This window comes from Chiloscyllium plagiosum, unplaced genomic scaffold (assembly GCF_037043375.1).
Source record: "Chiloscyllium plagiosum isolate Xiang-an unplaced genomic scaffold, Cpla_swu_hap1 HiC_scaffold_42, whole genome shotgun sequence".
NCBI classification, from domain to species: Eukaryota; Metazoa; Chordata; class Chondrichthyes; order Orectolobiformes; family Hemiscylliidae; genus Chiloscyllium; species Chiloscyllium plagiosum.
In genome coordinates this window covers 41,246,088-41,318,176 of record NW_028270180.1, presented here as the reverse complement: position 1 = coordinate 41,318,176, position 72,089 = coordinate 41,246,088, and the positions used below count along the sequence as shown (strand labels likewise).

At 41.9% G+C, this 72,089-nt stretch overlaps 1 gene segment (V, D, J or C); it reads right to left on the bottom strand.

The window, feature by feature from the left end:
- Positions 1–37,254: 37,254 nt before the first annotated feature.
- On the bottom strand, positions 37,255–53,591 carry LOC122545719 (Ig heavy chain C region-like). The segment is given in 10 exon segments: positions 37,255–37,646; positions 38,106–38,411; positions 40,269–40,563; positions 41,310–41,317; positions 42,645–42,951; positions 50,526–50,533; positions 51,835–51,878; positions 52,061–52,121; positions 53,091–53,414; positions 53,543–53,591. Coding segments are annotated over 10 exon segments (1,794 nt in total).
- Between the last annotated feature and the right edge of the window lie 18,498 nt (positions 53,592–72,089).

Sequence of the window (72,089 nt, the reverse complement as noted above, 5' to 3'; positions counted from 1 at the left end):
GGGAGACCTTTTTTCTAAGTATGGGGATGGCAAACACGAGGGTCACAACTTTAAAGTGAGGGGAGATCGGTATAAAACAGATATAAGAGATAGTTTCTTTACTCAGAGAGTTGTAAGGGTATAGAATGCTTTGCCTGCAACGGTCGTAGATTCAGCAAGTTTAAGTGCATTTAATTCGTCATTGGACAGATATATGGACGTACATGGAATAGTATAGGTGGGATGGGCTTCAGATTAGTATGACAGGCGGCGCAACATCGAGGGCCAAAGGACCTGTACTGCGCTGTAATATTCTATGTTCTATGTTCTATATTCACCAGTATCTTTGAAAGTGAATGGAGATCATTATTTCACCTCTGTTGTGAAACCAAATCCTGCATTGAATCTACTCATTGTTTTTTGGTGCTGTGGTGGAAAGGACGGCAATTGTGGTGTGAAACTTTGTTAAATTTCTCTCATTTTCTCCTTATTTGTCCTGGTGAGCGAGGCTGGTGACTTGTCTTCTCGATCCGGTGGAAGCACCAGCACATTGTTGATCTAATCTAATCGAGACTGAAATCGATAATCTTCACTTTTCATGGTTCACTGTTATTATATTCTTTCTGATGTTACTTCAACACTTTCAGTATGTTTCGAAGCATGGTTTGGAATTGGCTCTCTGCCATTTGTCTGAGCAGTTCGTAACCCAGACCACTCGAACTGTCTCACAGACAGCATTCACACTTGGGTCAGAGGTATTTTCTGCAGCCAAATTTTTTCACTGAGAAGTTGACAATGTGCAAGGGGAATGGTATTTTAGCAGCAAAAGTCAGGAAAGCCTTCGGCTCTGGGCAGTTTGGAAACATCGACCTTCTGGTAAACCCGCCGAACACACTAAATTATTACAGCACAGTGCGTGGTGACCAACGCTCCTGCCATCAATCTATTAAAGACAGTCTTCAGCAGTTGGAGTATCACAAAGGTGCAGAGCACAGGAACAGACCCTCCTGTCCAATTCGTCCCTGCAGTCCAGATGTTCGAAATTATTCTAGCCCCATTTGCCATTACTCGCCCCATATCTCTCTCAACTCTTCCTACCCATGTACCCATCCAAATGTTGAAATGATGTGAGTGTACCAGACTCTGCAACTTCCTCTGAAAGTTTATTCCACACACGCACAAACTTCATGTGAAACAAGTCCCTCGGATCACTTTTAAATTTTCACCTTCTCACCTTAAACCCTCTAGTTTTGAACTCACCTGCCTGAGGAAATAAACATCCTTGACTATTGTCTCTACGTGTAACCCTTGTGATTTTAAAACCTTCTATGAGGTAAATAACGGAAATAATGAAAGAGAAGCTCAGTGTGAAGGTGTCAGACACAAGAGATTCAACCAAAATTGGAGGGTGTTGAAAGGCAGAGGGAGATGGATGTGAAATCACAATCATCACTGGACCCCAAATGTTAACTCTGCTTTCCTTTCCCAGATGCTGCCAGGCCTGCTGGGAATTTACACCAATTACGGGTTTTGTTTCAGAAACAGAAGATGGGAGAGGGTTCGTGGTTCAATCAGCTCTCTCTGCTGTGGGAATATTTGATTTCCCCGTTCCCCAGGTCACTTCTGCCTCACACTGAAACCTCGTAATCCTGTCCTTCCGTCTCGGAGAATAAACCGTTCATTGTGTAAACCTACACAGTCACAAAAGAAGACTACTTTCCGTGTGAACTGCGTCACGTTCGGGGAGAGCTTTCTTTCGGATCCTTCTGAATCAGTTAATTCTATTTCAGCTCCATTTGGGATGCAGCCGTCACTGTTAGTCCCCCTCAGGAAGCGGCCATTCTAATTCCATTAGACACAATAAAACAAAAACGACAGAAGATGGAATACAAAATAGACAGGCAAGAGGCTGGAAGAACACACTAAACCAGGCCGCATCAGGAGGTGGAGACGTCGACGTTTCGGGTGTAACCCTTCTTCGGGACCAGGTGTTGAGTGCAAGGGAAGCTGCAGATATAGGGGGTAGTGGGGGCAGCGTGGTGAAGTAATCATTCTCATTTTGCGACTCTGAACATTCTGCTTGGTACAGTTTTGGAGTGGAACTTGCACCTTTGAAGGGGATACCTTGCATTTTACATTCGGGTACACCTACAAACTTGTCTCTAGCACTTCCAGTAAAGCGGGGACAGTTTTCACTCAGAAACAGGAGACAGAGAGAAAGAGATAACGAGAGAGAGAGAGAAAGAGAGCGAGCACCAGAGACAGGGGTGAGGGGCAGAGAGAGAGACAGAGACAGAGTGAGAGATAGAGAGAAAGAGAGAGCATGTTTCGGCTGGTGACATTGCCAGTGGAATGGAGAGCTGGGATCCAACTAGGAAAACTAAGCTGTAAAATGAATGTACCGAGCGTGGCGCTCGATTTCACACCTTCAGATTTATGCTCTGCCGCCTGAGGTAGCTGACGCTGACTCGCCATCACTTCAAATAATAACAAAGAAATGGACAAATAGTGCAAAGGTTCTGGATGCTACCGACATTCTGGCAATAATACTCACGACGTGTGCTCTGGAACTTGACACCTGCCAAGCCAAGATGTTTCAGTACCAGTACGGCACTGGCATCTACCGACAGTGTGGATAATCACCGACGTATATTCAGCACGAAAACACAGGACAAATACAACCTGGCCAATTTCGACTCCATCAGTCTGTTTTCAATCATCAGTAACGTGATGAAAGATGTCATCAACAGTGCCATCAAGCCGCGTCTGCTCAGCAATAACCCGCTCAGCGACGGCCACATTGGGTTCTTCCAGTACCACCCAGATCCTGAGTTTGCTACAAATTTGATTCACAATCTGAAAAACGGTTGAATTCCAGAGGTGAACTGAAGGACACAATCCAGTTATCGGGTAATACAATATGAAACAAGCTCTTCAGCTCAAACTGGTCCATGCGTATCATGGTGCTCTCTCAGCTACTCCCAACTGCCTGCATTTGATCCATATCCCTATTAACACTTCACATCTCAAATCTCAAGTTGTCTCAAGAGTGTGACTTAAAACAAATTCTGGGATTTACATATTGATGTCCAGAAACCTCATGCTATTTGGGAGGGTTTAAAGTATTGCAGCAGGGAAATGGTAACGTAAATTGTTCTTCCAGCGTTTAGGAGGTTGAAGTTAGTAGAACATAGAACATGGAACAGTACAGCATAGAACAGACCCTTCAGCCCACGATGTTGTGCCGACCATTGATCCTCATGTATGCACCCTCAAATTTCTGTGACCATATGCATGTCCAGCAGTCTCTTAAATGTCCCCAATGATCTTGCTTCCACAACTCCTGCTGGCAACACATTCCATTCTCTCACAACTCTCTGTGTAAAGAACCCGCCTCTGACATCCCCTCTATACTTTCCTCCAACCAGCTTAAAACTATGACCCCTTGTGTTAGTCATTTCTGTCCTGGGAAATAGTCTCTGGCTGTCGACTCTATCTATGCCTCTCATTATCTTGTATACCTCAACTAGGTCTCCTCTCCTCCTCCTTTTCTCCAATGAAAAAAGTCCGAACTCAGTCAACCTCTCTTCAGAAGATAAGCCCTCCAGTCCAGGCAGCATCCTGGTAAACCTCCTCTGAACCCTCTCGAAAGCATCCACATCTTTTCTATAATAGGTCGACCAGAACTGGACGCAGTATTCCAAGTGCGGTCCATCCAAAGTTTTTTCGAGCTGCAACAAGATCTCACGACTATTAAACTCAATCCCCATGTTAATGAAAGCCAAAACCATATGCTTTCTTAACAACCCTGTCCACTTGGGTGACCATTTTAAGGGTTCTATGTACCTGCACACCAAGATCCCTCTGTTCCTCCATACTGCCAAGAATCCTATCCTTAATCCTGTACTCACCTTTCTAATTCGACCTTCCAAAATGCATCACCTCGCATTTATTCAGGTTGAACTCCATCTATAACATCTCAGCCCTTCTCTGCATCCTGTCAATGTCCCGCTGCAGCCTGCAAAAGCCCGCTATACTGTCAAAGACACCTCCAACCTTTGTGTCGCCTGCAAACTTGCTGACCCATCCTTCAATCCCCTCATCCAAGTCATTAATAAAAATTACAAACAGTAGAGGCCCAAGGACAGAACACTGTGGAACACCACTCACCACTGACTTCCAGGCAGAATATTTTTCTTCTACTACCACTCGCTGTCTTCTGTTGGCCAGCCAATTCTGTATCCAGACAGCGAAGTTCCCCTGTATCTCATTCCACCTGACCTTCTGAATGAGCCTACCTTGGGGAACCTTACCAAATGCCTTGCTGAAGTCCATATACACCACATCCACAGCTCGACCCTCATCATCTTTTCTAGTCACATCCTCAAAGAACTCGATAAGGTTTGTGAGGCATGACCTGCCCCTCACAAAGCCGTGTTGACTGGATTTAATCAAGCCATGCTCTTCCAGATGGTTATAAATCCTATCACTCGGAATCCTTTCTAACACCTTGCAGATGACAGACGTGAGACTTACTGGTCTGTAATTGCCGGGGGTTTCCCTATTTCCTTTCTTAAAGAGAGGAATTACATTTGGCTCTCTCCAGTCCTCAGGTACAACTCCAGTGGAGAGCGGGGATGCAAAGGTCTTCGCAAGTGGCGAAGCAATTGCATTTCTAGTTTCCAAAAGCAACCGAGTACAAATCTGGTCCGGGCCTGGCGACTTGTCAATCTGAATGTTTGACAAAATTTTCAGCACATCAGCTTCCTCTGTCACTATCCATTCCAACATGCACACCTGCTCTTCAAAGGTTTCATTCACTACAAAGTTCGTTTCTTTCGTAAAGACTGAAGCAAAAAACTCATTTAGGGCTTCCCCTACCTCCTCAGACTCCACACACAAATTCCCTATGCTATCCCTAATCGGCCCTACTCTTTCGTTGACCATTCTCTTATTCCTCACATAAGTGTAAAATGCCTTTGTGTTCTCCCTAATCCGCTCTGCTAAGCCTTTCTCGTGCCCCCTCCTGGCTCTCCTCAGACCATTTTTGAGCTCCTTCCTCGCCTGCCTGCAATCCTCTAGAGCTGAGCTTGACCCTAGCATCCTCCACCTTATGTAAGCTACCTTTTTCCTTTTGACGAGAAGCTCCACCGCTCTCGTCATCCAAGGTTCCTTTGTCTTACCACTTCTTGCCTGTCTCAGAGGGACATATTTATTCATCACTTGCAACAATTGTTCCTTAAACAGTCTCCACATGTCTATAGTTCCATGGTAACATGGAACAATTTCTCCCAATCCATGCTTCCTAACTCATGTCTAATCGCATCATAGTTTCCTCTTCCCCAATTAAATATCCTCCTATTTTGCCTAATCCTCTCCCTCTCCATATCTATGTAGAATGTGAGGTAGTTGTGGTCACTATCTCCAAAAAGCTCTCCCACCACAAGATCTGATACCTGCCCCGGCTCGTTTCCGAGCACCAAGTCTAGAATGGCCTCTCCCCTCATCGGCCTATCAACGTGCTGATTTCGGAAACCCTCCTGAACACACCTTACAAAAACAGGTCCAATCAAATCTTCTGCTCGAAGGAGGTTCCAATCAATATTGGGAAAGTTAAAGTCACCCATTACAACAACCCTACTACGTCCACACTTTTCCAAAATCTACCGACTTATGCTTTCTTCCATCTCCCTGCTGCTATTGGGGGGCCTGTAGTAAGCCCCTAACGAGGGGACTGCTCCCTTTCTGTTCCTAATTTCCACCCATACTGACTCGGTAGACAGATCTTCATCGATAATGGAAGCTTCTGTAGCTGTGATACCCTCTCTGATTAGTAGTGCTACATCCCCTCCTCTTCCCCCCCTCCCTATTCATTTTAAATGATGTGAGAAATATGATTTAAGTGATGTGAGAAATATGGTTTCAAGGTTGCAAGTGTGCACCGGCAAGAATGAAAGTGGTTTAAAGTGTGTCTACACCAGCGCCAGGGGCATCCTGGATAAGGTGGGTAAACAGGCAGTATAGGTATTCAACTGGGACTTTGATGTTGTGGCCATTGCAGAGATATGGATAGTAGAGGGACAGGAATGGCTGTAACAGGTTCCAGAGTTTCGTTGTTTTGTAAAGAACAAAGAAGATGGTAAAAGGGGGCGGGGGGTGGCATTGTTAGTCAAGAACAGCATTACAGTAGTACAGAGAATGGTTGAGGAATCATCTACTGAGGTAGTATTGGCTAAGGTTAGAAACAAGAAAGAAGCATTCACCCTGTTGGAGGTTTTCTATGGACCTCCGAATAGTTCCAGAGATGTAGAGGCGAGGATAGCAAAAATAATTCTGGATCGGGACGAGAGTAACAGGGTAGTTGTCATGGGAGTCTTTAACATTCCAAATATTGACTGGAAATACAATAGTTCGAAACATTAAATCGGTCAATTTTTGTTCAATGCGTGCAGGTGTGTTTGCTGACACCGTGTGAAAACAGGCCAAGAATGTGCGACGCCACATTGAATTTGGTAATGGATATTAAACCTGGCCAAGTCTTAGATTTTAAGGCAGGTGAGCACTTTGTTGATAGTGACCACAATTTGGTTCTGTTTATCTTTGTGATGGAAAGGCATAACTATATACAGCAAAGCAAAAGTTATTGCTGGGTAAAGCCAATCATGACCTGATTAGGCAAGACTAAGGATGATAGAATGGGGAAGGAAACTTTAGAGAATTGAAATTTGTGGCTGATTCAAGGAACAGCTACTGCGTGTACTTAATAACTATGTACCTGTCAATCAGGGAGGAAGTGGCCGAGCGAGGGAGCAGTGGTTCATGAAAGAAGTTGAATCTCCTGAAAGAGGAAGAAGAAGGCTTATGTAAGGCTGAGACGGGGAGGCTAGGTTACTGCGCTTGAGAGTTACATGTTAGCCAGAAAACACTTAAAGAGAGAGTTGTGAAGAGTCGGGGGCTTTGGGGAACTTGAGAAGTTGTTAGCAGGTCGGATGGAGGAAATCCCTCAATGTTTCTTGGCTGTTTATCAGGAATAAAAGAATGACCAGAGTAAGTTTAGAGCCAATCAAGGGTAGTCGTGGGAAATTATGTGTCAAGTCAGAGGAGACAGTGGAATAGCTAAATGAATAATTTTCATCAGCATTCACCCTGGAAAAGAAAAATGTTGTCGAGGAGAATACTGAGATACTGGCTACTAGACTGGATGGGATTGAGGTTCACAAGGAGGAGATGTCAGCAATTCTGGAAAGTGTGAAAATAGATAAGCCCACGGAGCACATTTGGGATTTGCCCTCGGAGTCTCTGAGAAATAAGGGAGGAGACCACAGAGCTTTTGGTGTTGAAATTTATGTCGTCATTGTCTGCAGGAACAGTGCAGAAGGATGAAGGGTAGCAAATGTTGTCCCCTTGTACCAGAAGGGGAGTAGAGAAAATGCTGGTTTTGTTAGACCACTTCGCCTCACTCCTGTTATGGTAAAGTGTTGGAAACGGTTCCAACAGACAGGATTTATAATCATCTTGAAAGGAGTAAGTTGACTCAGGACAGTCAACACGATTTTGTGAAATATCAACCGTGCCTCACAAAATTTATTGAGTGCATTGAGAATGTGACCAACCGGTGGATGAGGGTAAAGCGATTGATGGGGTGTATATGGATTTCAGGAAGGTGTTGGTAAATTCCACACGGTAGGCTATTGCACAAAATTTGGTGGCATTGGATTGAGTGGGATTTAACGGTTTGCGTCAGACATCGGCGAGCTAAAAGAAGATAGAGAGTGGTGGTTGATGCAAAATGTTCATCCCGGAATTCAGTTATTCGTGGTGTACCTCAAGTATCTGTTTTGGGTTCACTGATGTTTGTTATCTTTATGAACGACTTGAGTAGAGTCTAAAAGGATAGGATACTAAATTTGCAGATTTAAAGTTAGTAGAGTTGTAGATAGTACAGAAGAATGTTATGGGTTACAGAGGGACCTAGATAACCTGCAGAGACGGGCTGAATGGTGGCAAATGGAATTTAATGGGGAAACGTGTGAAGTGATTTAGTTTGGTTTGAGTACTCGGAATAAAAGGTACTGCAGTAATGGGAAGATTTTTGGTAGTGTCGATGAGCAGAGAGATCTTCAGGTATTTAGACCATTGGGTTGCCTTCTCATCGAGGTGCGACATGAACCTGAAAGACGAGTTGCATCTGAACTGGAGGGGCACACATCTCCTGTGTAGGCGATTTGCTCTTGTAGTTCAGGAGGGGACTGGGTACCAGAGTTACATATCTGAGAGGGGGTATTGTAGATGAGGCAGTGACACGATGTAGTGAATCTATCGGGAAGGTTTTTCATGCAAAGAAACCAAGGGATCGGTTCAAGTGTGTCTGCTTTAACGCAAAGAGTGTCAGAAATAAGAGTGATCAACTTATAGAATGGATCAGTACTTGGGACTATGATGTTGTGGCCATAACGAAGACATGTGTTGCACAGAGGCAGGAATGATTGCTACATGTTCCAGGATTTAGAACTTTTAAAAAGAACAGGGAGAGTGGAAAAAGTGGAGAGGGTGTAGCATTGCTAATCAGTGAATACGTCACAGCTACTGAAATGAAGATTGTCGAGGAAGGCTTGTCTACTGAGTCAGTATGGGTGGAAGTTAGGAACAGCAAATGAGCAGCTACCTCATTTTTTATGTCGACCCCCAAATTGCAGGAGGGAGATCAAAGAACTCAAAGGCCGGCAGATGTTGGAAAAATGCAGATGGAGCAGGGTTGTTGTTATGGGTGAATTCAACTTTCCCAATATTGACTGGAACCTCCTTCATTCAGATGGTTTGAATGGAGCCGTTTTTTGTCTGTGTTCAGGAGGGTTTCCTCACTCAGTATATAGACAGACCGACAAGGGGAGAGGCTATTTTGGATTTGGTGCACGGCAGTGAGCAATGGAGAAGACTTTGGTGACAGTGATCACAACTGCCTCAGATTTACCATAGCCATGGAAGGGGAAAGGAGCTGTTAACATGGGAAGGTATTTATTTGGGGAAAAGGCAAATATGACGCTATCAGACAGGAGTTGTGAAATGCAGATTGTGTGCAATTGTTCCACAGAAAGTGCACAACAGACATGTGGAGAAAGTTTAAGGTACAGTTGGTGCGAGTGATGCATAAATTTATTCCTTTGAAACAGGCAATAAGGAGTAAGATTAAGGAGCCTTGAATGAGGAGAACAGAGGTGATTCTCATCAAAAGAAAGACGACAGCTTATATAAGGTGGAGGAAGCAAGGATCTAGCACAGCTTCAGAGGATTACAAGCTGTAGAAAAGAGCTCAGAAATGGAATGAGGAGAGCTGGGGTGAGTTGGAATGGAAAAGGCTCATCCGTCAGGAATACAAGAAGGATCAAGGTGAAGGTAGGGCCGGTCTGGGATAGCATGGGGAACTTGTGTGCGTGGTGTCTGAGCAGATAGGGTAAGCCCTACATAAGTTTTTTTGCTTCAGTTTTCACGAAGGAAAGGGGCCTTAATGAGAACTTTGAGGAGCTGGGAAATAGGCTTGAACAGATAGAGATTGAGGAAGTTGATGTGCTGGAAATTTTGGCAAACATTGAGATTGATAAGCCTCCAGGGCCAGACCCGATTTCTCCTAGGTTGATCTGGGAAGAGAAACAGGAGGTTGCTAACCTGCTGACGAAGACCTTTTCTTCCTCGCTCTCCACGGGAGTCATACCAGAGGATTGGAGGGAGGCGCTTGTTGTTCCTAATTTCAAGATGGGTAATGGGGAAATCTCTGGCAATTACAGAGCAGTCAGTCTTATGTCTGTGGTCAGCAAGGCTTTAGAAATAATTTTGAGGGATAGGATTTATGATTATTTGGAGATGCATAGCGTGATTAAAGGCAGTTAGCAAAACTTTGTGAGAAGCAGGTCATGCCTCACAAAGCTTGTTGAGTTATTTGAGGAGGTGACGAGACCGGTTGACGAAGGTCGAGCAGTCGATGTAGTCTACATGGACTTCAGCAAGACATTTGTTAAGGTTCCCAATGGTCAGCTCATTCCTCAAGACAGCAGGTATGAGATACAGGGAGGCTTAGCTCCCTGGATTCAGAATTACCTGGCTGGCAGAAGGCAGAGAGTAGTTGTCGATGCAAAGTATTCTGCCTGGAGGTCACTGGCGAATGGTGTCCCGCAGAGCTGAGTTTTTGGGCCTCTGCGCTTGGTACTTTTTTTAAATGACTTGGATGAGGAGGTTGAGGGGTGGGTAATTAAATTTGCCCATGATACAAAGGTTGGAGGTGCCGTTGATGATATCCTGGGCTATTGTAGGCTGCAGCGTGACATTGACAGGATGCAGAGTTGGGCTGTGAAATAGCAGATGGAGTTCAACCTGGATAAATGCGAAGTGATGCATTTTGAAAGGTCGAACTTGAATGCAGAATATAGGATTAAAAACAGGATTCTTGGCAGTGTGGAGGAACAGCGGGGTCTTGGTGTTCAAATGCAGAGAATCCTCAAAGTTGCTACCCAAGTGGATAGGGTTATTCAGAAAGGATATTCTGTTTTGGCTTTCGTTAACGGGGTATTGAGTTTCAAAGCCACGAGGTTTTGATGCAACTCTGCAAAGCCCTGGTGAGACCACACTTGGAATACTGTATCCAGTTCTGGTCGCCCTATTATAGGAATGATACGGAGGCTTTGGGGAAGGTGAAAAGAAGGTTTACCAGGATACTGTCTGGACTGGAAGGCTTGTCTTATGAAGAGAGGTTGATAAAACTCGGACATTTCTCTCTGGAGAAGCAAACACCGAGATGATAGTCAGACACTTTTCCCCAGGGCATGATTGACTGCACGAGGAGTCATAGTTTTCAGGTCTTAGGAGGAAGATACAGAGGAGACTTCAGAGATAGGTTCTTTACACAGAGAGTTGTGAGCACATGGACTGCATTGCGAGCGGCTGTGGTGGAAGCAGAGTCATTAGGCACATTTAAGTGACTGCTGGACACGCACATAGACAGCGGTAAATTGAGAAGGGCGTATGTTAGGTTATTTTATTTTAGATTAGGAATAAGCCTCAGCAGAACATCGTGGGCCGAAAGGCCTGTTCTGTGCTGTACTTTTCTATGTTCTATGTCATATGTTCTATTATGAGATACGCTGACGCCACCTTGAGAATGCAATTCTGATATTTACATATTAAAGAACCTAAACCATCATATCCCATTTCAAAAGATGATAGGCGTAATTTAAATTTGTTTAAGAAGTATAACCTGGTGTTGTGTGATTTCTTGTTTAAACAACTAAAGTTGTCATTGTCCTGTAACAATTTTGGTGTACATTCTGTGTTGTACGATCATGTTCCACAGCCACTTGATGAGGAGGCAGCGCCTTGTAAGCTAGGGCTTCTAAATAAACTTGTTGGACTATGATAAGGCGTTGCGTGATTTTTAACTTTGTCCACCCTAGTCTAACACTGGCACTTCCAAATCATTCCTCTCTGACTGAATCCTTCAGTGTTTTCACCCGCCACCAACTCCATGCAATGGCGTGGGAAGGCAAGCAAAGAGGGAAATTTGTTTCGACTCTGCTCCCGGGGACAGACAATTTCTGTTTAGACCACATTGGAGTAGTAGCCCATTGGAACTGACCAGCTTGATGTTGAAAAATAGGGAGTTAAGGCATTTGTTATCATTCCTTTGGTGGTTGGGTTCTGGTAACGATTTGTGATAGCATGCTGCAACTTCACGCGTCGAAACAGTTCATATGTTGCTCTGTGTGAGTTTGCTGAACTGTTAATGAACAGTAAGGTAATGTATTTAATAGTGAAACATTTTCTGTTTAACCATTCTGTTTCGTTTCATTGGAACCCACTGAATAATGTAATTTTGATGGAAGGTGACAGACGGTTCTAAGCTGAAAGAATTACCCAGAAAGAAATTCTATTTTCCTGGCCAATTCATTTGCGTTGTGCTACAATAGGGAATCCGCATGTTCTCAGCTAATCGCTTTGCTTGCATTGGTAGAAAGACACTCTGTCAGGAGTGTGATGGAATACTTCCCACTTGCCTGGATGGGTCTAGCTCCAACAAACTTTCAAGACGCTCGATACCTTGCAGGACAAAGTAAGCCACTTCTTTCTCACCACATCCACAAGCATCGAGTGCCTCCACAACCAATGCTCAGGAGGAGCGGTGCGTACTATCTATAAGGTGCACGGTAGAGGTTCATCACAAACCCTCAGACAGCAACTGACCACTTCCATCCAGAAGTACAAGGCCAATAGATACATGGGAACACCACCCCAGCAAGTTCCCCTCCAAGTTTCTCACATTCCTGATTTGCAAATATAGCACGGTTTGTTTCGTAAAATTGGATTGAATTCCCTGACTACCCTCCCTTGTAATTATGTGGGTTGACATATAGCACATACACAGCAGCAGTTCAAGAAGGCAGCTCACAAACAACTTCCCACGGGGGAGCTAGGGAAGGGTAATAAAAACTAACCCAGCCATCGATGCCCATATCCCATGAGTGAACTTATAAAACTCATTTATCCGTCTGGAAACAAAATGACCCTACTGTGCGTTTACTTGATGAGTTTTATTTTTTCATAACACAAGGAATTCACGTAACCAGGTAGTTTACTGTGTTACTGATCTTTGCTCTGAACCTAGACAATGTTACGACATAAATAAATGTGTTCGTGCAGCAAGTTAGATTCTGCAACATGAAACCAACTTTCCTCAAGTGAAATAGAAAAGGCGAGTAATCATCTGGATGGATTCCTTGAATGATATAATATAAGAAATCTATAACAGTGATTAACCACAGGAGGATGAAGCTCCCAGATATGGCGAAGAGCGAAATCATAGATTTCTTTCTGCTCTCCATCTCTGGGTCCCTGCGTTTCTCTCCTTTGATCTGACACTTTAACCCCTTTCGGACTTGACTGGTTATTAAAATGTGTCTGACTGTCAGAGCATTGAGCAACAGAATTAAAACGAATGGTAGTAAAGGGGTAAAAACCGTGTCAAGTCAATCGAATGCCACCCACCAAGTCTCAGTATAGTAGCTTGACTTTCTTTTACAGTAGAATGGCACATTATTGATAATCCACCGAGGCTCAATTGTAAAATTGATGGGGAAATGTTTCAAAAAGAACAGAGTGCATGTTGTTGTTAGAACCACAGTTGCAGTTTTCTCAGTGCAATATTTTGTTCTCAGCTACTGACAATGTTACGACATAAATAAATGTGTTCGTGCAGTTCGTAACAAAGCTATAGCTCAAGTTCGTTAGATGGGTCAGTGTTTGTTCAATGTGTGTAGGAGAGTTTCCTGACACAATATGTAGACAGGCCAACAAGAGGTGAGGCCATACTGGATTTGGTTCTGGGTAACGAACCAGGTCAGATGTTAGAATTAGAGGTAGGTGAGCACTTTGGGGATAGTGACCATAATTCGGTGATTTTTACTCTCGTGATGGAGAGGGATAAGTGTGTACTACAGGGCAAGAGTTATAGCTGGGGTCACGGAAATTATGATGCGGTGAGGCATGACATAGGATGTGTGGCTTGGAAAAGTAGACTCCAAGGCAAGAGTGTAAATGATATGTGGAGCTTGTTCAATGAGCAACTATTGAGTGTCCTTGATAAATATGTACCTGTCAGGCAGGGAGGAAAGGGTCGTGCGAGGGAGCCGTGGTTTAATAAGGAATTGGAATCCCTTGTTAAATGGAAGAGGGCGGCCTATCTCAAGATGAGACGTGAAGGTTCAATTGGGGCGATTGAGAGTTATAGGTAGCCAGGAAGGACCTGAAGAGAGAGCTAAGAGCAGCAAGGAGGGGACATGAAAGGTCCTTAGTCGGTAGGATTAGGGAAAACCCTAAGGCTTTCTATAGGTATGTTAGGAATAAAAGAATGACTAGGGTAGGAATAGGTCCAGTCAAGGATAGTAGTGGGAAGTTGCGTGTGGAGGCGGAAGAGATTGGGGAGACACTGAATGAATACTTTTCTTCAGTATTTACTCAGGAACAGGGCATTGTCGTCGATGTGAATACTGAGTCACAAATAAGTAGAATGGATGGCTTTGAGGTATGGAGAGAAGAGGTGTTGGAAATCCTGGAAAAGGTGAAAATAGATAAGTCCCCTGGGCCTGATGGCATTTATCCTAGGATTCTCTGGGAAGCAAGGGAGGAGATTGCAGAGCTATTGGCCTTGATTTTTATGTCCTCTTTGTCTACAGGAGTAGTGCCAGAATATTGGAGGATAGCAAATGTGGTTCCCTTGTTCAAAAAGGGGAGTAGGGATAACCCTAGTAACTATAGGCCGGTGAGTCTCACTTCTGTTGTGGGCAAAGTCTTAGAGAGAATTGTAAGGGATAGGATTTATGCACATCTGGATAGGAATAATGTGATCAAGGATAGTCAGCATGGTTTTGTGAAGGGCAGGTCGTGCCTCACAAACCTTATTGAATTCTTTGAAAAGGTGACGAAGGAGGTTGATGAGGGGAAAGCGGTAGATGTGGTATATATGAATGTTAGTAAGGCGTTTGATAAGGTTCCCCATGGTAGGCTACTGCAGAAAATACGGAGATATGGCATTGAGGGTGAGTTGGAGGTTTGGATTAGGAATTGGCTGGATGGAAGAAGACAGAGGGTAGTAGTTGATGGCAAAGTTTCTTCATGGAGTGCCGTCACTAGCGGTGTTCCGCAAGGATCTGTTTTGGGACCATTGCTGTTTGTCATTTTTATAAATGACCTGGAAGAGGGGTTAGAAGGTTGGGTGAGCAAGTTTGCGGATGATACGAAAGTCGGAGGAATTGTTGACAGTCAGGAAGGATGTGGCAGGTTGCAGCAGGATATAGAGAAGCTGCAGAGCTGGGCAGAAAGGTGGCAAATGGAATTCAATATAGCCAAGTGTGAGGTGATTCACTTTGGGAAGAATAACAAAAAGATGGGGTACTGGGCTAATGGTCGGATACTTGGTAGTGTGGATGAGCATAGGGATCTTGGTGTCCATGTACACAGATCTATGAAAGTTGCCACCCAGGTAAATAGTGCGGTGAGGAAGGCATATGAAGTACTGGCTTTTATTGGTAGAGGAATTGAGTTCCGGAGTCCTGAGGTCATGATGCAGTTGTATAAGACTCTGGTGCGGCCGCATCTGGAATATTGTTTGCAGTTTTGGTCGCTATACTATAGGAAGGATGTGGAGGCACTGGAACGGGTGCAGAGGAGGTTTACCAGGATGTTGCCTGGTATGGAAGGAAGATCGTATGAGGAAAGACTGAGACACTTGGGGCTGTTTTCATTAGAGAAAAGAGGGTTTGGGGGGGACTTGATTGAGGTGTACAAGATGATTAGGGGGTTAGATAGGGTTGACAGTGTGAACCTTTTCCCGCGTATGGAGTCGGGTATTACAAGGGGGCATAGCTTTAAATTAAGTGGGGGTAGATATAGGACTGAAGTTAACGGTAGGTTCTTCACTCAGCGAGTCGTAAGTTCATGGAATGCCCTGCCAGTAGCAGTGGTGGACTCTCCCTCTTTATGGGCATTTAAGCGGGCATTGGATAGGTATATGGAGGATAGTGGGTTAGCATAGGTTAGGTGGGCTTGGATCGGCGCAACATCGAGGGCCAAAGGGCCTGTACTGCGCTGTATTCTTCTATGTTCTACAAAAAATTGTTACAAATCTGTCTAAGGAGAAAGTGACGGTGAACCAGACAGAACAATCGGTAGCAGCAAACGTTAAGACCCGAGCAACACTACACACAGGAGGGATGGCCAAAAAACAGAGTGGGCAATAATAATAGGTAAATCTCCTCAGTATAATACCAGAGATAATGACCATCAGATCGGCAACTGCCATAAGCACCAGGTAACGAGTAGTGGAACGAGAAACTCCGCAATTTCCTAGGGAAAGGATAACAATCACCAGCAAATTAACTGTGGAAGACAAATGGGAAAGGAAGCAATGAATGATTGATTAGAAACTACTTCTCCTGTTCCAACGAAAAGCAGTAAGATTTTACCACCGAAACCCAGTGCACTGTCTGAGTGGAAGTGGCTGGTGTTGAGTGGGTTTGAAGTCTAAGCCTTTTGGAGCCACCTCAGATGCTCCTCCAGCCCAGTCGTTTCAGAGATTATGGAGTTTTGACAGAAGTTGAGCGCATGCTAGGAGAGCAAAAGGAATTCCAGGTAACTATTTGAATGATTGGAGTAGACACTTTAAGTTATCAGCTCCAACTCTGACAAGAGGAGAACCCCAACTCACTCATAGGGCTCGTGATTGGACTGTCAATAAAGCAATCTCAAGCCTCCTTTGATTGGTTTATTTTCCACTCTTAGCACTGAATGAAATTCTGGTCAGAGTCACATCAGGATCAGGAAAAAATGATTATCAAAAACTGCACAAGATTTCAATCAAGACACACAGGACAACATTCCTCAGCATGCACGGGCAGGTTAAGGACAATTTGTGCGTGTTAGGACTGCTGATAAATGAACACTGTAAATCTACACATATGTACATGACAAGTATCTCAACATGCAGGCAGAAGGAGGGATATCTCCCAAGACTGGAATTACTTGATCAAAGACAGTGAGGAAGAAAGATTTTCCCGAAGATATGTTAGTTAGATAAAGCTTTGCAAACTACATTGCGGCACGTATCCTTCGATTCCTGGACTTACAGAAAAAAAAATGACATCCGATTTAAAGTTCAAAACTGATGAAGCATCCAATGCTGTTTGCGGAAGAGAGTTCCAAACCTTTCCCATCGTTTGTGTGGAGAAGTGCTTCCTAACATCTCTCATTAACTTTCTCTCCCCAATACTCATATTGTGCTCCTTCATTCTAGAATCTACCAGAAATGGAAATAGCTAATCTTTCCTCTTTTTTGCCATTAATATTTTGAAGGATTTCGCTCAGATCATCCCTTAAACTTCAAAATTCGAGCGAAATCAGGCTTCATTTGTACAACAAAAGCAGAAATTTCACAGTGGGACTGACAACATCTATATGAGAGAAAGCTGAGTTAATGTTTCCAGTCCAGTGACCCTTCTTCAGAACTAACCTGCCTGATCGCTCCGCATAACTTCAAATCATGTGAAAGTGGAACAGTTGATACAACACTGACATCTGAAAATGCTGCAGCAGCAGTGAAGTTGGGTATCTCTGTCAGTGGAGAATTGTACCAAGAATGCTGCTCAGTGAATTGCGATCACTGTTCTGGTGTCTGGAAAAGGCTAACCAGTAGTGAACTGGAGACATTATTCTTAAACAGCAAAAGGTTAAGAGCATATTATCAGCAGATTTAAACAAATTCAATTGTCATGAAGCCTTACCAGGAATGCCAGCAAAGGCAAGGGTGGTGTAGAAGACCAGGTGATCAATTGGTTGAAACATTTCTTCCATGCGAGATGATAAGTCCCTTCAGGCAACTGGCAAGCTCCTTGTTTGAAACTCTGAGCTGATGCATTCCCCGAAATGCTGCCTTATTACTGTGTGGAAGCTCCTTGGGGAGATCGAAGTTACACCATGACTCTATTTCGCAGCTTTTGTTTGCTGTTTTCCAATTTTCTGTCAATGAACAATTTAATTACATTAATAAACTTAATGCCAATTGTCAAGGATGTTATTGCTCAGTACATCATAATGAAATAAGAAAAACACAAAATCTGTAATTTTACAGCAATAACACTGTCCACGCAAACACAATGAGTTCTATCCTTAGATTAGAACTATTTCAACCAATGCTGCATCAAGATAGTTTATTCCAAGTGTGAAAATATTTTTTGAGAACTGTTCTCCTTTACTCTTGTCTTAGACGTCAGGCCCGCTGGTCTATCGTTCCCTGGTTTGTACTTAACACCACACTAAAACAGTGACACGACGTTTGCCAACCTTCAGTCTTCCAGCATCTCACCTATGACTATCGATGATATAAATATCTCAGCAAGGAAACCCAGCAATCACTTCCCTAGCGTCCCACAGAGTTCTAGGGTACACCTGATCAGGACCTGGAGGTTTATCCACTTTTATATGTTTAAAGACATCCAGCACTTCCTCCTCTGTCATATGGACATTTTTCAAGGTGTCCCCATCAATTCCCCCCATTCTATATCTTCCATGTCCTTTTCCACAATAAACACTGATGCAAAACACTCGTTTATTATTTCCTCCATCGCCAGCAACGCCACACAATGGCGGCCTTGTTGATATCTGAGGGGCCCTATTGCAGAACATAGAACATAGAACAATACAATGCAGAACAGGCCTTTCGGCCCTCGATGTTGCGCCGACCTGTGAACTATTCTCAGCTCATCTCCCTAACTATTCCATCATCATCCATGTGCTTATCCAAGGATTGTTTCAATCTCTCCAATGTGGCTGAGTTAACTACATTGGCAGGTAGGGCATTCCATGCACTTACCACTCTCTATTTAATGAACCTGCATCTGACATGATCTTAAATCTATCAGCCTTCAATTTGTAGTTATGTCCCCTCATACAAACTGACGTCATCATCCTAGGAAAACGGCTTTCACTGTCTACCCTATCTAACCCTCTGATCCTCTTTTACGTCTGTATCAAATCCCCCTTAGCCTTCTTCTTTCCAATGAGAACAGCCCCAAATCTCTCAGGCAACATACTGGTAAATCCCCTCCACAACCTTTCCAATGCTTCCACATTACCTTTCCAAACGCACATACTCGATATCCAGCATTGTCCACAAAGTCCAGACACATTCAATTTCAATCGCAATGCCACCAGCCCAGCTGCAGCTTGTCGTGTTGACAAATATCGTCTGGAGAACCGTACCTTCAACGATCGCACACTGTGCTCCTTGGTACTAACAGACCTTTGGAGTCATGGTGATATGCTGCTGAGCAACTGCTACGACCCTTATGCCAAATGCATTTGAATTGTAATCTAACAGTGGGATTCTTTTCGCTCCCGAATGAGACAGTTGCTTTGGTGTCAGCAACTGCTCAGAACTCAGTTACACGTTTTGTTCAATGGCTCATGTTGCTTATGCAATCTTCGCCTGACAGCACATTCAGCAAGTTATCACGCCTTCCTGCAGCGTTTGTCAGCGACAGATCATTTGCTAAGATGATTGCTTCAGATAGCGCTACATCCTACACTTGAAAGTGGAAAAGATGGAAACATTTATAGGCTGAATAGCCTGTCACTATTTTCCGGGCGCGTCAGAGGCTGGGAGCTGATCTTATAGAGGATTTTCAATCATGAGGGACATGAAAAGGGCAAATACACAAGTTCCTTTCGCTCAGGTGGGGCAGTGCAGAACTAGAGGGTATAGATCTGGTGTGGGAGAGTGAAAATTCGAAAGTCAGTGAGGGGCAACGGCTTCACGCGGAGTGTGGTGCTGGTTTGGAATAGGTTGCCAGATGAGTTGTTAGCGGCTGGTACAATTCCAATACTTCGAAGGAATCTGGACGTGTATTTGAATAGCAAGGGTTTAGAGAGAAATGGGTCAAGTGCTTGCAATCGCGGCAGGATCGGTTTCGGAGGTCTGTTGGACATGGACGAGTTGGACTGAAGTCTGTGTTGTCCGTGCTGTCCACATCTCATGGCTCTATGATATTGCTGCACACTTTGCTAACAGGGTGAGAGGGTGATATGATAACTCCAATTTTGATCCATGAGAGTTGAGAAAGCGAATTCATTCCCCGGGAAGACGTGTGAAAAGTATTGATAGAGATCCAGCAAAATAAAATGAACACATTTTTGATTTGATTTAAAACCTGAACTCTGTTTCTCGTCCGAGACTGTGCCCGCTCTGCTTCATACTGCATACATTTCATGTGTTGCATTTGGATTCTCCTTAATTCTGTTTGCCAAATCTCTCTCATGCCCCCTTTTTGCCCTCCTGATTTCCTTCTTAAGTGTACTCCTATTGCCTTTGTTCTCTTCCAAGGGTTCATTCGATCTATCTTGTCTATACCTGACAGATGCTACCTTCGCTTTGTTCACCAAATCCACGATTTCTTTACTCATCCAGCATTCCCTTGACCTACCAATCTTTCCTCCCAACCTGACAGGAATATGCTGTCTCTGCACTCTCGTTATCTCGTTATCTCATTTCTGAAGGCTTCTCATTTTCCAGCCATCCTTTCACCTGTGAATATCTGCCCCAAGCAGCTTTTGAAAGTGTGTGCCCAATATCATCATAATTAGCCTTCCTCCAGTTTAGAACTTCAACTTTTAGATCTGGTCTACCGTTTTCCGTTTACCGTATTATAATTAATAATATTATGATTGCTGGCCCCATACGTGCACACACATAGTTAATCAGAAAATTTTCATAATACATACTTAAGAAATTCCACTCCATTTAAAGCCTTAACACTATGGCAGTCCCAGTCTATGTTTGGAAATCCCCTACCATAACCATCCTATTATTCTTACAGATAACTGATAACTCTTAACAAATCTGTTTCTCAATTTACCTCTGTCTATCAGGGTCCCTGTTGTACTCAGTGCCATGATCTATATGTCAGCCTTACTTCATCAGTCTAATTCCCCATTCTGTCTATCTCCTTGTCTCCTGTATGTATTCAGGAAGTTCCTGTCTCCATAGACCTCCCAGTTGCTGAGTGTCTCGTCCATCACGTCATTGAAGATGGTTTGTTATCCAGGGGAAGAAACGTTAATGGAGGCCTGGAGCTTTAAATAAATCCTGCAGCTAGGTAGGATCACACACTGTGAACAGAACAGGGATCAATAGGAGGGCTCCAATCATCGACTAACAAAGTGTGGCATAGATACATTTCTGGAGGTGGAGCACAGTACGGACACAATCCAAGCTTAATCACCATCCCTAATTTAATGTATGTTGTAATAAGACGGCATAAGGAGTTCACAGTCATCAATCCAGAACTGTACTGTCGAGTGGGCATCAGTACAACACAGGTGAAAGCAGCGCTACCAAGAGACGGCGGCAATGCTTCCTGGGATCCTTGTGTTCTGTGTTCCCTCTCTGAAACTGTATCTGTTGCACATTTATTCGACCATGCTAACTCCTATAACAGTTACCATCATTGTAACCTTCTCGTCTCTCGCTTATTTCTCCACCTATTTGAAACGTACTCAAACCCAGACTATCATCCCTATCTCTGTAAATTGTGATTGTTTCCATTGCATGTCTTATCTCGGTATCCTTCTCGTCCAGTAACTGGAGACATGTAGCACAGAAACAGACTCTGCAATCCATCTCGTCCATGCGAACCAGGTTTCCTAAACGCATTTTCCTGCGTTTGGCCCATATCTCTTCAAACCTTCTCCACTCCATGTACCTGCTCAAGTGTCTCCCCCATGTTTTCGTTGTACTTGTTTCTAACATTTCCTCTGGCAGTTCGTTCCATACATAGAAAATAGAGAATCGATCATTCAACACTGCAGTGCAATGCAGGCCCTTCGGTCCTCGATGTTGCGTGAAACTGTCAAAATAAGCTGAAGCCCAGTCTACCCGACACTATTCCATTTTAATCCATATGTCTGTCCAATGACCATTTAAATGTCCTTAAAATTGGCGTGTGTACCACTGTTGCAGGCAGGGCATTCCACAACCGTACTACTCTCTGAGTAAATAAACTAACTCTGACATCTGTCCTATTTCTATCACACCCCGAATTTAAAGCTACGTCCCCTCGCGCAAGCCATCACCATCTGAGGAAAAAGGCTCTCATCGTCCACCCTATCCAAACCTCTGATCATCTCATATGTTTCACTTAAGACTCCACTCAACCTTCTTCTCTCTAATGACAACAGCTGCAAGTCCCTCAGCCTTCCTTCGTAAGACCTCCCTTCCATACCAGTAAACATCCCAGTAAATATCTTGTGAACCCTTTCCAAAGCATCCACATTCTTCCTGTAATGTAGCAATCGGAGTATGTGCAATACTCCAACACCAGCCGTACCAGAGATTTGCACAGCTGCAGCATGACCTCATTGCTCCGATACACAATTCCTCTATTAATAAAAGCCAAAACAACGTAGGGCGTCTTAATACCTTTATCAACCTGGATGGCAACCTTCTGTGCATGGACACAGACATCTCTCTGTCTATTTACACTACCAAGACACTTACCATTAGCCCAGTCCTCTGTATTCCTGTTCCTCCTTCCAAAGTGAATCACCTCACAGTTTTCAACATTAAACTCCATTTGCCACCTCTCAGCCGAGGTCTGCAGCTTATCTATGTCCTCCTGGAACCAACAACATCCTTTGGCACTATCCACAACTCTACCGACCTTCATGTCATTCGCAAATTCACTAAACCATTCTTCTACACCCTGATCCCAATCACTTGTAAAAATGACAAACACCAGTGGCTCCGAATGAGATCCTTGAGGTCCAACACGAGTTAATGAACTCCAGGATGAACACTTCCATGCAACCACAACTCTTAGTCTTCCTTCAGCTCGCCAAGTTCTGACCTGAACCGCTAAACCACACTCAATCCCATGCCTCCATATTTTGTGCAATAGCCTACCGTAGGGAACTTTATAAAACGACTTACTGAAATCCATGTTCATCACATCAACCGCTTTCCCCTCACCCACCTGTTTCATCACCTTCTCAAATAACTCAGTAAGTTTTGTGAGGCATGATTTGCCCTTCACAAAACCGTGTTGACTATCCCTAATTAACATATTCTTTTCTCAATCGTTATAAATCCTATCTCTTACAACCCTGTCCAACATTTTGCACACAACCGAAGTAAGGCTCATTGGCCTATAATTGCTAGAGTTGTCTCAACTCCCCTTCTTGAACAAGGGAGCAACATTTGACATCCTCCAGCTTTCTGGCACTGTTCCTGTAAACAATGACAAAATAAAGACCAAAACCAAAGACTCTGCAATTTCCTCCTTGGCTTCCCAGAGAATCCTTGGATAAATCCCATCTGTGCCAGGGGTCTTATCTACTTTCACACGTTCGATAATTGCTCACACCACCTCGTTGTGAACCCTACTCCAATCTAGTCTGGTAGCCCGTATCTCAATATTCTCATCGATAACATTGTCGTTTTCCATCAAGAATGCTGATAAGAAATATCCACTTCGTGCTTAAACTATCTCCTCTGACTCCACACACACTTCCTACAACTATCCTTGATTGGACCTAATCTTACTAGAGTCATTCTTTTGTTCCTGATAAACCTTCCGAGCTTTGCTTGATACTATCCGCCAATGGATTCTCATGTCCACTCCTGGATCTCCTCAGCTCTCGATCAAGGTCTTTCCTAGTTAACCTGTACTTCTCAAGAACCCTAACTGAGACATCACATCTCATCCTAACATAAGCCTTCTTCTTCCTCTTGACAAGAGATTCAACTTCTTGAGTAAACTTGGTCCCTTCACTCGACACCCTCATCCCTGCCTGACAGTCATATACTTATCAAGGACAAGTGGCTGTTCCTCGAATAAGCTTCACATTTCAATTGTGCCATGCTATACAGTGTTCTTCCACATCCTATGCATCCTAAATCTTGCCTAATCACATCATAATAGCTTTTCCCCCAGCTATAACCCCTGCCCTGCGGTATATGCACATCCGTTTCCAGCGCTAAAGTAAATATAACCGAATTGTGGGAACTGTCACCAAAGTGCTCACTTACTTCAAATCTAAAAAGTGGCCGGGTTCATTCCCCAGTTCCAATTTCAATGTGTCCTTGACCCTTATTTACTTGTCGACATACTGTGTAAAGAATAATGAAATACAAACAGACTCGAACCGCAACGTATCCGCAATGGGACAGGATGCAAGGTCGTTCAATGAATAAATGGCTGTAAAATTTCAAAGGAAGGAAAGAGTCAAGATTAGAGTGGTGCTGGAAAGGTACAGCATGTAAGGCAGCATCTGAGGAGCAGGAAAATCGACGCTTTGGGCAAGGGCCTTTCATCAGGAATGGTGAGGCCTGCTCATTGGTTGCTGCCTGAACTGCTCTGCTTTCCCCGAATCACTCTCATCTTGACTCAAATCTCCAGCATCTGCAGTCCACACTTTCACCTAAGGGAAGGAAGGAATTGCAGTGTCTCTTGTATTTCCATCTGAATGGTGTTTTATTCATTTCAAAACAGGGAAATGATGGCCACTCAGTTGGATAATGTGGAGTCTGTTCCCATCAATGCTAGCGTTTTATTAGCAGTAGGTGGGTCCTCCATTGTGTGGGATGCCATATCCTGAATGCTAGAGGCACGCCTGAAAACTCAGGACGTCCCACCTAAACAAGACCACATAGCTAACAGCAGCGTATCCCAACTACATACTGGAACAACCTCCTATCCATGATCGCGGTCATTTCTGGAACTGGAAATCCAAGCAAATGAGTAGAAGAGGCCATGGGAGGCGGAGTGTACACAATGTTGCCAGGGCCAGGTTGGCAGGTTCTGCTGAGGCCATTAATGATTCATTTAATATCCCTCCAGTTGGCACATGGACCTTCACCGAGCGGAAGTATTGCGAACATAGCTTTTTCAGTATTATCAAGCTAAAATTGAAGAGCAGCCATGCGAGAAAAAGTATTCACGTTCAGTGCTGTACACTTGAGACGTTTTTGTGTGTGTTTGTGCGAAAGGATTTATAATGTTGTTAAAACTCAATTCGTTTAATACAATGGTGATTTATTGTTTATTCGTTTGTGGTATTTGGGCGTCGCTGGCTGGCCAGCACTGATAGCCCATCCCTATTTGCCCTCGAGAAGGTAGTGGTGAGCTGCCTTCTTGAATTGCTGCAGTCCACGTACTGTGGGTTGACCCACAATGCCAGTAGGGAGGGAAATTCAGGGTTTTGACCCAACGACTGTGAAGGAATGGCGATATATTTCCAAGTCAGGATGGTGAGTGGCTTGGAGGGGACTTGCAAGTGGTGGTGTTCCCAAGTAATTGCTCCTCTTGTCTTTCTAGATGGAAGTGGTTGTGTGTTTGGAAGATGCTGTCTTGGAATCTTTGGTTAATTTCTGCAGTGCACCTTGTAGATAGTAATAACTGCTGCCACTGAGTGCTGGTGGTGGAGGACTGAATGTTTATGGGTGTTGTGCCAAACATGCGGGCAGCTTTGTGTCAAGCTTGTTCAGGATTGTCAGAGCTGCACCCATCTAGTTAAGATATTGAAGGTTTAGTTAAGAAAACGAAGGAAGCATATGTAAGGTATAGACAGAATAGATCGAGTTAATGCTTAAAAGACTATAAAGGCAGTCGGAGTATAATTAAGAGGGAAATTAGGAGGGCAAAATGGGGACATGAGATAGCTTTCGTAGATAGAATTAAGGAGAATCCAAAGTGTATTTGCAAATACATTAAGGACAGAAGGGTAACTAGGGCCCCTCAAAGATCGACGAGGCAGCCTTTGTGTGGAGCCGCAGAAAATGGAGGAGATGTCAAACGAATATTTTTCATCAGTATTTACTATGGAAAATGATATGGAAGATATAGAATGTAGGGAAGTAGGTGGTGACACCTTGCAAAATGTCCATATTACAGAGGAGGAAGTGCTGGATGTCTTGAAACGGATAACGGTGGAGGGAATCCTGAGGGACAGGATGTGCATGTATTTCAAAAGGCAAGGATTTTTTACGAATAGTCAACCTGACTTGGTGCGTGGAAAATCATGTCTCACAAAACTTGATTGAGTTTTTTGACGAAATAACAAGGAGGATCGATGAGGACAGAGCGGTACACATGATCTATATGGACTTCAGTAAGACATTCGACAAGGTTCCCCAGAAGAGACTGGTCAGCTAGGTTAGATCTTAAATACAGGGTGAACTCACCATTTTGATACAGAACTGGCTGAAAGGTAGAAGACAGAGCGTGGTGGTGAAGGGTTGTTTTTCAGACTGGAGGACTGTGACCAGTGGAGTGCCACAAGGATCGGTGCTGGGACCTAGACTTTTTGTCAGTTATATAAATGATTTGGAAGCGAGCATATCGGGTACAGTAAGTAAGTTTGCAGATGACACCAAAATTGGAGGTGCAGTGGACAGCGAAGAAGGTTACCTCAGATTACAACAGGATCTTGTCCAGTTGGGCCAATGGACTGAGAAGTGGCAGATGGAGTTTAATTCTGATAAATATGAGGTGCTGCATTTTGGGAAAACGAATCTTATAAGAACTTAGACACTTAATGGTAAGGTCCTAGGGAGTGTTGCTGAAAAAAGAGACCTTGGAGTGCAGGTTCTTTGCTTCTTGAAAGTGGAGTTGCAGGTAGACTGGATCGTGAAGAAGGCGTTTGGTATGCGTTCTTTAATTGGTCAGAATACTGAGCTGCCAGAGGAAGTGGTAGAGGCTTATACAATTGCAACAGTTAAAAGTAATTTGAATGTGTATATGAATAGGAGGGTTTGGAGGGATATGAGCGGTGTGCTGGCAGGTGGGACTAGATTGGGTTGGGATATTTGGCCGTTATGGACGGGTTGGACCGAAGGGTCTGTTTCCATGCTGTATATCTCTATGACTCTATGACACTAAGTCGGGAGTCTTCCACCACACTCTCGAGTTGTGCCTTGTAGATGGTGAATAGACTTTGGAGTGTCAAGAAGTGAGTTACTCACCACAGTGTCCGTCGGCTCTGACCTGCTCTTGTAGCCAGTGTGTTTATGTGGTAAGTCCAGTTGAGTTTCTGGTCAATGCTAACGCCAAGGATGTTGAAAGGTGGGGATTCAGTGATTGTAGTCCCGTTGAATGTCATGGGGTTGCGGCTTGATTGTCTCTTATCGGTGATGGTCATTGCCTGGTAATTGTGCGTTGCGTATGTTACTTGCACGTGTCAGCAGAAGCCTGGAAATTGGACAGCTCTTGTTGCGTTTGAGAATACTGTTTCAGTATTCGAGGAGTTGCGAATTTAGACAAAGGCTTACAGAGGACATACAGAACAGAAACAGAGCAGTTGGTGCAATCAGTTCATGCCAGTGCTGATGTTCCACTCAAGATATTTCACACTTTCCCTCATCTAAACTGGATATTGTATTTCCCTATTCCACTCCCTTCAATATGCTTGCCTACTTTACTTGAAATATATTAAAGTATGCACTTCAACCATTCTGTGTGATCACATATTCCCTGTTCTCATCATTCTTTCAGTGATTTCGTGGATTTCGTGGAAACTCATAAAGTCATCGAGATGTACAGCGTGGAAATAGTCCCTTGTGTCCAACTCATCCATGCCGACCAGATATCCCAACCCAGTCTTGTCCCACCTGCGAGCACACAGCCCATATCCCTCCAAACCCTTCCTATTCATATACCTATGAAAATGCCTTTTAAATGTTGCAATTGTACTAGCCACCACCACTTCCACTGGTAGCACATTCCATACACATACCACCCTCTGAGTGAAAATGTTGTCTCCTAGGTCTCTTTTATATCTTTCCCCTCTCACCCTAAATCTATACCCTCTCGTTCTGGACTCCCCCATCCCAGGGGAAAGACGTTGTCTATTTATCCTATCCAAGCCCCTCATGATTTTATAAACCTCTATAAGGTCACCCCTCAGCCTCCGATGCTCCAGGGAAAATAACCCTAGCCGTTTCAATCTCTCCCGATGGCTCAATTCCTCCGATCCTGGCAATATCCTTGTAAATCTTTTCTGAACACTTTCAAGTTTCACAGCATCTTTTCCGATTGGAAGGAGACCAGAATTGCACGCAATATTCCAAAAGTGGCCGAACCAATGTCCTGTACAACAGCGACATGACCTCCCCACTCCTGTCATCAATACTCTAAACAATAAAGGAAAGCATACCAAACGCCTTCTTCACTATCTGCCTGCGACTCCACTTTCAAAGAGCTATGAACCTTCACTTCAAGGTATTTTTGTTCAGCAACACTCCCTCGGACCTTACCATTAACTGTTTCAGTCCTGCTAAGATTCGCATTCCCGAAATGCAGCACCTCACATTAATCTAATTTAAATTCCATGTGTCACCTCTCAGTCCACTGGCCCTTCTGTAAAAGATCCCGTTGTAATCTGAAGTAACCTTCGTTGTCCACTGCACCTCCAATTTTGGTGTCATCAGTAAACATACTAACTATACTTCTTATTCTCACATCCAAATCATTTATATAAATGATGAAAGGTAGTGGACCCAGCACCAATCCTTGTGAAACCCCAGCACCGATCCTTGTGGTCACAGACCTCCAGTCGGAAAAAGAACACTCCACCACCACCCTCTGTCATCTACCTTTGAGCCAGTTCTGGATCAAAATGGTGAGTTCTCCCAGTATTCCATGAGATCTAACCTTACTCACCAGTCTCCCATGGGGAAGTTTGTTGTACGCCTTACTGAAGTCCATATAGATAATGTCTACCAATCTGCCCTCATCAATCCTCTTAGTTCCTTCTTCAAAAAAACTCAATCAAGTTTTTGAGACATGATTTCCCACGCATAAAGCTATGTTTACTATCCCTAATAAGTCCTTGCTTTTCCAATTACATGTACATCATGTCCACCACTGACATTAAACTTTCTGGTCTTTCGCTCCCTGGTTTGTCCTTATCACCTTTCTTTATCAGTGGCACCACGTTAGCCAACCTCCAGTCTTCGGGCACCTCGCCTGTGACTATCGATGATACAGATATCTCAGTAAGAGGCCCAACAATCACTCCCTAGCTTCCCACGGAGTTTTAGGGTACACCTGATCAGGTCCTGAGGATTTATAACTTTTATGCGTTTCAAGGCATCCAGCACTTCGCCCTCTGTAATATGGACATTTTTCAAGATGTCACCACGTATTTCCTTACATTCCATACCTTCAATACACTTTTCCATAGTTAATACTGATGCAAAATACTTGTTCAGTTATCTGCCCCACCTTCTGCGTTTCCACACAAAGGCTGCCTTGCTGATCTTTGAGGGGCCCTATTCTCTCCCTAGTTACCCTGTTGTTCTTAATGTACTTGTCAAAGCCCTTTGGATTCTCCTTAACTCAGTTTGCCAAAGCCATCTCCTGTCCCTTTTTTTACCCTCCTGATTTCTCACTTAAGTACACTCCAACTGCCTTTATATTCTTCTAAGTATTCACTCGATCGATCCTGTCTATACCTGACATATGCTTCCTTCTTTTTATTGACAGCCTCTACTTCTTCTCTATCCCATGGAGGAAATGTTTTCTCTGCCCCTGCTCTTATCAAAACCTTTCATAATTTTTGACCCCTCCGCCTGTTTTTCTTTTCAAGAAAGAAGTGAACAGCACAACAACTCCTCCAGAAAAATACACACTTAAAAATTTGTGTTTCACTCTTTTAAATCTCACTTCATCCTCTCCGGTGCTTATGTGTCCATTCTATAACGTGGCAGCAGGAACTGCAGGCAATACTTTTAATTATAGTCGAAACCAGTTTTAATAGGGATTTAGCAAGATATCCCTACTTTCAAATCCCTCCATTTATACATAAATCTTAGAGTTTTGTTTGCGCTTTGATGGTCTTCCTTTTCCTTTGGCAATTTTTTTTAGTGACTGATGTAATTGTATGAGATCCCTTTATCTGTCTCTCCCACTTAGACGTGCAAATTCGAATTAGTGACCTGCTACACTATTGTTATCAAGATACATCATGTTACATTAATCTGTATCGAAGTTCGTTTGCCAATTATTTCACCACACTAAATTTATTTATGACCTCCTGAAACTTCTTGCCGTCCTCAGATCTGACTAGCTTACCACATTCCCTAACTCTTTGATGTCATTGAATTGCTAAATATTTTTATTTTGTAATAATTATAGACTGCATTTAATTTGCAGTTATACTTTATTGTGCTTTGGGGATTTTTTTGGTTAAGTACTTAGAGAAATGCAGTAATTTACATGATAACTGTAACAACTAAATGTAAAATGACGGGTTGATGAAAGTTATTACAAGTAAAGAAATAATTTAGAGGTTCTATTAACTGCAAGCTCTAGAAATTGAAAAGGCACCCATCCTCGATTTTGAACCAACTGATATTAAAACAATGATATCATTCATGTGAAATTCAGCATGATTAATGAAGGACTCCCTCCCGGTTTCTACATCTTCACGGCCACATTCAGTAATATAATAAGACGCTTAATAGGCTGCTTGCTTTCCCTGGAGCATCTGAGGGCGAGGGGTATACCATCTGGAGCGGCGTAGATATAGTGGATAGACAGGATTTTTTTTTCCCTGGGTTGTGGGAATCCAGAACTAGGGGGTGTAGGTTTAGGGTGAGAGAGGAAAAAATGAAAGGGCCCTAATGGGCAACTTTTAAATGCAGAGGATGTTGCATGTATGGAATGAGCTGCCAGACGAAGTGGTGAAGGTTGGTACAACTTTCATATATTATATATCGTATCATATCACTTTTCTCCCTCCTGATTTCTCTTTTTAAAAATGTCCCTACAACTCTTATATTCTTCAAGAAATTCACTTGATCTCATTTGTCTATGTCTAATATACAACTCATTTTTATTCTTAACCAGAACATTAGCATCTTTATTTCTCCATTGTTTCCTCGTTTTTCCAGCCTTGCCTTCACTCGAACAGGAACAAAATGCCGCTGAAGTTTTGTTATCTCACTTATGAAAGCCTCGCACTTGTTGGCTCTCCCTTTACCTGCAAACAGTTTACTCTAATTAACTCTTGGTAGTTTTTGTTTCATGCTATCAAAGTTTCACCTAATCCCATGAGAAACGTTAACTTTTATACAAGGCCTTTCCTTTCCATAAGTATTTTCGAACTAATTGAATTATAGTCACTGGCCCTAAACTGCTCCACTACACACACTTCAATCACTTGCCCTGCCTGATATCACAAGACAAGGTGCTTCTTTATTTTCTCTGTGGTGGTTGCATCTACATATTAACTAAGAACATTTTGTTGAGCTCATGTAAAACATTCTTCACCATCCAAGTCCTTAACATTATGGCTGTCCCAATTTATGTTTGGAAGATTTAAATTTACTATTATTACAACTCCATTATTCTTACATATAAATGAGATATCTTTATATATTTGTTCTTCAATTTCACTCTGACTACTGGGGGTGTCTATTACAATCGCATCGCCTTCTTATTTCTGACTTCCATTTACTTAGCTTTACTGGACCATCCCTCAGAAATATCCTCTCTTAGTTCAGCAGTACTATCTCACGACAGGAAAATAACCTGACGGGAAGTGCCTTCTCGATCATCCGACTTCTGCATCACCTTTTGTTGGTGTGAATTGCCCTTACAGGACTCTGTACATAAATTAATCTAGTTATCCTTAAAAACTGTAAATAGAAAACATAATAGGTGACTTGGTGATGGGAAATATAAAGGTACATTGTGCGTAAGTCAAATTCTGGATATAGCACATAATAGAAGAAAAACTCACTCCAATCTCGCTGCTCAGGTCTTGTCTGGGCTGCTGTACCTTCAGAGTATTTTCGATTTGATTTTTGATGAAATCAAATTCATCTCATTCGCTGTTTTGTAGTAGTCAAACATTTGTTACCAGAAGTTTGCTTTTTCAGGATGTAAGTTGCCTTTTCATGTACATCCTAGGAATTCAATGTTTAGATTATTTGTTGTTCCAACCTCTGCCTCAGTCCAATAGGCACAATTCAAGAAGAAAAATGAATAACAACTTAAGGTCAAATATTACGATGTTGGAAGAACAATATAGAACTTCAAATTTTACAGATGTTGCAGGGAAGGACATCAAGTGGAAAGTAGCAGAAGTTCCAGTAAGGACCTCCTTGTGTCAGATATATCTCAGTCTCGTGAAAGTGTGACGTGCTTCTTTATTTTGTGATGAACTCAGAAGAACATATAATAGTAAAAGTGTAAATCCAAAGGTGAGCAGAAGGAGAGGATCATCGGTGTTTGTGTGCTCAAATCAGGGAATGTACCATGACATGTCGACAGAAGAACAAATAAATACCAACTTCATAAATAGTGCTGCAGACAACAAGTACAAAGGAATTCTGTTAAACTGAAATAAAACAGGCCGTTGTCTCACCTGGAATATTGCATCCAGTTTCAGGTGCTACATTTTTGAAAAACAATGCAAAGTCATGAGAGAGGGTGCATGACTGATTCACAGTAGTGTTCCAGGGATGATACATCTCGTCGAATTTGAGGAATTAGAACTGTTCTCTGCTGAACAGGAATTTTAAGTTTTAAATCCCTGATACATTTTGGTAGATTCGCTTAGAGAGAAACTGTTCCCGCTGAAGAAGAATTCAGAGCATTCAGGCACTTTCTAAATATAATTGGCAAACGAAACATCACAAAACAAGATAAAGTGAAATTTACTTGAATACAGCGAATGCTTTAGATGATTTCTGCTCCTGTAAAATGTGCAGCGGACTCAGGATTAATTATGACATTCAAGGTGCATTCCCTTTTTGCCTGGCGTGATGCTTTGAAACAGCAGTTGTGATTGATCTGTGGATAGGCACATCGACCTGGACCCAATATGCCGACCACTGCAGCGGACAGCTGGAACTGACAACTGGAAGCGGCAGATTCATACCACAATAAATGACGGAGAAAACATCACAGAAGCGCTTCACAGGAGGCTCCCAAGCACTGAGGATATCACCTGGACAGGGGACGAAACGTCTGCAACACAAATTCCCAGCTCGGCGAACAGAACCACAACATATGCGACTAATGTTCTAACAGTTGATGGAGAGCCTCTGTGTGTGCCGAATGTCTTCAAATGAGCAGTTCATTTCAAATTTGAGAAGGCATACGTGTGTAAATGTCTGTATTTAAGTTGATCATTTGTCCCTTGCAGAGGTATAAATTTCATGTTTAACGATGAAATGATAAATTAAAATACATGGGAAAGCTTTGTTGTGTGAATTTCTTATCAGGCCTCGAGTAGTTACAGGTCGTTGGGTGTTCTCGATATCAGATTTTCGGAGGCAAATCTAAATTGATGGATTATTTGAAAAATCTACAATTGTTTTCATAAGGGATTCCTACTACATATTAAGCTTCCCGAACTAATACACTATGACCAGGAGAGACGTCTTCAGAGTCTCGAGACCAGATCGGATCCAGACTCTGCAAACAGTTGCAATGATTGGTGCTGAATTCTGACTGTACATCTGATTTCTGCCTTGTCTGATCGAAATCGAGCTGTGATTTATAATTTTTGAGGGTTTCTGTTCAGTAATATTCCTGTATAAAACATATCACAGCCTCACTTAATGTGATTTGAGAGGTGTGGTGTGTCAAATAGATTCTAGAATTTATGCTCCATGAGTCATATGTGTGAGAAAAACTCCAGTTGAGAGAATCCACCCTTGGTTTGTTCATCTGTTGTACCTGCATATGTGACTGAACGTTGACATTTTTGGCTGATGAACGTTTAGTTGGACATTTGGGGTGTCGAGTTATGCATTACTAACCCAGGCTGTCCTGACATTGGGAGTACTTTTAGTTTTAGTTTTTAAACAGATTCAACTTTCTAATTCCATTGCCTGCCTCTTATACGTTTCTGTGGAGCAGTGTTCCTGATTTTTATTATCACATGACCCGTGGGTGTGACGATTTGTGCTTAAGAGGAAATGGTGTCTCATCATTCTGCCTCTGGAGAATTCTTTTCGACAGACAGTGTGAAAGATGCATTTATATTAGTGGTCCACTTGGTGGCGCAGCATTAACCTTATGACTGGATGAAACACAACTGGACAGATGAAGTGAAAAGTGTTTGCGGGGAAGGGAGTGGGACGTGTAAACTTGGGAAACTTTATTTTTACTTATTGGACTTGAAGAAAGAATCAAGCAAACTCAAAGTTAGTGCATCTCATTCAAGATTTATTAACCATTTCAGAAGCATTTTTATCGAAAAACTTATGTTAAAGTTAATAGAAGTGAATATATTGACTGGATGCTACATTGAGACGAGATTGCATGCACTATGAGCCGTGAATTATATGTACATCTGTAACAATCGCCAGAAAGAGAATATTCTCAACATATAAGGGAGGCAAGCATTCTGAATAAGGGACAATTAAAAAAAAACAAGTTGAATTGGGAAGCTATAAATTATTCCAACTATAATAATCTCAAAGATATCAAAGTGAAAGCGAAAGGCCATCAATATTTATTACAGTTGCACACTGACAAACTTAAGTGAACTCACTGTTCGAGACAGCAACAGGACAGATTGTAGATTGGGAATTCAGAAGCTTTGATAAACAGATGAGGAAAATCTACGGTGTCCACAACTCATTCACTAAACCTGGAAAAGAGAGATAAATTCATGACGCAGATGTTTATGATCAGATGCATTCAGGTTCTCAGTTGTATTCAGTGGCACACTTTGATATTTCACAAAACATCTTTGGCTCCTTGCTGTGTGAAATATTTGATTACTCTCACCTTCACCAGAGTGACGGCAGCACTGTAGAAAATACTCAGGAAGAACAGGGTGATGAATGTGGAAGCAGTTGTCCAGATGTTGCTATTATCATCTTCATAGTCTTCAATCCAAGTGCGATCTATTGAATCTATGAATATAAAGCCGAGAGAACGTATTCAGATTGTTTATTGATCCTGACTGATCTATCTCCACCTACGTATTGTAATTAGAGACCGTTACATCTTTTTTCGGCAGTCAGGTGTTTCTCAGGTTTGACTCTCTATCTGCATGTATTAATGCATTACTGACTCTTAGCAAGTAATTACTAATACTAACTGCACATGTTTCCTTACTATCCGTGCCAGAAAACATCGAATTACTTCGCCTTTTAATCTATTATTGAAGAATATTATCATTTGATGAATATTTACTGAGAACAAATATTTTAATTTTATCGTTATACTTTAAATATGGGCTGTGACCACAGTTTAGTTCAAAATTTTGTCCATCACTGGATAAAGGTTCAAGTATGGTTCTCATCTTCATGATATATTGGTGACCAATTGCTTGGCAAATCATGAATATAAATTTCATCCACAGTAAAAACATTGCTTCATATTTTTGTTTGTCGGATCTGCATATTTAGGAATACGTTTTTGTCCATGTCTCTCTTAATTTATTTTTTCTACTGCTTGATGTTTTCCTTGTGTTTGTGGATGTGGTAATGCGTGTCTCTTACTTTGCACTTGCCCATTTTGGAGTATGTGCATGAATAAACATACTCATATTCTTTATTGCTGATGTGCTCACGTGTATTTTGTATGTAAATCTTGTTCCCTTCACAATGTGTAAGCATCATCATGCTAAAATGCACTTCGTTGACGCCTATGTTTATCATTTAATGTCCTTGTGCGTGTCTAGTTTTCGTTAGTGCCATCCTACCAAGAGACAGTAGAGTCTGTCTATTTCAGATCCTACCTACATTAGGTTATTTTCATGTTTGTGCTCAATAAATGTGAGCAAGCAACGTCATGTTTGGTGGATGTTTATCTTTGCGTGATGATCTCTGTTTGTGTGGCAATCTATCCTAAACCATTGCCTGATGTGCTTGTTTGTGTTATTATGTGTGGATGTTTGCTGACGCTTGTGCCATTCTCCTTGTTTAATAAACGCCCCATTACTTGCGCGTCTGCACGTGAGACTCTGAATTTATGTGTGTGTGTGACCATGTATAAGTGCTGATCAAAGTGGTTTAAATATAAATTAAGCTGCCTCTGCAATTATATGTTTGTGATTATGGAAATTAAAAAAATAATAATATTAATGTCTAACCCTGTGCTCATATGTGCCTGTGTGAGTGGACATGTGGGAGGACATTTTTCAGATGTTGTATCTTTGTGCGTATGAATGTATGTCTGTCAGCATTATGCTGCATGAATAGAAATGCAGTCATGTCCATTTGTGTATTAATTTGCGTCTATGCTTTTCGTAATTATGTGTGGATATCCTTGTTCACTTGTGCACGTGCTATTCTTTCTGTGCATGTGCGTTTTTGTGGGAGCTTAGATGAGTGTTCAAGTACCATTTGCATGTGTGGCTCTGTGTATGTAAGAGTGTGTGACAGTTCATCTGTGTGCAGGTTTATGTGTGTGCATAAGCATGTGTCTTTAGGTGAGAGCCTGTGTATGTGTTTTTACGTGTGTATTTGTGAGCATTTCTCTGCATCTGTTTCAGCTCTTATACTAGACTGTAATTTGTATTATTGTTCCAGTTTTTATGGATTGTCAACATTTGTATCTGAGCCTGCTGTTGTCAGGAACATTTCTGATCATCGTGGAGAGATAGATGCTTTAGGACATAGAACAATACAGCGCAGAACAGGCCCTTCGGCCCTCGATGTGAGCAACTCTTTTGTTACAGCGAAATAATTTCTGTCTCTGAGACAAGAGACCTGAGCTCAAATCCCCACGACTCCAGATATGCAGAATTGCATTTCTGAACATGTTGATTACAAAATATCTACAAATGTTCTGTACGTGAAGCAAAATTATGTCAGATGTTCGAAGACCAGAATTTATCACATGTGCTCCAGAAAACTGAGACAAAACTATGGACTACAAACTGGGATGATGTAAATACCAGTTTTGGACTAAAGGGAGTCAATGTTAACAAACGATTAATAGGGTCAATCGAATTCGGCACACACAAAGGTATTATTTTACATTGAAACATGGATCTTCGGACAGCAAACAACTAGCTGACTGTTACTGTCAGCAACTGGGTTACATTACAGAGGACTTCTGTCTGGAAAACTCTGCAGAGTGAGTAAGAGTACAAACCATTAATAATTCCCCTCTCCCCCTACCTCGGCTCAACAACAATAACCTTCCTTTCGGGTCTCTTTGGTGTGGAAATTAAGATGCATTCTGTCAACCACTGCACTGGTACAAGATCCCTCATTCCACAGAAACAAGGGTTATATTCAACTTACTCTGCACTGTTTACGATTAGCATTTTCCAATCAAAACTAATTCCAAATGTCTCTTAAGATTGCGTTTGCAATTGTTGCATTGTGTCAGTTTAAAGCCGACATGAATTTTTTGAGAATGTTCAATCGGGGAATCAAGAAAACAAAGTTCAAAGTTCATGGTCTTTACTTGAGAGAAATTGGGCATTTTCAGATTTCGTTTAAATGGAATTTAAGATGGTTAAGGTACTTTGCAGAATCCGGCATTGAGTGAGCTTTACTTTGCCTCTGATCCTAAGTTTTCCTGAGCAGGGGACATTAACTGCACAAGACACGAGTCCGAGACCTGTTAATAATCCAATTTAACTTTACAGGTGGAATATAAGTAAAAGTGGGAAACACAATTAATTAAACGGTTGTATATTTAAATCACAATTTGAGGAAAAAGCTTTATTACTTTTGTTGAATTATTAAAAGCAACTTTGAGTTATTTATTGACATGAATTAATAGTGTCCATCAGTGCAAGGGAAATGTTCACAAAACTCGGTTTACCGCTGGATTTATCGACTGTTCTGTTGATGATCTTCAGTGGAATCGCTTCATGTCCCACCACACAGGAATATGAAACACCGCTGGCCCACTCCTCCGCTGTAATGGATAACAGGCTGTATATGAAGAAGGAGGTGTTCTCGCTCTCCGCCATCACCTCGGTGTTCTTGTAGTTACTGGGATTCACTGGCTTGTCATTGTTTGTACATTTGATGAAGATCTCTCGGGGGTAGAAGCCTCTCACTAAACAGGTGAGGGAGAGAAACCTCTGAGCGGAAACGTCTTCTGTGGGTGGCAGTAGGATAGATACTGATGGCTCCAGTAGCTTTTCTCCTGCAGAATATTTGAAACAAATCTAAATCAACTATAAAAATCCAGAATCAACATTGCAATTTCACTACATATTAAAATATGCCAGTTTTGTTTTTAAAGTTGGGCTTTATACACTCTCATTTTCTAAACCAGCAGAATGGTATCCATTCTGTTCATTAAGAGTAAAGAGTTTAATTCGAAAGTCGACTCCATCTTTCTAACTCACAACTAAGACATCCTGTACATTTCTCATTGCTGATGTTAAAAACACAAACCAGGTTTCTTCCCACTTTATTTGACTTATAATCATAAAAGATCAACCTTTGGTCCATTCTGTTCTCAATCAGATAATTAGCTATCCTGCCATCAGACACATCTTTCATGGTCCCAACGTTATTTGGAGCCAATCTAAGCATGCCATGTATGTAACTGGATCTAGATTACACATGGAATACTTTGTTCTTTCATCTCACCGCTCACCATTCCCCTTGCGGATGGAGTCTCTCAGAGGAGTCGGTAGATCCGGATGTTTTACCACACATTCAAAACTATCGTGACTCAGCCAGGTTTGAGGAGAAATGCTCAATTTGCTGATCACGCTGTCGGGATCTTCTCCAGGCTGGTTAGCAATCTCTGATTTCAGAGTCTTCTTTTCTTGTATCCAGGTGACATTGACTCCAGAAGGAAGATTGGACACAACACAGGTTAATGTCACCGTCGCCTCCAGTAAGACCTGTTCTACTGGCGGTGGTAGAATTTTAACTGTGTAATCGTGGCACTCATTAACTCCTATGAAACAAAAATCAAATCAATGAAAAATACCTCTTTAGAATCAAAACACTGAGTCTTCAGGATACTCCCACATGACGTAAAGAAACCACTTTGAAATGGCAGCTTCCAACAATTGCTGAAATGATTGTTCCTGTTGTTTATATATTTTGATTTGTGAAAACATTTGTTATTATCTATAACATGCCCCGTGTAATCATTCATAAAGAACACTGGCTTTGTAAGAGGTGAAACCTGAGAAAAAGTAAAATCAAAGATACCATGGCGTAACACATGGAATTACCTTCCTTCCAGAGTTCTTCTCTCACTTACGACCATCCATTGATACTTGTGACAAGAGTAATCTGAATATACCGACTTCATTTCTATGTTCATGAAACTTACTTGCAAATGCTGCTGTGCATTCTGAATGCCAAATTACATCCCCAATTTTGGGCAAACTGTAATCAATCATAATTATTGTCTTTTTTCTCATGTATTTGCAGAGGATATAAGGTGTTACGGGGCAGTGATCAGTCACAGAAATTCTATTCAATATGTTTCACGTTATTGAAAATAATTGACATTATTGGTGTGTGATCATTCTCTAAAACATACCATGAGATATTATTACTCCTGTCAAATTTGGAGTAGATCTAAAAACAAAACAGTGAATTCCTTAGTAGAACAAAGACTAAACAAATACGAGTGTCTTAAATTATTCTACCAAATTGATGGACAGGCGAGTATTATTCAGACTTCCACTGCTCACTGCATGAACATTTCCATCCTCACCTGGGCTCAATCAGCCTGACTCAAATTCCTAGATCGTTCATCCATACTGTAGCCTTACCACTAGAATGTCTTCTCCTGTCACATCCACTAATTGCAGAGAGTATCTTAAAGAGGCTCAATTAGGTCATGTTTATCCAGATTAATCAAATGTGATGCCAACTTGGTCTGCGGCCTGGTCCCATGAATGACGTTGAAGAGCTCAGTACCAGATAAAATCTATGACGTACAATGCCCAAGGACAACAGGTCATTCCTGAACTGGAAATGAAGCACTGAACACATTTTGATCTATTTTGAAAAAAGGGTGGCTGCACATTTTACCATGTCATTTTGAGACCACAAGATAGTAAGATAAAGGTGCAGAATGAGGCAGTTCGGCCAATCGAGTCTGCCCTGCCATGCGATCATGGCTGGTATGTTCTTCTACCCCATTCTCCAGCCTTCTCCATGCACTAAACGATCTATCGCCACCTTAAATACAGTCAATGACTTGGCCTCCATAACCCTCTGCAGCAATGAATTCCACACATGCACCACCCTCTGGCTGAAGAAATTCTTCCCCATCTCAGTGCCAAATGGTGCACCCTTTGACTCCGAGGATATGCCCTCATGTCCTCCTCTAGCCTACTGGCCAAAGCATTTTTTCCACGTTCAGCCAATCTCGGCCTCTCAGCATGTTCTATGTTTCAAAGAAATACCTCTCTGACCATGCACCGCGGCCCCCACAAGAGACACCACCCCTCCCCCACCCCAACCCCTTTTTCCTTCAGCAAGTCACCAGGTATGGATTCGGCACTCTGCCTCTCCAAATGTGGTCAGCCAATAAACTTATTTAAAAAAAAGACTGTTAATCCAGCTCACTGTCTATATGCCTTCAATATAGAGGGAAACGTGCTTTTCTGATTTGACATAATGTTGAATTATGAGCAATGCCAATGTAACACTCAAACTGAAATACATGACACGTTTGTGAATGGGATGCTGTACACCTTAGTGCTGTTCACTAAATTTGATCAATGTGTGTATCTGATTCACATTGGAGTTCAACATGATTTCTCGTTCTCTCGTATGTATGTCTTACCCTGGGGTGTGGTGATGTTTTGATTTTGAGTGTTCTCTCCATGAGTGACCTGGCAGGTATAGACTGCGCTGTTGAACCATTCACCATAAGGGACTGTCAGCCGACTCATCACCGAGAAGTTCCCATCCGCCTCACACACAGGAGACGTGAAGACAACAGAATCCACGGATTGGCCATTTTTCAACCATGTCACGGAGATTTCCTTCGGATGGAAATCAAGGATTGAACAAATGATAGTTGCAAACTTGCTGCTTGCGATTTCTTCACTGGGACTCACGGTGAGAAGAAGAGTTGGCTGGAGAAATGGGCCTTTATGAAAAACATTGCATAAATTATCTGACAACTTTGATAACAAAAACATTCAGTTCTATTATAACAAAGTTTTTTTATGGCTAATAGATACTAACCTTATTATTACAAGTATCATAATTATGCAGAGTGTTATAAAAGCTGAGATCAACACAGTACAATTAGCAGGACGATGTGATAATGACAATGTAATGCTAAAATTAGAGGTCACAGCAAGGAAGTCAAGAAGGCACAGAAATGATAGGCCAGTTAAATCAGAGGGTGAGATCGTAATGTTGGATGGTATTCATTTCAATGAAAGGAGCATGATAAACAAGGCAGATGAGTTAACGGCATAAAGAAGGACGTGTTGATATCATGGAGACATGTTGAGAGAGGGGGAGGAGTGGCAGTTCAATATTCAAAATATAATGCCTTCAAGCGAGGCAGGAAATGATGTAGAAGCGGGGTAAAGATTGTTGATGTTCACCAGTGTGAGGGAATATGTGGGTATCGAAAACATGGAGAAGTGTTGTGATGTTTTGTTCAGGATTTAGGATAGATGATGTGATGTGCTGTCTTGCTGGATGAAAAATAGTTGTATTTCCAGGGCCGATAAAATGTATGCCAGGTGAAGGATGAAATAGTGGGTCGCTGGGAATAATTTATAATTCCTGGCCACAGGGTATATGGCAAAACTGCCAATGTGGTATTGTTATGCAGGACGGATGAAGGGAAAAACAATGAAACCACAGGCTCGGCTCAAGCTAGACTCAGTAGTAGGGAACACATTGTAACTATGGAGAGGGGAATTAACCTTCATCTGGAAGAGTAATCAACAATTCTCAGCACGAATTTATTGAGAGGAAGTCATGTCTGAGCAATTCGATGGTAGTTTTCGCAGGAATAAGTCGATGTCCAGATGATAGTCAAGATCAGAGCCAGGTGAGATCAAGTCAATTTGACGAATTGAATCCTGAGGTAGCTGAGTGGCGGAGTGCAGAGGATAATGGCCGTAGGATGTTTGTGTGGCTGCAAGGATATGTCTAATGGTGTTCTGCAGGATTCAGTGTTGATTTATTGATGTCTCTATTATGTAAAAGTGATTTAGAATATACTGCAGGAGATTTGGCTAGTAAGTTCACAGATGAAGTGAAAATTGCCGTGTTGGCAGGTTCTGAACATGATAGCTTTAGATTGCAGCAAGATACAGAAGGGTTGGCCACTTGTGCTGAGAAAAGGCAAATTGAAATCATTCTGGAAAAGTCTAAGGTGATGCACTTGGTCAGAAGAAACTAAGAGGTATTATGTTTTGAATGGTGGAACCCTGAAAAGGATTTCATGCCCATCGATCCCTCATAGTAATGTGGCAGGGGGATAAAAAGACTAAGAATGTGTGAATAGTATTTGCTTTTATGAGCCAAGACATTTACATTAGGTGTTGGGAGATGATACTGGAAATTAATGAAATACTGGTTAAGCCAGACATGAAGCATCGTGCGTAGTATAGGACTGCATGTTATGGAAGGAATGTGATTAGACAGAAGGCAGCATTGTTGAGATATTCCAGGATTTATCGTGGGCTTGAAGTTTTTAATTATGAAATGTGATTCACCAAACTGGGGTTTTTCTTGGAGCAGAGATGATTGAGAGAGAAGATGATTGTGATGTGTGGAATTATGGTAGACATACACAGAGTAAACAGAACAAATCATTTTCCCTTAATGGATGGAGCAATGTCTCAAGGGCATAGAGTTAAGGTCAGGACAGGAGGATAACGGGGAAAACAAAATCACACAGAGGGTGTGAATCTGTAGCTCAGTGCCAGTAAGTCATGTCGAGGCTGAGCCCCGCATAATATGTGAGAAATATTTAGATGTATATAAGAAATGCCAAGTCACACAAAGCAATGGATCAATTGCGGACACATTGAACTGGAATAGTTAGGGAACTGTTATTGATTGGCTTGGACTGAATGGGCCGAATGATCTTTTCCTGTGCTGTATATCTCTATGGCTATGTCAAATGTATTATAACTAATGCCCTATTCATGTTAACCACAGATGTACTGTTCACCTCAGTTTCCACAAGACTTACATGGCATTCCAGTGCTCTGCTTTGACCCGCTGTGTTGAACCTCACAGAAGATTTTGCTGCAATCCGCTTCTGACTCAGGCAGGGTTAACTGGCTGCTCAGGGTGTAAGTTCCCTTCTTGTTTCTCACGGATGGATAAGTCTTCAGTGCAGTCGTGATTGGCTGCCCACCTTTCTTCCACGTCACTTTGGTAACGTCAGGGGAATAGTCCATGGCCAAACAACCAAAGATCACAGAACCGTCGGCGTTGTGTTGCTGACAGGAGGAGACAAGTCCATAAAGTGTGGGGGTAGATACAGTCTCTAGGATAGAATGATCAATTGAGCAAGTTACTTTCTGTTAATTCGACCTTATTGGTTACCTAAATGTTTCCTCAGCTGTAAATGTATGCCAGTGTGTTCCTGTTAAAATCTTCAGCATACCTTAAGTTTATTTTTGTTTCCAATCAGTCGGTGATCATGATCTATTGGTTCCCTCGTCAGAAACATGCCCTTGAACTTGACCATTACGATATAACTTAGAAATAAGAACACACTGATCCCACGAAAAGTAACTGTTAGAAAATCTCACCAACTAACACTTTCATTGGATTGCAGGTGACGAGCATAGTCGTTTCACAAAATCCAAACCAAGAAAACGTGGAAGTTGGAATTGGAAATAAAAACCGAAGTTGCTCAAGAAACCCAACAACTGGCAGCATCAGTGGAGAGAAAGCAGAGTGAACGTTTCGAGTCCAATATCCCTTCCTCGCTTATCAATGTCAGTCAGAATCACCTCTCTGTGAAGAAGGCAGTTGCAGGGCACTGGGACTGAGAGAATGTCTATCACAGCTGATATCATGCCAATTATCTGGAAGCTCAATAATCGACTTGACAATTATCTGAATTCTGGAGGCCTCTGAAACATAGAGTACCATTAAGGTTCAGAGACTTTGGAGTGTGACAGCTAGCTGAACTGAGCATTTATGTCAATATGATTCGAGAAATGAACAAGTACTCTTTTACTTCAATAGCTATTAAACTTACAAGCAGTTCATGGTAAAACTCTAATCTCTCAGACTAACCACCGCTCTGACTCTCTCTCTCAACCTAAATTTCCACTAATATTGACAACCCCTACACTGTTACACGCTCATTCACCCTCGGAACACATGACCCTCATCGCAAGAGATAACACACATTCAAGGCAATCCATATTCCGGACAACAATGTAATCTCGATTCCTTTCACTCAATTCCACTCCTGCTACACTGCACCTGGTCCTTGGTGAATCTAGTCCTGACATCAGACTTTTCACAACCCCTGACAGGATGCCACTCCCCCAGATATGACCTCAGACCTTCACCACTGACCTCTCATTTTACCCAAGTCAACCTGTGCACATTGCATCCTAGCTCTGTTCCCATCAGCCCTTCGCCACACTCCGAGCTTTACATTTTGACATCATATCCACTTGACACATCAGTACAGTAACCTTCTGTCCTCGAAACAGCCCAGCACTCTGCTAAGCCGATCAACTAAACTTCCCGACATCCTGCCCACCTCTCAACTAACCAGCCCGGCAGCCTGCCCACCTCTCAGCTAATCAGTCCGACACAATGCACATCTCGCAACTAGCCAGTCCGACACTCTGCCAACCTTTCGACTAACCAGTCTGCCGTCTTGCCAATGTCTGAAATGACCAGTCTGACACCCTGTTTACCACTCAACTAACCAACATGACTCACTCCCCACCTCACAACTGACCAGCCCTACACCCTGTTGACCTCTCAACAAATTGGCCTGGCACCCTGCCCACCTCCAACTAACCAGCCCCGCACCCTCCCCAGCTCTCAACTAACCAGCCCTGCAGCCTGCTGGCCACTCAACTAACCATCTTGGCACAAGGGAGACACTCTGCATTGCTGCTCCAACGACCCCTCACCTACCAAGCACAATGTGACCAAGTTATTTCCTTGTGACCATTATGATTTGCTTTGATGCCACCCTGCCAGACTAGGTGCATGCAAGCTCACCCAGCAGCCACCCAACACCTCACGGCCTATCAGCTCAAAATCTACCACATCACCAACCTACCTCCTCACTAGATCACTAGCTTCCAACTTTCAGCCTACTCCACCATAAAGTCAGAGATTTAGAGAGTCATACAACACAGAAACAGGCCGTTCGGCCCAGCTCGTCCATGACAACCAGGGTTCCCAAATTAAGCAAATTCTATTAGCCGGCATTTGGCCCATATTTATCCAGATCTATTCAGTTCCTTTACCTGTCGAAATGTCTTGGAAATTTTGTAACTGGATATGCATTTGCCACTTCCTCCGGCAGTTCATTCCAATGTCAGGTACAGTTGCAACACAAACTCCCAACCTTTATACTCAATGCTCTGTGCAATGAGAACACATTTTGCAAACACATTCTTCAACACGCCAGCTCCTTGAGACACCACTTTCAACAATATATGTATCTGATCCCTCAGGTCCCTCTGTTCGACAAAACTACCCATTGCCATATCATTAACTCTGTACGAATCTATGTATCTGAATCCCCAGGTGCTTCTGTTCGACATCACGACCCAGTGCACTACCATTCACTTTAAGTTGTTTCCTGATTTCTGTCCCCAAAATGCAATGAGTCATATTCAGTTGAAACTGAACTCTATCTGCCCCTCCTCTGCCCATTGGCCCAGCTGATCATGATCTCGTTGTACTTTTAGATAACCTTTATTGTCAATTATAGAACCAATTTTGATGTTATGTGAAAACTTAACAACCATGCCCCATTCAATGGTTTCACAATTTTCAACCAATATTGTGCACGGTTCAACTTTTTCCCCCACATATATATTGTTTCCTTCAACGCTTGAAAAAACTATCACCTTCTTGAAATCATTTGATGTTTTGACCTCAAAACGTTTCTGTGACAGATAAAACCAAAGGTTCATTCTTTAGTTGAACAGTACACAAAAGGGTTCAATCTTATCGCGTGTGGGTAAGACTGTTGACTGTTCCTCCAAACATTACGACATTTTGACTTGCAATTCTTTCATTGCCCCTTCACTCTTTCTGTATCACAGCTATGGAACTCACTTCCTGACAGAGCTGTGAAAATGTTAATACCACACAAATGTCAGAAAGTCATGGAGGCCAAAGTCGACTGATCGCTCAAGGAGATGTAGAATGCCTAACATTTCCATGCCTATCTACAGATGCAAATAACTACTAGAAAAAATGAAGATTATTCTGGCGCTTGCGTGTCCACACAAAGACGACGTGCTTAATAGTTTCGTTGTGTGTCGTTTAATTGTATTTCCAGTGAACTACTTCTTAATCATTTAATGGGCAAGAGGCTTTCCTCATTTTTAGCACGGCAATCATACATTATACTTCCCTGGAATAAAGAAAAATAAGGTTAAATTAAAGGAATCTGACGATTGGGATGATTGAGTTGGAAATTGTCAGAAACTTAAAACTTATTTTCACGAGCAATTAATTACAACCTCTTTGTGTCATATTACATACTTACACAAATGCCTTTCAGAAATGGTGTCTCCCTCTGTTATGTGCAGTTGAATCATTAAATCGGGGATAGTTATTGCTTGTTAATCAGATGTGTTAAAGAGTTTTAGTCAAAGGTTGTCTCGCAGATGTACCATGTTTTAAGTGAGTGGTGGAATAGCTCGAGGGGCTGAGTGTTTTACTCCTGATCATACCTTCCTATCATTGTATCATGAATTCAGCTAGCAAAGATGCTGAACACTTTTTACTAAAATATTTCAACGAATGAATTGTTGAAAATATTCTTTAAATATTCCTGTTGATTATTTGGAACAGGAGCATCGACATTCTCTATTTGAGTGGTCAGAATAACTCCCGCCGAAGTACACTCCAAAGATGCGAAGGTCAGGTGAATTGGCCATGCTAAATTGCACGTGGTGTTCAGGGATATGTAATTTAGATGTATTCATTAGCGTTAAATGTATGGTCTATAGGGTAGGGGAATGGGTCTGGGTGGGTTACTCTTCAAAGGGTAGGTATGGACTTGTTGGGACAAATGGCCTGTTTCTACACTGTAGAGATTCTATAATTCTATACAGCAGCCATTGCCCTCTGGAAGAGGTTGTTCCTTCATCATACTGTTTCTTCTGAAATTATGGCTCTACATGAGATCACTCACTTTCAACGATGACCTGGTATTAAATATTTCATACAATTCACAATTTGGTAAAATATATTTTCTCTCTGAACAACTTGTTTCATATAAAGGACTTCTTTTTTTAAATGAAACAACAAACTGTGAATGCTAGAAATCCGAAAGAAAAAACAGAATTCTCTGAAGAAAAGCTGCAGGTCTGGCAGTTCCTGTGCAGAGAAAGGAAGCTGATCATTTCAAGTGCAGTGTTCCGCCTTCAGCAAATTGTTTTCATATTTTCTCGAACGAGAACTCATTCCTATTGAGTTAGACGGTGATTAAGTTTACCTAACTTCTGTTGGAAAAGCATTATAAGAAGATGTACTGGATGATCTGAGATATCAGTTGAAGACTAGTTGAAAAGCTACCACCAAAGTGTTGGATTCAACCAAAATCCCACCGGACTGAACAGTCAAATTCACTCACAGTAATGGTTTGATACAAACGAAAACTGCTCCAACTTAATGTCATCAAATATGCTTTGGGAATAATTAATTGTGGGTTAGTTATAAATGGTATTGATAGAACAGCAAGTCAAAATCCCGGATTTCTTTGAGGATTTCAGGAGATTCCTGAGGAAGGGCTTGTGCCCGTAACGTCGATTCGCCTGTTCCTTGGATGCTGCCTGACCTGCTGCGCTTTTCCAGCAACACATTTTCAGCTCTGATCTCCAGCATTTGCAGCCCTCACTTTCTCCTCGAGTTACACTATTCACCCAGCTAACAATTCCCAAAAGCGTGTGAACAAATATTGATTTGAAAAAGGCTGCAAACCGCCAAACTTCTGTCTAATACCTGAGGCCCAAGTCTGGACAGCGATTAAATCGATTTCACAGGCCTCTGTGAGTGGACTTCCAACAGTACTCAAAGAAGTCAATGTGTTTTCCCCCCAATTAACCGAATAAGACATGGTATTACATTCCTCTCTAACAGGTTGTAAATGTACACAAACCATCTGTCTCAGAGTCAGAGACACTACCACTACATTATACCAGATCTGAACATAATCTCCGACAACACAGACCACCGGTTTGAGAGTGCACAAATTTGTTAATAATTAACCAAGGATTTCAGCAACCAGGGATTGTTATAAAATGCTTACACGATGAAAGTAGCATTTCAAAAATTATCCAAGAATGCTTTGATAGCAATTCCGAGTTGTTCAAGCTCTGTGGGAACTGTAGAGGAATAAAACTAGGATTTGCGCTGGCATAAATTTACTGTCACTGGATTTCAACTGAGAACTCCCTTCCCCTTAACCTTGTGTATGTTGCTGCACCAGATGATCTGCTTAGGTTGAAATAGATTAGAAGTTTTTGAAGTGTAACATCACCTTTGCCAGTAACATTACATGCTGACAATAAGTTCTTAATAATTTTATTCTACATTGCGCCACTAAATGTGTCACTGACAAGAGAGGCACAAAGAAATTATGCAGCATATTTCTCTGTGTCTCACTGAATGATATATCGTTCATTGTTAACAACTGACTTCAGGGGTCTTACAATATGACTTTTGTTACTGAAGTGTTTATTCTGATTGTAACAATTCAGTCAGGTCTCTCAATTCTGTGGTGCCTAATATCTGGCAGACAAAAGTGTTTTGAAGCACCACATGAAATTGAACTGTCTGAGATTCAGGTGTCCGAACCAGTCGATTTACAACTGGTCAGGAACAGCTGACAACTCGATCGAGATAACACGGGAACACACTGTACAACAGTCTTGATCTGAGAAGATATATCTGCTCAATTCGTCACATCAAATGTATTCACTGTAATTTATCTTTCATAATAGGGACTAGCCAGAGAGAAAGCATCAATGCTTCTCAGAACGTTTTCACAGTGAAGTAAGATTACCTACTGATTTCATAAACTTAATCGTGATTGTAAATAAGAAAATTATTGTGGTGTACCATTTCACCAATAGAAGCACAGTTCCGGCGGAAATAGAATATTCTCTAAATTATTTCTGCATATTCTTAAAATATTTCTTGAACTTTGGAAATGTTGCACGCACTGCTCAAAACCAATACTGCATTCCATTGTGTGAATGCATGTCTGTTGGATACATTAGGGCAAGTATTTACTCTCAGATGTGCTTAGCAATGGCAAGTTATTTTCCTTGATTCCTCTTTCTAAACAACGATTTTTAAAAAAAATGTATGAATTGAAAACAGTTTCTGTCTGCATTCCCCGCTTTAACTGATGTCGAAATAAATGGTCATCAACACTTAACTAATGCGAGCAATCAGATTGCTACATTCCAAAGATCGCGCCAGTATGTTAATTGAAATGAATCTTACTCTATTCTCAGTGCCTAAATAAACAATGTGCTCTACTACCCTCCAGTTCCTGTCTTCTCTAAATTTGTGAATTCTGCAACTGTCGGAAAGCATGGACAGGCACATTAAGGGGGTGGCACGGTGGCTCAGTGGTTCGCACTATTGCCTCACAGTGCCAGTGCATCCAGATTCAACTCCCGCCTCGGGCATCTGTCTGCATGGAGTTTGCACATTCTCCCAGTGTCTGGGTGACATTCCTGTGGATGCTCCGGTTTCCTCCCACAGTCCAAAGATGTGCAGGTTCGGCGATATGGATAAGCTGAATTGTCCATACTGTTAGGGGTTAATGTCGGGGAACGTGTCTGGGTGGTTGCTCAGCGCAGGTTTGGACTTGTTGGGCCGAAGGGAATATTTAAAATCTCCGATTTTGCATTATTTATTCCCATGGTGAGTTGATGATGGATTATTTTAACTGATTCGAAATCTAGACTTGGTGACATAATCGACTATAGCAGCTGTTTCCTAATGAATGACTCTTCAGTTGATATATTGTTGTAAAATGTATCTATTTACTTAAAACACATGGATCGGGAACATCTAAAGCATGGCATGGATTAAATCACTCAGTTAATGTTACCTTTTTTAATCCTGTAAATCTAATTTAATCAGATGTATAAGAATTAATCATTTCAAGTTAAACTGAAAAACTGATCAATTCAGTGAAATCAATTTGTTCTGCATCGAAATATTTGGAGCAGAATTTCTTAATCGTCTTTTCCAACGATCTCTTCCAGCCAGGAAACTTTTGTGTCGGGTACAGCGGAATTGAAAGGTAATTCTTGATTAATGATATCACAGTAATGGCATTTTTGCTCAATCGCAAGAAAATTAGAACATTATATTTTTGAAATTCTATTTATATTTCTTGTGACTTGTAAACGGTTTCAAGACAGGCTTTGTGATTTAAGTAGAAAATTGCGTTCTGAGTTTTGAATTTAAGGTTTGGATTAGACCAGTCCTCAATTGTTACTTTCAAATAAAACCCGCGCCCTAACGTATCTGGTTTCCCTTCATTTCCAAATCCTTTGCGATTGGCCTTTCACTTAATATAAGGTTCAATGAAAGTTCAACTCCAATGCTGATTGCATTGAATGAGGAAACTGGAGCAGTTCACTATCAACAACCATGCAAACATTTCTAAAGCAATGTAGAAATCAAAAACAGCTTCAACAATATATTAGCTTAATTTTACCTAAGCACATTCTCTCCTCAACTGAACAACGATTACCAAATCACAACACTGAGGATCAATGATGTGTTTGCAGCAAAACTGTCTCTTTACAAGCATTTTCAACAGAACCAGGAACATAATGTAATCTCACAACAAATATCCCAAATTGGAAACCATCAAAACTGCTCACCATCACACAAGCGAATAATTAAATCAAATAGAAATAAAAAGTCATAACAGTTGCCATGGTTCTGATATAACTTATTGAACAAAGCTTAAAGCTTTAACATATTCGGCAACAAGTCAATTTGTTATCAACCTATATAGTATTTCTAATCATGTCAAACTTGTGCAGTGCACAGTAGAGCAGCTGAAGACATCTATTGATTAATCGCCTTAAGGTCAAAATAAAATGAGTTCAATGGACAAACATTATTATTGAATGTTATGATAAGTTAGTCTCAATTATGAAATCTGATGAATTCGGTAGCTTAAGATTTTAGTCCCAAATTTTATTTTGAATGAGGCTACTCAAAACAGACTTTAACTAGTTTAAAATGAGAACTGAGATTGTGTATATAAAAAAAGCTCTAAAAAGTCATCGTTTTTTTTTTCATTTCTCACACTTCCGTGTTTCTGCCTTAAGTTGGTCTTCAGATAGTTACAAACGGATATAGTGTTTTCAATCAATCAGAAAAAATATTGCCCCGCGTTTAACAAACGCAGAAACGATTCAGTACAAACAAAGCTCTTCACAGATATTCGTAATTGAGAGTCATCCAGAGAGACAATCTTTTTTGCTAATAGAAAACACCGATTACTGAAAGCATGAAAACGCAGTTCAATTCCACAAGATGGAACAACTCAATTCAACAGAATCAAATAAAGCAAAGTCAGAACCCAATCAACTTTTCAACAGAAGCAAATAAAACACATTCAGCATCCAATCAAAAGAATGAAATGCAGTACCGCAAGAAGATTCCATGACAGTATCCAACGTGCTTGGATACTGTCATCAACAAAATTAACAAATCAAATGACAAAATGCAATCATGGTAAGAGCATTATGCACCCAGGGATTATATTCAATAAATTAACATATTATCATCCTGTTTAGTGATATTTCCAACATCTTTAAGTTTCTTAGCATTTGTTGTCGATAATAAAACTCACAGATAGTGGGTGTTACTAAACTTTGCTTATACCTGACTGATTGAGAAACTTTAGGTGTTTCAAGTAAGTCAGCCACACAGAATGCCCATCTGAGTTTTTAAAAAAATATGCACTGAGCATCTGAATCCGCCAACACTACTTCAGTCATTTTCTGAGACTTAATGTAAGTCTATTGTCAGTTTTAACAAAAAATCAAACTGAACCAAACCAAGCTCAGCACAGGATCTAAGTTTCATTTAAATTCAGGAATTATTCACATGAATGGAACGTTCGCAAAAAATAAAGTCACTGAGAAAGTTCACATTCTTACCTGAAGTCACCATGGTCCCTTGGCCCCAGTAATCAAGATAATCACTGCGTTACGTTCTCTGGACTGGGTCACACAATAACTGACTTTGCATAAAAACAAACAAAAACCTGCATTATTCTAAATATTCAGAACCACTGTCAAAATGAAGTCCCGATAAATCTTCATCACGTTATCATTGTACAGTGGATACTGATCATTCTTATTAAATTATTATAATGTTTTATACTTCACAGAGTAACGCATGAGCTGATTCTCAAAATCACCAACTGCTACAATAATAATCACCACTTTTGCGAATTAAATTTACAATTTAAACAGCGATAATTGCACAATACCCCACAGAACTAATACTGAAGTGTGAGTTTAGGTAGTCTGTATAAGGAAACATTGACTCGTTTCAAACAATGGGGGCTGGACGGGTTTTAGTATTGATCATAATTGCAGTGTCACCCCAGTATGTCACTGTGAGACACATTGTGTCAAATACTACGGCGTGCTGCAAACTGTAAAATGCAGATATTTAATTTCATCAATTCCTGGAAAGAAGTGATCCAGGCTCCTCTAAAACTTATTTAGTGGAATATTTCAGCTTTTTCTATTCATTGTATTTTAAAAGCTCGGAATACTTTTGCAAGTTCAGCGTGCATTAATGTAGCCATAAAAATGAGGAAAGTAGAATAATTTTATAAATTCGTCCAAACTCGTCACTCCTGCATGGGATTTAAATTAAGTCTCACATTATTATCTGGCTCCTTCAGTTTTAGTCATCACCAACTTGCGACAAACCCTTGTCAGTGGTTTTTGTATGAGGATGTCACTATCGACATCACTGTGACCCACTGTAGTATCACAGCGATTTCGACCCGTACATTTTCTGTAATACACTCTGGGTCTCAATTTTCATGAGAAATAGACATTTAGTGCTGATAGTGTTTAGAATTAACGGCATGGTTTACAGAACACGATTAGCAGACATTTCCCGAACTGTCAGATACATTAAAACTAACATTATGTCCAAGCATTTAATTGGTGGAAGAGTAAGCAGAACATACGACATTCCAAAAACATTGTCCCATGATATCACCCAGTTTGTTAGTTTCAATGGTATGTTTCCTCTATGATAGGGTTGTAAAAGGCAGCCCGAGGTGTGCTTCAGATCGCAGTTGGTTGAACTGAATTTAAAACGGGTACTGACCGTCAGTTAACGATGAAATTGGTAAAATATCCCCTTGAGCTGTTTTTTGAAAGGGTCCAGCCCTGGTTCCTCTCGCAGGGGTATCTTGGACAGTAATATATGGCGATGTCTTCGATCTTCAGGCTCTTCATCTCCAACGCGAAGATATTGTTTGAAGTGTCTTTGGACGCAGTAAATCGATTCTTAATCGCTGGGGCATAGTTACTGCTGGATGAACTTTTGTAATTAAGCAGCCACTCCAGCCCCTGTCCGGGAACCTGTCGGACCCAGTGCATCCAGTAACTGGTAAGATCGAAGCCGCTGGTTTTATAGGTCAGTTTCAGGGTGGCTCCGGGATGGCCACTCTCTGCCTCTGGTTGAGTTAAAACAATCTCCGACTGGACACCTTTAAAAATGAAAAAAAAGAACCCATGAGAATTAATGCTGATACAATGATGCCTAAGTCTTTTACATTTCTGAGGCAGACTAACATTGAGACAGTAACAAAGAGAGACATGAACAAAAAACATTCACATGATAAGAACGTCAGTAACAAACTGAGAAAAATTGTCGACTTAAACATTCTGATAACTTGTGGAAAACGGTTCTGTCAAGAGTTTTCTAAACAAACCAAATCCAGGAGTGTTGAACTAAAGCACAGTGACCCGGATTTATATGATCATCAGAAGGGGCAGGTTTACAGGTTCTGCCTGTTGGTTTCCTGCTGGAGGCTGAGACTGGATCCTCGTAGCACCTTGCACAGCCCTTACAGATAGGTTCATATTTACACGAGATTATTCGTAAACGTGGAAATATACACATCTTGGGATATTGTTTTGCTGATTAGCCTGCTAGGAAGTGTTTTTTGAATGGGGAAAGTGAAATTTAACAGCTTGAAGTATTTTCCAGATGAAGTTTTCAGATATTTTGTTTGAAACAACAAAACAAATTCGATTGGAAGTTGGCTCTCTGTATTTTTACATGCATTCACGAGTAAATAAAACTAAAATCAAAGTTCGAAGATATTATCAGCCAAATACTTAACTGGCCATACTTTTTTCTGGACACTCCAAGTCTCTGCCACACTACAAAATAACTTGTAAATCATACCAGATATTTCTAAATTCACTTTATGCAACTGAATATAAAGCGTGTTCAAAGTGATTATGTATAGAATATTCAATTGGAAATTAACTCCCTTTAATTCTACATTCAACCACAAGCAGAAAAAGCTAAAACGAAGTTCAATACCATTGTCAGACAATACAATTAGTGATTTTATTTCTGCAACCACTCCAAGTTTCTCTCAAATTACAAAATAAGATATCATTTGTATTTGGCGTTTCTAAATTCAGTTTAGGCAAGCTAATATCGAGCATGTCTAAAATGAATATGTTAAGAATGTGTGTGTATGTCACTAAACTGTTTGGACACGGAGATTAGAAGAACCTCACCATATTACAGAATCTCTCTCCTTGTATCTTTTTTTAACATGCACCGACTACAAGATAGATATTTGAAAATGTATTCTAAAGGAAAGCTGTGTGCCCGAGATATAAAAAGTGGATTGACAGTGATACGTAACACTCAGGTAAACCTTTGAAAGAGAATCTAATAAAGTGGAGCAGGCTGGTGAGAAGTTAGAAAATATTTCTCAACATCTAAACCATTGCAGGTAACTGTTTGGGTACATCAGGAGTGTCTGGCAAGTTGCAGAGTATTACATTAATAATTTCCACGGATGTAGGTCATAAAAAGAACATTTCTCCGCGCATTGGTATCTATGACACGGGACTTTCAACGAGTAGAAATCAGCGAAAACTATGCATTACACGACACCAGTGCTCACTCTGTCTAAATGGCCCATTCGGTTTTAATGAGATGCATTAATCAGAGAATGGTGCAACAGGTTATACGAGTTCAAGCCAATTCAAGTTTGTCAATTTACATTGAGAAAATGACAAATGTTAGTGCCATGTGGGAGTTTGGGTCCATTAACGTCATATTCAAGAGCTTTAAAAATCCTCAATACAAACGGTTTACTAACTAGGCTGATCTTCAGCCGGAATTAATATAAAGATCTGTCATGGAGTCAATTTCCTGTTTTCTGATTGTCACACAGTGAATGCCGTGTTGAGTACCCATCCTTGTTAAAGAAGAAATGCCAAGTGAAATGTGTCCATTTTGGGTAAACGGGAAAATATAGTTTGTTTGGTTAGATTTTGTTTTAGTTGATTCATACTGCCTTTAATCTGCCAGATGCAGTAGTTGGCAGCAATTAAGCCGACTTCAGAAATGGTTCTCGAGCTTCCAGTTTCATTTACCGGAAGCATCTGGAGTCTCTGCAGTAGATCAAAGATATTTTGTCTCGCTGTTGACCACTTCCCAGAAAGCCAACTTCAAACCATAACCACTGCCTCGGCATAAATAAATCTACTCCGCAGCAATGCTACAGAAAATATTAATTTTCAGCTGTTCAACTTGGAGAACTGGTCCCTTCTCTCATGAAAACAAATATTCACAGAGTCTCAGTCACAAGCGAAAAATCAACATTTCACTGGAGGATCACTACAGCACTCTATGAAATTGAGAAAAAACAGATAGATAGCTGTTCATGGAGTCATGGAGAGAAATCACTGAGAAACAGTCCATGGGCAATCATAATCCCAAACTAATCTAATCCCACCGGTATTGGCCCATATCCTCCCAAACAGCTCGTATTCATGGACTTAACTAAAAGTCTTTTAAAATTTATAACTGAATTCATATCTAACTCTTCTTCTGGAAGATAATTCCTCACTCGAACCAGTCTCTGTGTAAAAGTTGCCGCTGATATCATTTTAAAACTTTTCTCCTCTCACCTTAAAAAATGTTCTCTACACTTGAAACCTCCCACCCTATGGAAAGACATTTGCCAGTTTCCTTACCACTCATGACTTTTACAAACTTGTACAAGGTCACCTCTCGAACTCTTACGCTCCAGTGAAAGAAGTTCCAACCACCTGGATTTCCAACGGTGGATCTGTGCCTCACATTTTCCCGTGTGTTTAAATTAGAGTTCCGCCTGCCTCCCCAGGTCCACATATTACATTCCTTGATATTATTTCAAAGAATTGAAAGGGACTTGTCCTTCCTGTATTGTTCGATTTTATTTTGCTCCAAACATCATCACAAAATCAGTTGTCCATGTCATTGCTGATTCATGGGAGATCTCTGTGCGCACAATGTCTACTGAAATAACTACATTACCATCCTGAATGTACTTCACAAGTGCACCTCTTGTTCACAAACGCAATTACACTCCAGGGAACAGTGAATACCCTCTCTGCACGCCGCCACACCTTCTCCTTTGCCCTTTGTGAAAACCGTATTGTCAGTCTTAAGTAAAATAAATATATTTTGTTTTAACTTTCTTAATTCATGTTGCTGATCTTGGCTGAAAAACGGGATGTTGTTGTCAGCATTTCTGGGGAACATGTGTGCATTAATTTTCATGTTAACTTAAATTTAATAAATAAGTCAAGAACAGTTAAAATAACTCGAGAAACGACTATTAGAAACGGGTCATTAAGATTCTCAGGGCTGCACTAACTGTTTGAATACTGATATAGTTCTGCCTACAGTTTTCCCATAAGCCAGCATTTAATAGCATTGGATATCATGTCTGTGTGGACAATGGATTTGACCTGACACAATGATCCCGACTGTAATGGCTCCGCATTGCCGTTTGCACTATTTCCATCATATTTTAACGTGAATACAAGTAATTTCCACAGTTGCTGGTGAAGTGATACTTTACACAATTTCAGTTAACATTAATGAAACAAAACAGAAGAACAATGACAATTGAAACAAAAATTACGACATCCATGCAGACATACTCGTGGGCACACACACTCATCTGACCACTTCATTACTGTCAGAATGGAAGTATTTTCGAATGAGTCTCGGAGGATGCTGCTAAGACTGGAACAAAGCAGTAATAACGAAATTCTAGTTCGCCTGGAGCTGTTCATTTGGAGCAGAGGAGGTTGAGGGATATTTTTCTTAAGAAACACTCAAATGTTATGCATGGATAAAATAGATGGGGAAAACCTCCTTAGCTTGGCTGGGGAGGGGGGGGGGGAGGCGGTGGCGAGTTCGATAACTAAGGTGCTTAGACATAAGTGATAGACAGCAATCTCACAGGGAATATTCGGGAAACTCACAATCTGAAAGGATAGTAGATGCAGGAACACTCAAATCATTAAAAATGAACTTGGCTATATCCTTCATGTGCTATAACCTGAAGAGTTACGGGTAATATACTATGAAGTGGGTGTAGGTTGGGAGGTTCTGTATTTACGTGGCACAGGCCTGATGGGCGAAGTGATCCCTCTCGGTCTTTAAACATTTCTATTACTTTAAATCCACCATTCCTAATTCGAAGGCTGTACTTCATATGATTTATACGGGAAATGTTTCAAACTTTCCTTTCAATGATATCCCAAATCAATAAACTCCACCCGACACTCTGTTTAGTGATGTGGAAATTAATGGTCGAGTTAATTATCACAAATGCTGCCTGGCATAACATCCCTTTTTTCAAATAATGATTTGGAGATGCCGGTGTTGGACTGGGGTGTAGAAAGTGAAACCTTACACCACACCAGGTTATAGTTCAACAGGTTTATTTGGAAGCACTAGCTTTTGGAGCCCTGCTCCTTCATCAGGTAGTTGTGGATTACAACATTGTAAGACACAGAATTTGCAGCAAAAGTTTACAATGTGAATGTAACTTTCAGAATGTTCTGCGATTTACATATGAAAGAACTGAAACCGACATGTTCATTCTAAAAGATGAGAAAATTAAGACAAAACAGTTAAATATTTAATTTAATTTTCTCATGTTTTAGAATGAACTTGTTGGTTTCAGTTCTTACATATGTAAATCGCAGAACATTCTTAAAGTTACATTCTCGAGTGAACTTTAACAATTAGTGTCATGTCGGCCCAGCTAATGCATTTAAGTTGTGAGGTGTCCTCTGTGAGACTGTCTGTGACACAATGTTCAGACTGATTCTGATCGAGAAAAAGGATTTACAGAATCTAACATGGATTCGTGCAGCTTTTGAGAAAAATAAAATGTAATTCTGCAAGTGATAATTCACCCGACAAATTTCTGTGTGTGTGTGTGTATTTGTGTGTGTGTCTGAGGGGAGGTTATGAGCGTTCATGTGAGCGTGTGTGTATGTGTGTGATTGTGAGTGTAAAGGGGTATAACTCTGTGAGAGGCTGCACGTCTGACCATGTGAGTGTGTGAGTGTATGAGAGAGAGATCTTGTGCATGAGAGGACCCACATGAGTGTATTTGTAGGATTGCGTGTGTGTATGTAGGGGCGTGTGTCTATAAATGTGTGTGGCTGTGTCTGTGTGTGTGCATGCATCTGTTGTGTGCGCATGTCTTTATCTGGGTGTACATCTGTTTGTGTGTGTGTGTGTGAATGGGGGAGGTTATGAGCGAGTGTGTGTGTGTGTGTGTGTGTCTGTGTGTGTGTGTGTAGTGCAGTGGGGTCACCTGTAGTGTGACATGTACCCAAAGTCCCGTTTGAGGCCATCTCCACAGGTATTGAACTTGGCTATCAGCCTCTGCTCGGCCAGTTTGCTTTGGTGCCCATCCCGAAGTTCACCTTGGAGGACGATCACACGAAGATCCAAGGTCGAATGTCCTGGACCACTGAAGAGTTCACTGTCTGGAAGGGAACACTCCTGTGTGTTAATTGTTGTGTGGTGTCCATTCATATGTTGCAATAGCTTCTGCTCATTCCCACCAAAGTACTATGCCGCATAGCATCCTTGCCTACAGTGTATGAGATAGACAACGTTGGATGAGTCACATGCGTGCCTGCCATGTGCACACACAAAGAGAGAAAACCAGATACACACCCAGACACAGACACACACACAGGCACACACACACACAGATACAGATGCACACACTCCTACACATACACACTCCTACAGACCATCAAACATTCCCACAGATACACAATTTGAGGAAAGACATTCTTGCTATTGAGGGAGTGCAGTGTAGGTTCACGAGGTCAATTCCCAGAATGGTGGGATTATCTTACGTTGAAAGATTGGAGCGACTGGGCTTTTATCCGCTTGAGTTTAGAAGGCTGAGAGGCGATCTGATTGAGATGTATAAGATTATTAAAGGATCGTGCACTCTGGAGTCAGGAAGCATGTTTCCGCTGATGGGTGAGTCACGAACCAGAGGACACAGCTTAAAAAATAAGGGGTAGGCCACTTGGAACAGAGTTGAGGAGAAACGTCTTCACCCAGAGAGTGGTGGGTGTATGGAATGCTCTGCCCCAGAAGGCTGTGAAGGACAAGTCACTGGATACTTTCAAGAAAGAGTTGGTTCGAGCTCTTAAGGATAGTGGAATCAAGGGTTAGGGGGATAAGGCAAGAACAGGATACTGATTGAAGATGATCAGCAATGATCATAATGAATGGTGGTGCTGGCTCGAAGGGCAGAATGGGCTACTCCTGCACCTATTGTCTATTACTCACACGGGCTCTCTCAGACCACAAGCTCTCTCTCATACGGTCACACATACAGTCCCATATTCACATGCATCCACTCACAGACATACCCCTTTTCACTCACACTCATACTCACACACATATGCACACTCTCTCACACTCTCCACCCCTCCGTGACACACACACACACACATACACACACAAAGAAGTTTGTGAGTTGAATTTGTACTTGCAGAATTAGATTTTATTTTGCTCAAAAATTGCCTGAATCCATGTAAGATTCTGAAAATCAGTTATATTTTAAGATGAGAATCAGTTTTTTTTAAGATTAATCACTCTCATGGACAGTCTCGCACAGGGCCCCTCACACCTTAACCGCATTATCTGGGCCGACATGATACCAATTGTGAAAGTTCACTTGAGAATGGAACTTTGAAAAGTTCGGCGATTTACATATGAAAGAATTGAAACCAATATGATCATTCTAAAAGATGAGAGAATTAGCAAACAATCCAGGTATTTTTCATTACATAATTTCATTTATATCACACTGTAAGATTTTGCTATAAATTCTGTGTCTTGCGATCTTATACTCCAAACCATCTGATAAAGGAGCTGCTCTCCGAAAACTAGTGCTTCCAAATAAGACTTGTTGGACTATAACCTGGAGCTGTGTGATTTTTAAGTTTATTCAACTAAGGTCAATAAATTAATTTAACAAAGTGAAAAGCACACTCCATACATTTAGGCAGATCAGACAGTTTCATGTCTCAGTAGACACAACTTAAAATTCAGAACATTGTAATGAATAAAGATGAGCCCTCCTAAAATTGGTAATTATTTTGTTTGATAAATAATCCATTGTAGACATGCTTAGAGTAATTCCTTCGAACCAACTTGTTTTTTTTTTGCCGGGTAACACACGAGATGTTACTTTAATCCGATTGATGTGAACCATTTACACGTCAAAAGTTATTTGAAAACGTTCTTCACAACTGACATGCCAGCAAAGTTTAGAAATTATGGATCAAAATGGGCAGTTGTTTTTTTTTCGACTCAAGGAAGATCCATAGTGATGGTTTGCTGGTGGAAGTGTTTGGACCTGTGACTGCTTTCATTTATAGTTTTGACTAAGCTCTTGGCAAACAATGAACAGCTTCTCAATTGCTATAACACGAACCTACCAACCATTGGGATCCAGGAAGACGGTAATACAAAATTTAGAAAGGACCGAGCGAGGTTTGCAGATGGGACGATGAGGTGACAATGACATTTAGCACAGGGATTTTTGACGTAATTAATTTAGCTAGGAAGGTCACAGAAACACAAATTCATGTCTCTGTTTGTATTTCCATACACCATAAATTACTTTTCTATTATATTCTAAAATACTGGTGTCTTTGTCTGTTGGTAGTTAATACACCATGTCTTCTCCTGGGCTAAGATAGTTTCTTTATTTATTGAATACAAGACTCTATCTAAAATGCGCTGGACTTTCTCTCAGTAGTGACCCAACTCGTGTCAGCTTATATCACTGGATGTGCTTTTTCAGCAATTCAATCTCTCCTTGATTTGGAAATGCTGGTGTTGGACCGTGATTTACAAAGTTAAAAATCACACAACACCAGGTTACAGTCCAATAGGTTCATTTGGAAGCACTAGCTTTCGTAGAGCTGCTCCTTAATCGGGTGGTTGTAGAGTATAAGACGATAAGACACATAATTTATCGCAAAGGTTTACAGTGTGACCTAACTGAAATTGAATATTGAAAAGGACATGTATTGCTTGTTAAGTCTCTCATATTTTAGAATGAACATGTTGGTGTCAGTTTCGTTTTGGGTGGCATGGTGACACAGTGGTTAGCACTGCTGCCTTACAATATAAGAAAACTGAGTTCAGTCCCTGTCGCTGGGGACTGGGACTGCTGTTCACTAGGGTCATCAAGTCATAGAGTTATGCAGTTCTCAACCAGACTTTTCGGTTCAACTCATCCATGCTGAACAGATATCTGAACTTAATTCGCGCCATTTGCCAGCACTTACCCCATATCTCTCTGAAACCTTCGTACTCATGTAACCACCCAGATTCTTTTTAACTGTTGGAATTGGACCAGCCTCCACCACTTCCTCTGGCAGCTCAATCCATGCACGTACCACCCTCTGCATAAAACCGTGTTCCTTTAGAACCCTTCTATATCTTACTCCTCTCACCTTAAATCTATGCCCAGTAGTTCGGGACTGCCAAACACCAGGGAAAATCCCTTGTCTTTTTATCGTATCCATGTTCATCATTATTTTACAAACTTCTATAAGATCACCCCTAAGCTTCTTTGAGGAAAACAGCCCCAGAAACTTTATCCTCACTCACCAGAATCTGTGTGTCTCCCTGCACCTCACATCGCCCTTCCCAATTCACGGAGTCTGCATGTCTCCTCATCCCCATACCCAAGGCTCGACGTTTTTCCTTGGCCCCCCCCCGCCACCACACCACAGTCCCACTCTCACAGTCTGAGTGTGTCCCTCTCTCCACGTCCCCATTTCCAGTCCCCAGAGTTAGAGTTTCTCCAACACCGCACACCCCATTCCCACTCCCCAGAGTCTGTGCCTCTGCCTCCCCACAACCCCATTCCAACTCCCAGAGTCTGTGTGTCTTCCTCCACCCACGCCCCCATTCCCCGTCCAAAAAGTTGGAATGTCTCCAAAACCCACACCCCCAACGCACTCCCAGAGTCAGTGTATCACCCTCCCCCTCACCACCCCCCACCCTGACTCCCCAGATTCGAAGTGTGTCTCTCACCCCACAACCCAAACTACACTCCCCGAATCTATATGGTTCCCTCCCCCCAACTCACACCAATCCCCATTACCAGAGTCTGTATGGCTTCTCCCCACACCACTGTCACACTCCCACTGACTGAGGGCTTCCCTCTCTCCACGCCCCCATTTCCAGTTCACAGAGTTCGAGTTTCTCCAACACCGCACATCCCATCCCCATTCCCAGAGTCTGTGTGTCTCACTTCATCCCCACAAGCCTATCACCACTCCCCAAGTCGGTGCATCTCCCTCCCCAACGCCCCCATCCCTACTCCCAGAGTCTCTGTGTTTATCTCCCCTCACACCACCATCGCCACTCCCAAGATCTGTGAGTCTCCCTCCCTCCATAGCCCCATCTCAACTCCTAGAGCCTGTGTGTCTCCCTGCCCGGCAATGCCCCATCCCCACTCCACGAGTCCGTGCATCTCCCTCCCCCATACCCCCATCCTCACTCCCAGAGTCTGTGTGTCTCCCTTCACCCCCACATCCCCATCCCCATTCCGCGAGTCTGTACATCTCACTCCCACCACATCTCCATCCCCACTCCCAGAGTCTGTGCGTCTCTCACCCCATCTTTACTCCCAGTGTCCATGTGACTCCCTCCCCCTACAACCCAATCCCCACTCCACAGAATCTGTGCGTCTCTTCACCCATACTCATCCCCACTTCCACAGTCTGTGTATATCCCTCCCACAACATCTCCATCCCCGTCGCAGAGTCTATGTGTCTCCCTCTCCCTCACACACCCATTCTCACTCCGCAGTCTGTGTGTCTCCCTCCTGCAACAACTCCATCCCCACTCCAAAAGTCTGTACTTCTCCCCACTCCCACACTCCCAGCCCCACAACCTGAGACTTTGTGTACACCTCCCTTTACATCACATCCCCGCTGCCACAGACTGTGTCGCCCTCCCCTTACACCTCCATCCCCACTCTCAGAGTCTCTGTGTTTATCTCGCCTCACACCCCCATCCCCACTCCCAAGGTCTGTGATTCTCCCTCCCTCCATACCCTCATCGCCACTCCTAGAGTCTGTGTGTCTCCCTGCTCCCCAATGCCCCATCCCCACTCCCCGGGTTTCTCTGTCTCCCTCCACACACCCCCACATAACCCAATCCCCACTCCCAGAGTCTGTGTGCTCCCCTTTACGCCACAACCCCATCCCCACTCCGCAGAGTGTGTTTAACACCCTCCCCACACACCTCAATCCTGACTCCCAAAGACTGTGTCTCCCTCTCCCCCCACACTGCCATTTGCACTCCCGGAGTCTGTGTGTCTCCCTGGCCCCCACATCTCCATCCCCACTCCCTAGAGTTTGTCGTCTCCCTCCACACCTCCCCACACGGCTGGGGAGATGATGGCTGCACAATATAGAACCTAAACCTGATTAAAAAAACTTTATATCATCAGACAAAGTAACAAAAAGTGCAAGATCAGAAATATTAAAAGGTACAGTCGAAGTGTTCCAGATTTTGAGAGTTGAATGATCTTGTTAGAGGGTTTGGAGATTCGTCAAACAACATCCTGGAATCGGACTGTTAAACCAAGTTTGACAGGTTGATTTGTAAATGTTACTTCAACGTGATTGCCCCATGAACCTGTTACCAGATATAGGCCACATTGGCAGATGTTTCCTCAGACTGTTTCCCCTGGGTTTTTATTTTCTGATCAGAAGTGAAATGTGTGGCACACAGAACAGGAAGCTTTGTGTCAGCTGAGAATGACACACCGGACAACAATTCCCTGTTATCAATGCAAGGAGTCTTCCTGCCTGTGAGGGTCAACGCACACTGACAACATCAAAATCAAATAGGCAGATTACAGTTGGTTTCAACGTTTTATTCAATTCCATTCCCAGGTTCCAGAATGAAACATAAAGCACCCAAGATTATTTAAGCAAAGTACATTAACTGTCAGCCGAGAGTTATCACTGGGCGAAACATGCCAAAGGACAATTATTAGTTTCATTTGCAATTCTCTGTTTAAACACGGAAACCTTTCGCAAACTTCGGCGATATCTCAGGTCAAAGGCAAGGAGAGTTTTCATCAATGCACAGGTATGTCTACCTTGTCCCTATCTTCAGTCATATTTTGCTGTTCTCTTTTTGTTTCCATTCATGTAAGATATCAAGAAGAGTTTAGTAAGATTTTAGTAAGATTCCATTCATGTAAGATATCAAGAAGAATTTAAGATTTTAGTTAGTGAATCACAGGTATTTCTAAGAGAAAGAGAAGAGATTAAATGCTTCTGGTGTTACGCCACGAGATTTGATTAAATGATGACCCGATGCAGTCGCAATCCTGTTGTGAAATTTCTCTTTGTTGTGAGGTCACAAACAGTGGGCTAAGACTCGTACTATTAACTTAAATAAGGATAAATATGAAGGTATAAAAGCAGAACTAATTAAAATGAGTTGGTAAATCATTCAAAGGAATAATTAATAGCGGTGTAATAATTATTATCGCCAAAAACGAGATTCCTGGATAGAATGTTGTTTCCCTGGAGCTCGGGTCAGGGATGTCACCGATCGGTTGCAGAGCATTCTGAAAGTGGAGCGTGAACAGCCACTTATCGTGGTGCATATAGGCACCAATGATATAAGTAAAAATTGTGATGAGGTCCTGAAAGGAGAACTCAGGGAGCCAAGAGAGAAGTTAAAGAAGAGGACCTCGAAGGTCGTGATCTCAGGATTGCTACAAATCCCACGTACTGGCCAGGATAGAAATGAAAGAATAGGCAGCATGAACACGTGGATTGAGAGACGGTGATGGAGGGAGAGGTTCAGATTTGTCGGACATTAGGACCAGATCTCGGAAAGGTAGGACTATTACAAATTCAGGTCTACACCTGAACCAGTCAGAAACTAATGTCCTTTGGGGAGTTTTTGTTAATGCTGGTGAGGAGGCTTTAAACTAATGTGGCAGGGGCTGGGAACAACACGAGAAGACGAGGAGACAGTGAGGTGGAAACTACAGACTGTAAGGATCATGAAGTTACCATTAGTAAGGGCAGAGTAGGCAGAGAGCAAATGAACGCAAAAGAACTGGCAGTTTGAAGGGCACACACTTTAATGCAATGAGTATAGTGAGTAAGGCAGATGAACGTAGGGCTTGGATTGGTGCCTGGAAGTATGACGTTATTACGATCACCGAGAATTGGTTGAAGAAAGGGCATGATTGTCTACTAAATGTTCCAGGATATAGATGATTGAGACAGGACAGGAAGGGAAGTTAAAATTGCGGCGTGAGGGGGGTGGGGGTGCGGGAGGAGTTGCTTTACTGGCTAGGGATGATATCATGTTTGTGCTAAAGGAGGACACTAAAGAGGACTTGAGCAGTTAGGCATTATGTGTAGAGCTGAGGAATAAGAAGAGTGCAGTTCCATTTTGTGGGATGAACTACAGGCTCCCCAACAGTGACTATGAGGTAGAAGAACAAATAGGTAAACAGATCATGGAAAAATGTGGAGACAACAGTTGATGTTGAAGTGAGATTTTAATTTTCCCAACATTGACTGGGATACACTTAATGGCAGAGGTCTGGATGGGCCACAATTTGAAGGAGCATCCAGTAAAGGTTTCTAGAGCAGTATGTCAATACTCCAATGCGGGTAGAGGCCATATTGGACCTGATGTTGGGGAAAGAGCCAGGCCAGGTGGTAGCCGTTGCAGTGGGGGATTTCTCTGGGAACAGTGACCACAATTCTGTAAGTTCTAAAATACTGGTAGACAAAGATGAGAGTTGCCCTCGGGGAAGAGTACTAAACTTGGCCCATGCCAATTATATCAAAACTCGGCAGGGGCTGTGAAATGTGGATTGGGAGTCAGATTTGAAGGGAAGTCCACATTTGACATGTGGGAGGCTTTCAAAGATAAGTTGAAGATAGTGCAGGACAGGCATGTCCCTTTGAAAACAAGGGATAGGAAACGCAAGATTCGTGAACCTTGGATGACAGGAGTAATTGTGCGACTAGCCAAGAGAAAAAAGAAAGTGGACATAAAGTTCAGGCAACTAAGAACGGAATGGGCCTTGGTGGAATATCAAGAAAGTAGAACCAATCTTAAATGAGGAATGAAGTGAGCTAAAAGGGGTCATGAAATGACTTTAGTGAACAGAATTATTAAAATCCCAAGGTATTTTATTCATATATTAGAAACAAAAGGGTAACCAGAGAAAGTGTTGGTCCTCTAAAGGATAAGGAAGGAAGGTTGAGTGTTGAACCTGAGAAAATGGGTGAGATTCTTAATGATTACTGTGCATCAGTGTTCACTGAGGAGACGGACATGTTGAATGTTGAGGTTAGAGATAGAAGCTTGTTACTCTGGATCACATTGTCATTAGGGAGGAAGATGCGTTGGGTAGCCTAAATGGTGTTAAGGTGGATAAAGCACCAGGAGAGGAGGGATCTATCCCAGGTTGTTGAGGGAGGCGAGAAAATAGCTGGGGCCCTGACAGATATCTTGGTAGCATCCTTAAACACAGGTGAGGTGCTGGTGGACTGGAGGGTTGCTCCTGTTGTTTCCCCTGCACAAACAGGGTAGTAGGGATATTTCAGACCAGTGAGCTTGATGTCAATGCTGGGAAAATTGCTATGAATGTACTGAGGGATGAAATCCATTTATCTTTGGAAAGGAATGGGATTATCAGTGATTGACAATGTGGTTTTCTGTGGGGGAGATTGTGCCTTACCAATTTAATAGTGTTGTTGAGGAAGTGACCAAATTCATAGATGAAGGAAAGGCTGTAGATGTCATATACGTGGACTTTAGTAAGGAGTTTGATCAGGTTTCCACTGGTAAACTTATGGCGAAAGTGAAGTCACATGGTGTGCATGGTGTTCAAGCTAGGTGGATAAAGAACTGGTTGAGCAACAGGAGACAGGGAGCAATAGTTGAAGGAAGCTTCTCGAAATGGAGAAAGTTGGTCAGTGGTCTTCCACAGGGATCAGTGCTGGGGCCACTGTTGTTTGTGATATGCAAAATGATCTGGAAGAGGGCATTGCTGTTCCGATCAGTAAGTTGCAAATGACTGGAAGATTGGTGGAGTAGCAGAAAGCATAGGGGACTGTCAAAGAATACAGAAGAATACAGTAAGACTGGAGAGTTGGGTGGAGATGTGACAGTTGGAGTTTAATCCAGGCAAATGTGAGGTGATGCATTTTGGGAAGTCTAATTCTAGAACAACCTATACTGAAAACGGAAGAGTCTTGGGGAAAATTGATGATCAGGGAGACCTGGGAGTTAGGTCCATTGTACCCTGAAGGTGGTTGCACAGGTGGATAGAGTTGTCAAGAAGGCATATAATTTGTTTGCCTTCATCGGCTGGGGCATTGAGTATAAAAGCTGGTAGGTCTTATTAAAATTGTTCAAAACTTTGGTTCGGCCGTGTTTAGAATGCATTGTACAGTTCTAGTCGCCACATTACCAAAAGGATGTGGACACTTTGTAAAGGGTGCAGAGAAGGTTTACGAGGATGTTGCCTGGTAGAATAAATTGAAGTTGTTTTCTTTAGAGAACAAAAGATCGGGGCGGGGGCGGTAACTGATTGTGATCTACAAAATAATGAAAAGTGTACTCACGGTGGATAGAGATAAGTTTTTTTTTCCCAGGGTGAGGGATTCAATAACGAGACATCACGCATTCAAGGTGAGAGGTGAAACGTTTAATGGGGATACACGCGGGAAGTCCTTTACACAGAGTGTGCTACGTGCCTGGAAGGCGTTGACAGCAGAGGTAGTAAAGGCAGGCACGGTAGATTCATTTACGGTGGGTCTGAACAGATACATAAGTAGGACACAGATTCTTAGGAATTGAGCGATAGGTTTAGATAGTGAATTTGGATCAGCACAGACTTGGAGGGCGGAAGGGCCTGTTCCTAGGCTGTTAATCTACTTTGTTCATTGTTCTTCCTTGTATAGTAATGGACATTAAAGGAGATATTTCAGAATATGCCGCAGAGATCATTTCTGCAGTGTAAGAAAACAAACCCCAAAGAAAACAATCACAATCTATGTTTCAAAATAAAATATCGGCACCAGACTGAGCATAAGTCTATATTATTGCACACTGATAGGGGGTAGTCCAGAAGATTTGACAGATATAGGAAAGTGGAAGAATATAAGTTTAATAAGGAAACAAGTATCAGACTAAAAGTTAGGGTTAGCTAGTTAGATTAAATATACAGAGTTATTATTAACATGTTTTAAAATATAATTAACAACATGGACGTTGGTGTTGTGGACATTGAGTCAGTGAAACTCGCAACAAAAAGGAAATGGTCAATTCATTATATAGGTACATTGCAACAGTCCTCTACATCAGAAATAGGTGGAAAATCAGGAAAACTAAAGAAGGTTGAGATAGAATTAAAATTACAATCGCCAGTGAAGCGTTCCTGATAAAATAGTTGTAGCCCGGATAGGGGTTCAACTTCATGCTCCGAATATTAACAGAAACGTGACTCGCAAAATGTTTCATGCATTCGTTTTTAGTTTCCAAAATCAGGGAACGCTCTGTGAGATTGAAAAATTGTGAATTGAAATCCTTCATTAAAAGGGGGAGATACAGAAAGCAGAAGCTACTTGACAGTTAAGTCAGCTTCTGGCATAAGGAGTAAGATAGAAACTATTATCAGGAACGGTCAAGTTAATCAGATGGAATTAATATGACTTTGTAATGGAAAAATCATGTCTGCGGTTCATTGCAGATTTCGAACGAATTCCAGTGTGTGCAGTTGATAAAGCAGTAGCAGTTCATGTCATGTATTTGGATACAGGAGTCATTGAAACATAAAAAATATTGACCAGGAGTAGGCTATACACATCACCGAGCTTGTCCTGTGATTCAATACAATCAGGGCTAATAAAAGTCCAATGAACTTTCACAGCACTCCCTCTGTGGTGATAATAGCTTCCAGCCATAAGGAAAACTTAATTGCACACCGTTCACCAATTATGGTCTACCAAACTGCTATACTACTAAAGCAAAGCTTCATTGCTCCAGTGTTCAAATTATCTTGAAGTGAGGGCTAACATTCCATCAATCTTCCAAATGTGCATTGAGTAAAGGTTCACATCAAACATTTTTCTGGTGGTTAATTAAAAAACTCATTGGAGGGATAGGCTCCACAGACATTTCTATTGTCCCTGATGGAGAGCACAACATATCAGTGTAAAAGTTAGGGCTGAAGCATTCACAGCAATCTATCGTAAGAAGTGCCAATTGTACGATCCATCTCGACTTCGTTCAATTATCAGCAATATTACAGATACATGCTTTCAGCCAATTCGCTTCTCTCCACGTGATAACAAGAAACTCTGGGAAGCACTGTTTACTCAAACGTTATGTAGCCGACAAAAATGCTGAAGGCTTGAGCGAGGCAATCACTTCCAGTGCAGCTGTAACACTTGCAAAAATCCGACAGTATGTGAAATAGTTGAGAAGTGTGGTGCTGTAAAAGCGCAGCAGGCCAGGCAGCATCCGAGGAGCAGGAGAATCGACGTTTCGGACATAAGCCCTTCTTCAGGAATCAGAACGTCGATTCTCCTGCTCCTCGGATGCTGCCTGGCCTGCTGCACTTTTCCAGCACCACACTTTTCAACTCGGGTCTCCAGCATCTGCAGTCCTCACTTTCTCCCAGTGTGGGAAATAGGCAGGCACGTCCTGAGCACAGAAAACAGGACAATCCAAACTAACCAATTTCTGCTCCCATGCTCAGCTATGAGTTGGGAGTGTGAAAATGCCAATGGCAGAGCAATCAAGCAGCACTGGCTCAGCAATAACCTGCTCAGTTACATGAAATGTGGGTTACACAAGCTCCACTCAGCTCCTGACCGAATTACACACTTGATTTAAGCATAGACAAAGAACTGAGTTCCTGAAGTGTGGGCAGAGCGACAGCACTTGACCTAAAGGTCACATTCGCCCGAGATTGATATTACAGTGCCCGACGAGAACTGAAATCAGTGAGTATCAGGTGACAAACTCTCTACTGCCTAGAGTCGCACCTCGTACATTGAAAGACGGATCTGATTGTTGGAGGTCAATCGTCTATGCTCAAGGACATCTCCATTAGAGTTCCTGAAGGAAGTATCTTTGGCCGAAGTATCTTCAGCTGTGTCATCAATCATCTTCCTTTCATCATAAGACCAGAATTGAAATCTGCGCAGATGATAGCACCTTTTATAACACCTCGTACTTGGAAGCAGTATACCTTCAAATGTAACAATATCAGGACAATATCCAGAATTGGACTGACGAGTGGCATTGACACAACTTCCAGACAATAACAGATTATCTAGCAAAACGTCTTGACATTCAATGGTGTTACCATCATTGAACCCCAACTATCAACATGCTGGGTATTATCGTTAACTAGAAACTTAACTGGACATTCCATAGAAGCACAACGGTTAGAATAGCAGGCCAGAGGCTAGGAATACTGTGGCAACTAATTCACCCTCCTGACCCCCAAAGCTAATTGACTCTCTAAAAGGCAGAAGCTAGGAGTGTAATGGCACAACTCCCCACTTTACTGGATGGGTGCAGCTTTAGCTACACTCAAGAGGCTTGACAGCATCCAGGACAAAGCATCCCACTTCAGTTGTAGCACTCTCACAAGCACACCTTGCCTCCAAATCTGATATTCAGTACCTGCAGTATTCGGTATCTAAAAAATATAGTGCAGAAACTGACCAACATCCTTAGACAGTACCTTCCCATGACCACTTCCCTCTCGAAGGACAAGAACAACAGATGTATGAGAAAAGCAATACTTGTAAGTTCATCTCTAAACCACTCAGCATCCAGACGTGGAAATACTTCATCGATCCTTCACTGTGACTGGATCAAAACTCCAGGAATTCCCTTCTTAAGAACATTTTGGACCACAGCTTTTCAGAAAGGCAGATTGTTTTGATCTTCTGAAGGACACATACAGACGGGTAATAGCGCTCACTGTGTCGCATAGGTCAATGACAAAAAAAGATCCTTGAAGTGAACATATCAGTTCAATAAAGTGGTTAAGCAGGCATTATGAATACTTGATAAGCAATCGAATGATCTAGACTCAGATTATAATCTCTACCATGGTAGCTTCAATTCATTGAAGGATATGAAATGAAAATTCTGGTGTAATGAGCGATGATCATGGACTTTCCAAATTTCTGAAGCAAGTTCCATGGCTCAGTATTGTCCTTCAGGGGACGCCTGCCCTTCCGACCTGATATCCCCACCCTATTCAACAATAAGGCGCTTGTTCCTCGCATGTGGTGAACGTGACTCAGAAGCCAAACGTTTGTATTAAAGCTTCTTCAGAAAGATGAACCATAATTAGTCTAGCAAGATAGCAGACTTTCGAAAAGATAGCTGACGACAACATTGGGATATGTGACTAACATTTTCATTTTTCAACCAAGAACTCAACACGTGCAAATTATGGGGGAGCATGGAAATCTGAAAGGGAAACAGAACAGAAATTTGGAATTATGTACCAGGTGAATCAGGTTCTACAGCCAGAGCATCAGTTACAGATTTTAGATTGATTATTGGATGTGATGCTGTATCTCCTGTGATGCTGCCAGCATTCCATTCCAATATTTATTCGTGATATAAAGTGTCAGATTTATTACATTTCTGTTTGTGAGAGCTTTCTCACAGCATTTCCAACATTAGGATCTGAGTGGTAATATCACAGGAACAGTATTCCAAACTCCATTTTGACGTTGAGTGGACAGGAGGT